This window comes from Ambystoma mexicanum, chromosome 10, assembly GCF_040938575.1.
Source record: "Ambystoma mexicanum isolate Mex_15411 chromosome 10, UKY_AmexF1_1, whole genome shotgun sequence".
NCBI lineage: Eukaryota > Metazoa > Chordata > Amphibia > Caudata > Ambystomatidae > Ambystoma > Ambystoma mexicanum.
In genome coordinates, this window is record NC_090932.1 from 1,390,683,274 (window position 1) to 1,390,755,362 (window position 72,089).

The window sequence follows — 72,089 nt, forward strand, 5'->3', positions numbered from 1 at the left end:
CCACTTCAAACTGATTTCATGCAAAGCTCTTTGCCAGAAGACTCCAGACAGATCCTGAGATCCAGAACTTAGACTCCAGAACTTAAAGCAGAGGGGCCGATCCACAAGCTGAATCCTTTTCAGCAGGCCTCAAAATATTTTGCAACCTGATATTCAACAGCTGGGTGAGCTGTTTGATTCTGGCTAGAACCCTGTGCCAGAACCCAGAAAGCAGAGCTGTATCCAGACCGCCGTGCAGTGTCGATAGAAGACCAGACCGTTGTGGAGTGCCAGAACTTTTGCCAAAACCAGAGACCCAGACCAAATCGCTGTGAGCAGAACCAGTACCAGAGTCCGTCCGTGGCGAGTGAAGCCCAAACATGACTATATCTTGACGGCCTATTTCAAATTTATATTGTGAGTACCCACAGAACTGTGCATAGTCATCTCTTAGTTTAAAATAATCTAATTCAAACCATTTTAACCTGTCCAGAACTGCATGATATGAAATTGTGTGTCCATTCTGTAATTTCAAACCTGTGAAAGTGTCATTTGTCATTTGAATCTTACTTTATTTCTGAAAATCTACCTCCACAAAATCATTCGTATCTCTTGAACCTCATGTGCTAGGAACGAGATGTAACTTTCATTTTAAAGCTACGATCCTCAGCTTTCCAAGAAGATTTTCTACTCCTTATAGTTGTTTCATAATCCCGCTTTACGCACTTGGAAAAAGTGCAGCAAATTGAAAACTAGTTAAATTTCTCCACCTGTCAAAATCGCTGTCTTTTGCTGGCAACTGCTGAAATCCATTTTCAACCTGATAATCCTTCAAGAATCACTGGTAGTATTGACCTGAACCAATCTTAAGTAGCTATCACCTACCCTGAATCTCCTTTAGGGAATTAAAATAATTTTTAGCATATTTTCACTTCTTTTCAAATACATTTAATAGTATTTTTGCCTGTGTTTTAAAATCATCCCTGTTTCTCTTAGCTTGCTAGGGGGGAACTGAATTTGTATTGCATTTTATTATATTCGTGAAAATTGTGTGCTCTCCTTCCATCTCTTTATATTGCATTGGGGGGGGAGTGAATTGCCACAAGGGGAAAACTGATTATATTATCTCTTGTTGAAACCATATCAGTGTATCCCTGTGCTGCATTCTTTTCCATCATTGCATTTCCTTGAAACCATAAAGTATTCTCAGCGACCCTATCCTTTCTAACCAACTCCTAAGTAATTTTAAAAAATGTGCTAGTGTAATATGATCCATTGTTGATCACTGTCATATTCATAAGTGTGCTATCAAATATCAATTTATTTATAAAAGTGTGATATATATATATATATATATATATATATATATATATATATATATATATATATATATTGTTTAATTTGTAAAAGAAATATTTTAATTTGCAAAACAGTGAGCTCAGTGAGGTCAGGGGGATTCAAAGAGAGTGGCGTTATACAAGGGTTTATAATCCAGATCTATGAACTTGTATTAAAAATATATAATTAAGGGCTTCCCTTGGGCATCCCAGACTCGGCATTGACTTAGTTAGAGTGCTGAATTGAAGTCGCTTAACAGAGTGGGGGCTCGTCCGGGATGCCTGGATTAGAACTACCACTTGTGCCGCTTAATACAGTGTGCTAACTGACAGGATACATACATCCTGTTGGATCACCACGCTGTGTTACACTGTAAAATCACCCCTCAAAAGAAGGAAGCTCTAAGGAGACGGTCTGTTTTGCAAAATAAAATACAAACTTCTGTGAGTCAGGAAGGAAATCAATTTCCAGAATGAAGACATTGGTAGATATGAAGATAGCTAGAGAGCACCCCTTACATAAACTGTTTGTGAGAGGTGAATGGTCTGAACAGGACCAGAATGTGTGGCTGCAGGCGATCACACAACAGGTCAATGTGACTGGGTTAGACACCTGGAAAGATCAGGGTCCCTTACACGTGGCCTTGAGCGAACTATACATGGCCCCTAAGGCCAAAGGTGAGCACAACAAGATTGTTAGGATAGCGGCATATTTGTATTTATATATGGGAGCCATAAAGGACAAATGTGCTGAAGGCCAAGATCTGGCGAATAGGCAACAGATGACATTAGAGAAGGCCCAATCTGACCTGGTCTCTTCCGAGCAGAGGCTGCAGAGGAGCCAGGAGTCAGAAAATATAGGCAGTATATCATTAAAATAAAAGAGGATATGGGTATCCTGCAACAGGAAAAGTCTGACCAGGATACCATATTTCTGGTCTTGCAGAAGGAGTACCAAGAAGGTTTGGACGCCCTACTGCAGAGCCAGAAAAAGCTGGAGCAACAACTGGACTCCAATAGGGCATGCGCAGAGCAGGTAGTCACCCTGCAAAGCCACTTAGATAGGGAGAAGGCAGAGAGCAACAAACTGATTCTGAAAGACCTGGATACCCAGACAAAATTTCAGGAGGAGCGCCAGAAAGCTGGTGCCTTTCAAAGGCAGAGGGACGACCTGGCGGCACAGATGCAGGCTCTTAGTCAGGAAAGGGACACCTTAGGCCAGGAAGTCTGCCATTTAAAAAGAAAAATGGAAGAAAATCACCTGGCCCTCCAGGGACTGGGTGACCTCCAAAAATAGCATCTGAACTTTTCAGGGCACACCAGGAGGGTGGGAGATGCTCTGGCAAGAAAGGAACAGGCCAATAGGGATGGGACTCAGGAGGTAACACTCCTGCAGCAAAGACTGGCCCAGTACTCCAGGACCAACCAGGAGGCACAGAGAGAAAATGAGGCTCTCTGTCAGCACAATGATAGGCTCCAGCAGGTAGCCATGCAGGAGAGACTGATAGAGTCTAGTAAGGCCTTAACTGAGGAACTGGAAGCACGGGCTCTTGCATGGCAACAGGGACTGATAGGGGCTGAGAGAGATGAGGTTCGCTGGGAAAGGGAAACACCTGAGCATAACCTCAGGAGCCCTAGTACAAGAGGCCTTCACCTCTCCCAGTCCCTGGACTCTGCCACCCCCATGTCCCCTGGCGCAGATGAGCACAGGGCCACAGGGATTGCAGATTACTATCCAGCCAAAAGTATGGGGCTCATAGGCCAGGACCACCCTGGAATGGATGGGCGGGCATCCGGGTATGGGCACCTAAGTACAGTGCAATTTAGTGGGGAACCCCATCAGAGTAGGCCCACTAAGGGCATCCTGAGAACCTCTGCCCAGGTAGGTCAGTGGGGGGGTATCCATCAAATCCTGGCAGCAAGGAGGGATCTGAAGACTCCTCTGAGCGTCACAGGACACAGGAGACCAGGTCCCCACATTCTGCCAGCCATTCCCGGCTCGCAGAACCCGGGAAAACCTGGAAGATCAGATGGACAACTCTGGGAGCAGTGCTTCTGAGTCAGAGGATGAATGGACCAGGGTTACCCGAACCAAAAAGGCCAATAAGGCAAAAAAGGGCCTTACTTAAGGACCCCTTAAAACAGATTAAGGCAATAAGGAGTGTCATCACCCCTTATCACAAGAACGCCAAGTATTCTGTTTGGGAACATTTGGAGCTTTATGAGCAAATGATGGAGACTTTCCATTTGAAGGACAGCAGTAGCTGCATTCAGTATGTCAAATGGACATTCTCCCCAGAATACTCCAGTTTCTTTGCGGGGCTGGAGGACCAAAACCATTCAAGATGGTCCACAGATAGGGCGGCCATCTTGAAAAAAAATTCTGTTCACAGAAATCCCCAAGAGGCTCGCCAGGCAGCCTACAATTTGCAATGTGGGGAGGATCAGGCCCCACAAGAATTTGGGCAGGAATTGAAGCGTGCCTTTGCGCAGACTACCAAAAGGGTGTGCACGAACAGTAAAGAGTTTGTAAATACGGTTTTCCATGCCTTACCCAAATACATAATTACCCAGCTAGTGAGAGATTTTCACGAGAAAAGGTCACTAGACTGGGTCATTGAACAGGCTACCCGGATCTATGAGGTGCAGAAGACCATAGAAAATAAAAATAACGGCCAGAAAAGCCCCAAATCGACCAACACCCCTGCTGCTGCCAAGGTGGCAGAGGTAAAGGTTGCCCCCATTTTAGATTTGGAGATGGGGGCCTAAAAACCTGCCTGTACTGAATAATTCTCAGCCCAGAAGGCCCTCGGGCCAGTTACAGACAGGGAATCAAGGAGGTAGTCCCACAAATGGGGTCCCTCGCTCCCCTGACTATGTAAGTCCCGGCTACAAGGCAAACCGACCCATCCTGGGGTATGTGTGGACTCCTCCAACCCAAGGGGGGATCCAACCAGGCAGCCAACCCAGGGAACTTCCCTCCTAACTTCCCACAGGAGGGCAGAAATTCACCAAACCCTGGGCAGAACTTTTTTCAAAGGTATCCACCCAATTTCCAGCTCCAAAATCATCCATCCTTCTTTCCCCAATTCCATGAGCCCAGACCTCCTAATCCGGGAGAGGGGAGACCAAGGTTGGAGGGGTACCCAAATCTTCCCAACCCAGGGTACTACCAGAGAAGGGATAGCTACCCTTCCCGGTATCAGCCCAGGGGAGAAAATAGAACCCTGTATCAGCCTGAGCAGGTTCCACAGTTAGAGCGCCAGGTCCAAAATATGGCACGGGACCTGGGTCACATGCTGAGAGCTCAACGGAACCCTCAGATGAGCATGCCGGCGCAGAATGCCACAACCTCTGGACCTGGTGCTCCAGAACAATGACGGTGGCAGCTCCCCGATAAACCACCGGTTCCCAGGGAGGAGGCACAAGGGGAAGGGGGTATGAAGCCTTGGAGGAAGCTTCCTTCCCAACTTGTAAACAGCCCCTGGAAACCCAGGAACCGGAAACAAAATCTCCTACCCCTGAAAGTCTGCCACCCAAGGAGCAGAGAGGAGGTAGGAAAAACAAAGGACCCAAACAGACTCACTTTGCGGAGGAGGTAGAAATCTTCCAATTTGAGAGAGAGGGATCCTCAGAGGATCCTGGGAAAAGGATCTTCTCCTTCAGAGATGGGGGAACTCCTCCCAAAGAAAAATGGGTCCCAAGGGATCCAAATCCAGACTGGGTAGATGTGGGGACTGAGCTAGCGCCGCCCATAATCTCATCCCAGAACCAACAGCATCAAAATCCCCTGGTTCAAACCCATTCTGGTGACTGCCTCCAAAAAGGGGGGCGGCCCAGAACCGGAACCAGGGGAACCAACAATGGCTCTGATTCCCAGTTGCCAACTTTTTCTTGCAGATTCCCATGACTCTCCACAGAATTTTGCCCAAATCTCTTCTCTCGCAATGTCCAAAACTAAAAAATAAGCCCACCAGTTGTCCAAAAATGTGCATTATCTGTCCCCCCTTGAGGAGAAGGAGGGAAGATACTATGCCCCGGTACAAGTGCAGGGGCAGGGTACAATTTTGGGACTGGTGGACACTGGATCCCAAGCTACTCTTCTGTCAGAAGGGCATTTGATGAACTAAATGCAGGAAGGGGGGAGAATTACCAAATTCCTCTCACCTCTCTTCCTGGACAACTGCATAACTTTGACGGGAATTCGCCTTACGCACTCAGATAAAGTGCAGCGCATTGAAAACTAGTTCAATTTCTCCACCTGTCAAAATCGCTGTCTTTTGCTGGCAACTGCTGAAATCCGTTTTCAACCTGATAATCCCTCATGAATCACTGATAGTGTTGACCTGAACCAATCTTAAGTAGCTATCACCTACCCTGAATCTCCTATAGAGATTAGCATATTTTCACTTCTTTTCAAATCACATTTAAAATTATTTTTGCCTGTGTTTTAAAATCATCCCTGTTGCTCTAAGCTTGCTGGGGGGAAATGAATTTGTATTGCATTTGATTATATTCCTGAAAATTGTGTGTTCCCCTTCCATCTCTTTATATTGCAAGGGGGGGCTGAATTGGCACAAGGGGAAAAGTGATTATATTATCTCTTGTTGAAACCATATCAGTTTATCCCTGTACTGCATTCTTTTCCATCATTGCATTTCCTTGAAACCATAAAGTATTCTCAGCAACCTTATCCTTTCTATACCAACTCCTAAGTAATTAAAAAAAGTGTGCTAGTGTAATATGATCCATTGTTCATCACTGTCATATTAAGTGTGCTATCAAATATTAATTTATTCATAAAAGTGTGATATATACATTGTTTAATTTGTAAAATAAATCTTTTAATTTGTAAAACAAATCTACTTCTTGGCTCAGTGAGGTCAGGGGGATTCAATGAGAGGGGCGTTATACAGGGGTTTATCATCCAGATCTATGAACTTGTCATAAAAATATATAATTAAGGGCTTCCCTTGGGCATCCCAGACTCGGCATTGACTTAGTTGGAGTGCTGAATTGAAGTCGTTTAACAATTCAGAAAGCGAGTCACGTGACATCAACGAAGCACACCCCCAGGAAGTGTGTACATATTCATTCACTCACTGCCCTTGCAGCGTTAAGCCGGCCGAGGAGTCAAGGGCGCCAAACATTTGCTGTTTTCCTGCTGTTTACAGCTGAAAAGACTGTAAAGAGCAACTGAACTGGAAAGATCACAAATACTGGTTCCCGGCGGCGTAGGACGTGTATATTAGAGGAGCTGCACTACAAGCAAGATCATGCGCACAACAAGCTAGTCCGCAGACCCAGAGTCAAGCACTCAAAGAAAGACACGGCTACAGGTAAGACAGCGTCGGACCGCATACCCAGCAGCACAGTCTACGTCACCTACTACAACTCGATTAAAACATAAAATACCCTCCTCTCTTATTCAATCTCACCTAATTTTCACCAATCTTGCCCTTGAAGAGGAGTCGGTAAAGATTTCAAATAAGGGTAACCCAGAGGAAAAGGGGAAAACTAGGAGCCAAGGGTTTAGTCGGCCCCGCAAATGGCAATGGGTGCACTGAATGGAAAGGAGGGACCAAATGAACTTGGGGAATGCAAGCAAGATGTAGAGATAATAACAATCCCAATAAAGATCATTATTGTAGAAGCCCAACCCACCCAATTAGGAAACCTAAAGAAAAACTGATGTCATCAGAATAATGCGAAGGAATGGGAGGGGCAACTGTGAAAAATGACTCCAACACGAGGAGACGAGACCTCACAAACTAAAAGCACTCCTGCAACTCCAGAACAGACGAAAGGGCCTCAAAGACAACACCTACAAGACCCTAAATCGGACGAAGATTGCCAATTAGTAGAAAATCCTCAGGACACTTTAAATCATATAAATGAGCTGGACTGGCAAGAGGAAATTTGGGAAGACTTGAATAAACAAGATCAAATGTTACCCTGAAAAACACAAACCAAGGCGTCGGTGACAGCATTGACAGAGGTCCAAACAGAATCGAAAGTGGCAGACAAGTCAAAAATGAGTCATGAATTACAGCCAATAAACGATGGGAAACAATCCTTAGGCCAAGCCAGGTGTCTCCCCGTGCTGCAAGAACATGAATTACCTAGTCTGAAGACGCCAATACAGAAAAATTCAACATTGGCCACTAAGCTGATCCAGGACATTGCTAATCTCACAGGAAAAATAATGAGTGAGAAAAAAAGGAACCTCTCCTTCATAATGGAAAAAATTGCTGCATTGGAAGATGGTCAGGTCACCTTGCTTTAACCGGAAGTACACAACCTGAGGTAAGGAAACCCACACAAAGCCCACTGATAGGAGAGCGACCTAATATACCTCTTTTAGAATTGGACCAAAGTGTCCACCCAAGGACATTCAATGAAGATTTCTTGAGAAAAATTTGTGATATGTGGGTTAAAAGCCGACAAGACGATTTCATCCACATGCAGACCGTTACCATGGCAGCCTTGAAAACAACAATGGCACCATTTTTGAAACTATATGAGACCATCAATGTCTCAGTAAATACGGCCTACGCATAACATTTGAACACACAAGAACAGGTCTGTGAATTGGCAGCTTTTGCAAAAAGACTAGACGCAAGGCTGGATAAAGAATCAGATATCTCCTACCAATTGCAAAATCGTTTATGCGACTTGGCATGCAGAGAATCAAACAATAAGTGTCTATTAATGGAAGCAATTGTAGAGGGCAACAAGTGGATAAGAAAATCATGTGAAATAAGAGCTACAGTTAGTGGAACAAATAAAGACCTACAAAGGACGAGCCCTATGCCTACTATCCCAAATGGAAAATTAGTACTGGGAGCTGGCCTCAACCCCCCATACAAAGTACTGAAGATCCTCCAAATCAGGACAAAGGCAAAATGAATACAAAGAAGATTAAAGGGGCAGGGTGAAAAACGTAGCCAACATTGAAGCCCCCAGATATATTCAATGTTTCAAGAGGGAAAACGTCAAGATAAGACTGAAATATCGGGCCAGGGAACTATTCTCCCGAAGACCTTGGAACCCCCCACCTAAGAAACCAGAACATCAAGCCATTAAACGTAAATCAAATGGCTCACAAGCCTTTTTGAGAAATTTGAGAACTCCACCATGTGAAGATTTGCAACCACCATTAAATAAAGTAAGAAGAGAATTGACCCTAAGTAAAATCCCTGACAAAAATCCTCAGAAGACCAACATAGGGGAAGAAGACCCTGACGAAATGTCAGTGGTAGACCTAGACAGTTCAGAGTGTCTGAGTGAACTCATTGAAATAATAAAAAATAACCATGAAGATGAAACATGGGAAAATATTAGTTTAACAGACTGGCAAGTCATCGATAAGTACTCAATCTTGGAGGGGAAGAAAGAGAAGTCCCACGGAGAAAAGACCTCACTACTAAAGACAATATAACAGGCCTTCACGAAGAGAAGAAATGAAGGACCAACCTGTACCGTGTAGGGAAGATTCTAAAAAGAAATTAGCAAAAACAAGGGGAAAAGAAATCTGGAAAGACAATGAAGATAGATTACAAAGGAAAAAGATTGAGCAACCAGATGGAGGAGGCAAAGAGAGAGACAGAAAATACATGAAATATAAAAATGGGAAAGAAAACATACAAAGGCCCTTACCTGGAGAAAATAGATATAATAAAAAAAAAAAGACTGGGAAACAAGACCAGGGAAAGATGATCTGAGGCTAAACATTCTAAACAAAAAACTCTCAAAATTGAGATTAGAAAGGATAAATAAAAGTCGTGAGAAAATCCTTTTGAACAGGAAAAATGTAACCATGCTTCTAAATCAGATCCTTCGAGATGAGAAACTGCGGCCAGATGACATGGCAATAATTGAATTTATAGATGACACTAGGATGGATCTGATAGTGAAACATATGAGAACAGAGAGAGCAAGAGACATGGGGCCTCATTACAGGGTAGGCGGTAAGGGTTTACCGGTACCGGTATTTTACCGGTACCGGTAAATCCTTACCGCCTTACTACGAGGTCCCTTTGCGTGTTGGGGAATTTAACGCCTGCTTTTTGCAGGCGTTAAAAACCAACCCGCAAAGGGACCAGGGAGCTATTTACGGTACCGCAATTTGCGGTGCCGTAATTAGCACCTTCCCCATTCCCATTATGCCCTATGGGGCAAAAATGGGAATGGGAAGGTCAACGGGGGAAGGAGGTGCTAAAAGCACATTGGTCGACAGCCATCCGTGTAATGAGGCCCATGGTGTTGAAAACTAAAACTAAATTATGGGATCTGGGCCTGAATCTATCCAAAGTGGAGGAGGTGGAGAGAAATGTAAGATCCGAAGACGGCGTCCGACTACAGCGCAAGCACAAGACCTCAAAGAAAATAACTGAAGCCAACATGCAGGGGCCTAAAAATTCAGACCCCTACGCGATGTCCAAAAAGGAACAAACCTATCAAGTAGAAGAAAAGAGGGAGCAAAACGACAAAAACACACAGGAAAATCGAAATTATAAATTGAAGGATAGAATGATATCAAACATAAGATACCCTATGGATAACTCAAGACCACAACTAAATGATCAAGGGCAAAGACTAGTCCAACAAGCCCTAGTTGCAAAGGCAAAGGAAAAGAGATCCAACAAAATTGGAATGCAGAAAAAGACACAATAGAATAAGAAGGCGGTGCAAGCTCAAAAATCCCCACTAGCCTCATGGAACACGAGGGGATTTGGACACTTAAATTTAGGAGAAACATACTTCTTGTTAGATTTTGAGATCATATGTATACACGAATCTTGGATAAGAAACACACCCCTCTGTGAGGGTTTTCAAATATACATCAACCCAGCACTGAAAGGTGAACTGGGAAGACCAAAAGCCGGATTGCTGACTCTGATTAAAGAAGACTGTGATATCCAGGTTTGGAAAAATGGAATGGAATGAAAATGGAAACTAGACTGCTCCTTATCAATACATATCAGAGCATTGAAGAAACAGACTTTGATAACTATATTTTGGCAATTGTGTCCTCCTTGGATCAATCAATGGAAGAAGACCCGGATCAAATGATTCTAATATGCGGGGACCTGAGCCTAACATTTTTGGACGGAAAGGGTAAACTGAAATTAAGATCGGAATTAGGAATATTAGAAAAAAAAATGGATGATGGAAATGAATATCCGGGATATGAACATGCTGAACGGGCAGACGCAGGGCGACATCCCAGGAGCAGAAACGTGGGTCTGTACCTGAAAGAGCACCTGCTTGGATTATTACTTCATGGCCAGAAATACCCTAGGCTGCATTGAATCACTCACGGTAAAGCGACAAACCGTGAGTGACCATGCAATGCTGGAAGTCGAACTACTCTGGAAGGGGGAAAAACAATTTAAAACAACAACCTGCCCAGTGGAAACAACATGGGGAAGAAACAGGATCAGAATTAAACCCACTAACATTCCAAAACTAGCGGATAAACTGACAAGTAACATTAGAAATAACAAAAATGCAACAGAATATAGATGGTTGCTAAAAGAATTCGAAGTAAAAGGAGACACAAAACAAAATTCTACTTTCCAAAGGAAACATGCATATAACACAGAAGTAGTAATAAAGCAAAGAGAATTTAGAGCTGAGCATCGAAGACTCCTGCAAAGTCATCAATCGAATAAATCTGACCTTTTAAGACAGAACAAGCAGTGCTACAAAAACTGGCTTGGAGAGCACAAGGAGACGCTGAAAAAATGCTAGCAGCCATTACAACGGGGAATGCGCGATCATTGTGGGAAATCATAAACACGTGTGATGATTTCCAAGCAGCTGTTAGTATAAACCAGATATCAAAGGCAGTATGGGAGAACCACTTTACGGCCCTTTTTGGTGATGACACGGTGAGAAAATTGCCCCGAGCGACGAAAAATCAGACACTGTGGCTTATAGATATTGACAAAGAAGATATAACATCGAGAATCAAACAATTAAGCTCCTCGAGAGCAACCAGACCAGACGGCATCTCAAATGGGATGGTAAAGGAAAATGATGAAGCCTGGGCAGACTTCATCCTGATGCTATTTCAACAGATTCTAAAAAACAGAAAAATCCCATCGTCCTGGAAAGAGGCCTTAATAGTCCCAATTTCTTAAAAAGGGGATTGATTGAACCCTAGGAATTATAGGCCTGTAGCCCTTTTGGACTCAATTGGAAAGCTCTTTTCATCAATTCTGCTGAGAGATCTAAAAAATTGGGCCATCAAGGTAGGCATACTCGACAACCGCCAAACAGCCTTTATGAAGGGAGTAGGAACCTGCTTGAACCTCTTCTTGTTAAATTTGCTAAAACTAAGAGCTATGGACACATCAGGGACCCTGTATCTAGGTTTCATAGACCTAGAACAGGCATTTGATACTGTCTGCAGAGAGCTCCTATGGGAAAAAACAAAAAACTGGAATTGTCTCGAGGACCTACTAGAAGCAATACAAGAACTGTATACAGATACTCCAATTCAAATTATTGTGTCCAAATGAGGAGAAACAACAGAAAAAGTTGGTACATCAAAAGGCATTAAGCAGGGATGTGCTTTGGCCCCATTCCTGTTTATTTTATATATGGCGGATATGCAAGCGTTGCAAGAAACTGTAAGGGCCTTTCCACCAAAACTGGAAAAAGTTGATCTGTCATGGGTCCTCTATGCGGACGACGTCGTCTTTATGGATTACACACCAATAGGTTTACAAAGAAGACTGGTAGAATTTAAGAATTACTTGGAGAAAAATGAAAATTAACATAGATAAATCAAGAATCTTAATAATGAACACGGCCCGTAGTACGAAGAAAAAGATCCCATATACGTGGTCACTTGAAAACCAAGTCCTAAAAGTCGTTAACACCATAATCTATCTAGGTGTTGTGATAAATAAAAACATCAATGAGCAAGCTCAATACAACTTCATAAAGGAAAAACGTTTTAAGTTAACCAAGCAAGGAAAAGTCCTGCACCGAAGATACGGAGCATATTCCATGAAACCGATTATTACCTTGTATAAACAAAATGTGATACCTATACTGACATTTGGTGTGGAGAGCTTGTTAAATTTAACATGGGAAGTCTGGGGGAAACTAGAAGCGTACTTTTGGCAGAAGATCCTCAGACTCCCCAACTATCTACAAATAACAACAATTAGAGTCAAACTGAGACTCCAATCTATGACCTCAATAGTTCTATGGAAATCACTTTCTCTATATCGCAAATGTATAGTAGAAAGTCCACCAGCCCCTTTTGAAATTTTGGAATCCAGAACGCGCCTAAAAGGAGACAAAATTATGAATGCATGGAAACAAAAATGTATGTATTCATTATGCCATAACAACGTAGACTTGAAAACTCTCAAAGACAATCCTGATAAAGCAAAAAGATGCCTGAAAGAAAGAGACTGGCTTGAAACAGATTTGTCCACAGCATGTAATCGATACTGTCTGAATATCATCTGGGAAAAGAAAGCATTGAACTGCCTCCCGTTATACATGGAGAGATTTCCATCACCCCTGTATTGTGACCTCTTGATGCGGTGTAGGCTGAATCTACTACCATCAAGGGAAGTACAATTTCTGAGAAAGCAGATAAATGAGCAGGATGCCGTATGCCGCTACTGCAAGAACCCAGAAATAATAGAGTCTACGAGGCAATTAGCTCTCACATGCCCGGAACTACAAAGAATAAGAAATAGGTTCCTGAGGAAAACACTGACTCATTTAACAATACCGTAGAGGAGGAATGGTGGGAACGATTAATGACGGTACACAAAATCGGCCAGACATTGGATGTGTTGAAACTAGTGGAATGGATTTTTAAGGAAATACGGTCAGCTGATGACCACTGTTAAACTGATATGATGAACTGAATGTCTATTTTATCACTTGTTAAAGGTTAACAATGGGCTCTAGGTTAATCAATAAAACAAAAACAAAATTGACCTTTTAAATTAGGTAAATTCTCCCGAGGTCAATTGTGAAAAGGTCAATTAGTATACATCCATCCCATTCTCCTTCATAAAAGCCCTCTAGTAACTGGTGAGTTCCAAGAATGCCCTCACCCCTGTCTGGGTAGTGGGGATATCCCAATCCTCCACAGCCTGTAATTTGGCATGAAGAGGCTGTTTCCTACCTCCGTCCACTTGGTATCACAGGTAAATTACAGTACCCTGCACTATCTGGCATATGGATGACTTGATAGTCAAGCCAGTCTTCTGCATGGCTTGAAGCACCCGTTTCAGGTGGGATAGATTTTGCATGTAAGATCCCTTCACCTTTATGTTCATTACTGCAGACTCCCTGCTATACTCATGGTTTTATTTTTGGACTGCATCAGAAGTGTCATCCCCTCATGCACCTGGCCATTCCTTTTGGGCTTGATCAGTTTGGAATCCCGTGGGGTGTACCCCCAGCCCACATTAGCACCCACCACCCAAAGTGATGCACTTCTAGATGGTGAGAATATCAAGTGCAGCATCAATGTTGGCGGGCTTCGAATCCCACCTGTGACATAAGGCCAGCAGCAACAGTGGTGGGGTTTGGGGTTCTGGACTAAGCAGAATGGCATGGGACTCTGTGGAATGGGACATTGCAAATATGTTGCAGCAACAGTCAGTGAGAACTATACAGATGCTGTGACAAGTGTAAGTGGAGTGTGAGTGGAGGCGAGCTGCACTGGTAACTCAGAGAGCAGAAATAGGGCCATGAACACAGGCAAGCAGTTTTCACCTACTCAATCAGAAGTCATGTGTAGACCTGAATGTGTAGACCTGAATGGCACCCACAAATTGGTGGCACTTAAGAAGGTGTTTATTGTTTTTAATTTACTAGCATCCTAATAAATATATTGAACAAAAGTGCCAAAAGCGTTGAATCTCAGGAAAACCACACAGGGCAAGGGGACCATCTGAAAAACGGGAGTCCATAATTACCTGATTGATACTGTCCAACATGAAAGCTCTTATCCCCAATACCACACTGTACCCAAAACTCTGTAAATGTTCTTTAAGCTATGTGGGATAAAATCATGGTCAACAGTGTTGAAGGATGCTAGCGAATTAAGCAAGCAATGGATGGATGGTTTATTCTCAATGGATATAAGAAGAGCATACATAAAGCAACCAACAGCAACTAACAGCAGCTCTTCACACATTCCGACAATTACTTACTTTAGACAAAGTTCCAAAATCAATAGAGGACCTGCTTCAACAGAATTCTACACATTGGAAGGTGAGCTGTATAGATGTCTAGAAGACCAGTGTTCCACGTTTGACATGAATACGTCAAGTAGGAACACGTATCATACATAGTTCCTGTGTAAGGCTGTGGATGGGCTCGGGGTCCATATTTCATCTGTAGATGTTGAGGTGGTGCCTATACACCTAGTCCACAACAATGGCTAGGGGTCTGCGGCAGGCACATCTATCAGAGCACAATTCTAAGCAACAGGGAGGAGAATATTCTGGCAAATAAAACTTTGTGACTGTCAAGATTAGGTATTGATCTATCATCTAAATTGGCTAGAGTGGCATACACTAAGACACAAGGGACGAGAATGGCGCAATGAATTCAGACTATTTTTAGATTTCCATCACTATATCCTGCTCAACCAAATAAGTTTACGTCACAAGTATATAAAGCAAAAGCAAGGTCAATGGCCTTGGATGAGTCACAGGTATGGGGTTTCTGCTGGGCTGAGATATTACATATTGTCCAGAACAAGTGTTGCAACTGACTGTTACGCCCACCTTCGTTTGCTGCTCAAAAGGAACTCGCTTGAAATATTTAACTGGCATGTAGAGTGCCACCACGATTCTTTTTTTTCTTGAAAATGAGGTCTAACGTGAAAACAAGCCTGACGCACATGATATTAAGGGGGAAATTCATAGAATTTAGCGCACAAGTGGTGCACGGGGCTGGCGCACAGTGTGCGCGTGTGAATCCCTGCGCCAGCCGCGTGCGCTAAAATCCATTTCCACGCACAGCGTATTCATGGATTCCAGCTACCAAAACCAGCCGTGGCGCACAGTGGCGCAGCGACCCTGCAGCAGCACCAGTTATGCCCCCAAGAACGCCTCTCGCGCAGGGAAAAGCCATCAAAATCCCCAATCCACCGTAAAGGGCTGCGCTAACCCTGTACCAGCACGGCAAGCGGGCTACGTGTATCACTGGGGTGCGCGGGAAGTACCTCACGTCATTTCAGCTGGGTATGTGTATTTCAGGGGTGCGCTGGAAGTTCCACACGCGATTCCACCATGGTACGTGTACATCAGGGGTGCGCGGGAAGTTTCACACGCGATATCAGCAGGGTACGTGTATTCCAGGGGTGCGCTGGAAGTTCCACACGCGAATGTCCTGGCTGCGTGTATATTGGGGTGCGTGGGAAGTTTCACACGTGATATCAGCAGGGTACGTGTATATCAGGGGTGCACGGGAAGTTCCACACGCGAATGTCCTGGCTATGTGTATTTCGGGGTGCGCGGGAAGTTTCACACGCGATATCAGCAGGGTACGTGTATTCCAGGGGTGCGCTGGAAGTTCCACACGTGAATGTCCTGGCTACGTGTATCTTGGGTTGCGTGGGAAGTTTCACACGCGATATCAGCAGGGTACGTGTATATCAGGGGTGCGCGGGAAGTTCCACACGCAAATGTCCTGGCTACGTGTATTTCGGGGTGCGCGGGAAGTTTCACACGCGATATCAGCAGGGTACGTGTATTTCAGGGGTGCGCTGGAAGTTCCACACGCGAATGTCCTGGGTATGTGTATCTTGGGGTGCGCGGGAAGTTTCACATGCGACATCAGCAGGGTATGTGTATTTCAGGGGTTCCGTGGAGTACTACACGTGAATTGGCCGTGTGGGTCCTCCCAGGTGTTCGCTCCACAACCTCCACGGCCTCTGCAGGCAGCCCACACCACGGGGGACTAGCCTGCAACCCCACTCGCCCCCCTGCACCCCCACCCCCAGCACTGTGGGGCACCCTCCACCAGGCCCCAACTCATGTTCCCCTGCACCCCCACCCCCCAGCACTGTGGGGCACCTGCCAGCAGGTCCCCACTCATGTCCAACTCATGTTCCCCTGCACCCCCACCCCCCAGCACTGTGGGGCACCTGCCAGCAAGCCCCCACTCATGTCCAACTCATGTTCCCCTGCACCCCCACCCCCCAGCACTGTGGTGCACCCTCCACCAGGCCCCAACTCATGTTCCCCTGCACCCCCACCCCCCAGCACTGTGGTGCACCCTCCACCAGGCTCCCACTCATGTCTCCCATCACCCCCACCCCCCAGCACTGTGGTGCACCCTCCACCAGGCCCCAACTCATGTTCCCCTGCACCCCCACCCCCCAGCACTGTGGTGCACCCTCCACCAGACCCCAACTCATGTTCCCCTGCACCCCCACCCTCCAGCACTGTGGTGCACCCTGCACCAGGCCCCAACCCATGTTCCCCTGCACCCCCACCCCCCAGCACTGTGGGGCACCTGCCAGCAGGCCCTCACTCATGTCCAACTCATGTTCCCCTGCACCCTCACACCCCAGCACTGTGGTGCACCCTCCACCAGGCCCCAAATCATGTTCCCCTGCACCCCCACCCCCCAGCACTGTGGGGCACCTGCCAGCAGGCCCCCACTCATGTCCAACTCATGTCTCCCATCACCCCCACCCCCAACCCTGTGGTGCACCCTCCACCAGGCCCCAACTCATGTTCCCCTGCACCCCCACCCCCAGCACTGTGGTGCACCCTCCACCAGGCCCCAACTCATGTTCCCCAGCCAACATGTCATCACAATCTAGATCCCTGGTCCCTATGGTCAGCCTCCAAATGCAAAACACCCACCCGAGTATTGCATCCACCCACTTAGAAATGGCAATAACATGATAGAACACCAATTGCAAGTTTGGGTGTCAGTGAATCTCAAAACCCATATCATGATATGCATGAAACCAATGAGATGATACTACACATTGAAGTTTGATCAAAAAATATGTATTAAAGGAAACATAAATTGAATCAAAAATAAACAAACAGAAATGGGAATGTAAAAATTTTTTAAAAAGCATGTTCGTGAAAAAATGCAAAACCAAAAATCATAATCCAAAGGAATGGTGTCCAAAGTCACAGTCCACAAAAGAAAATCCAATGGAAAATTATAATTGAAAGCCATTGCTCCATGGGTAAATTGTAAAATAAAAAGAAAATCCAACAGTGAACTATGTACAGATGAACAAGCCAGGGTCATGATCCCAACAAAAGAAATGAAAACTATCTAACAACACTACCTAATAAAAAAAACGATATACAAAAATGTGGCCCATTGTCCAAAAGGTCCAAAAAAAATGCAAAAACAAAGGAAACCTAACACTAACTACAGAACTATGTACAAGGGCAGCGGGCTAGTCCGACGGCTCACTTTTGGATGTCCCGGGCCAGGGCATCATCGAACTCCTGATCAATGTCCCGGAGGCGGTCCTCCTCCATGGCCACGAGGGTCCGCAGGGCCGTCGACGTGTCCACCTCCAACCCCCTGCGGATTGCCTCGGGGCACTCGGCCCGCCTCAGGGCCCTCCACATGGAGTTCTCCGCCCTGACCATCGTGAGCCGTGCCTCTTCCGCCCGCTGCCGCTCCGCATCTATGGCGTGGCCCAACCGCTGCCACATGGAAGACACTTTCTGTCCTGGGTCCTCCTGCCCTCCGGCCGATGCCTGCCCCTCCGATGTCGAAGGCCCCGAGCCTTCATGGCTCCCACCACGTTGCTGCTGCTGCTGTGCCTCTGCCCGTGCACTGCCCCCTGCTGCCTGCAAATCCTCCGCTGGCTGGGGTGCAGTCGTTGATGTGGCCACCCCTGCTCGACGTCCGACTCCCGACTGTGGCAGGGATGCCTCCTCCACCAGCCTGGCCGCACCGTCAGAGGCAGCTCCACAGGGCACCTAGGTGACTGAAGGGTGGGAAGATGGCACGGAGGACGACTGGCGCATAGGGGGTTCAGTTGAGAAGGGGGTCGCAGCAAGCCCCATCAAACGGAGGAATCCGGCCTGGGTGACCTGTCCCAGTAGGCCGACGCGGTCAACGAGCCATTCGAGATGACGTGCAGTCTCCTCATGAAAAGACTGCAGGTCACCTCGCATGGCCCGTTGACGCAACGCCACACCAGTCAGGACAGGCTCAACCCGGACCCAGATAGCCACACCCACAGGCAGAGGAAGGCCAGTTGTTGTGAGCTCATCCCGTGCCTGAAAACGGGTCTGGACGTAGGCATCCCTGCTGGTGCAAGATGATGCAGGGACAGGATCAGGGACAGGATTGCACACAGGCACCTCCGCAGCGGCCTGTGCTGCCTCCTGTCCCTGGTCCTGCACTGCACCACTAGCACCAGTGGAATCCCCACCTCCAGACCCCGTCTCTGTTGCTTGCACGGCCTCCTACTCCACCAAAACCCCCACCAACCTGGATGACTCTGTGCCATCTTCCCCCGTTGGGCCCTGTGGGGTCCCAGCTGCCCCTTCTGCTGCAGAGGAGTCCAACTTCAACCTTCGCCTCTTGGACCTCCCCCCGGCAGCTGCGGCCTAGGACGCGGCACCAGACCCCTCACTCCCCGACGAGATCATAACCTGGGAGGGGAGCCGGGCCTTGCGTCTCTGGCTGGTGGTTGGATCCCCGCCACTGTGCTCCACAGCACCTTCTCCGCCCTCTTCATCAGTTGACGCTGCAGACAGGGAGAAATAAAACACAGGCATCAGGGCACTGTACAATGGACACATACACACATGACAGTTGTACATGAGTGGCATTGGCAAACCTTAGACATGCCATCACAATCCCCAACACACATGTCATTTCAACATGCACACATGAGCCATACCACAGCCATATCGCAACTGCCAGCACCATCCATACACATACAACAGCATGAGCAGGCAAAGCTGAGACAGACATCGCATGCAACACAGGAAGTGCACTACACATGTACACACACCACCACACTTGCATGCATGTGTACACCTCTGCCAAGTGTCGCAGTGTTCAGATGGGCATCCATGTCACATCTGCCAATCAGGCTTTCACATCCCGCTGTCACATGCATCCATGTTGCATCACTGTTGCACCCTTGTCAAATACACACAAATGCACATGTACACAGTGCTGATACATGCAGCTGAAAACAACATACATGCTTGACATCACGAACATGTCTACTTACATACACATTCATCCAAACATGTGTGCCCACACAACTGCATTTGGCATGCAAGCCTACACACACAAGCACCATCCATGTTTCACACATTACAGCCCTTGCATGTGTTAGCCTCACGGCCCTGTACACCCCCACCCATACTCGACCCCATACAAACAGATGTGCAACCTGCACACTACTGAAACATCACCACACGCACAGCTCACAATCAGGATGCATGTACACTTACCGCTCGACTCCAGACGGGTCTGCCTCTCAAGGACCTGGACGTGGAGCGCTGGGGATATGCGTTCCAGGACCCTCATCTGATCTTCCGACAAGTGGCCCCGGCGCCCCTTAGCATCCGCTGCCTTCAAGAGGCGCCGGGCCTTGTTCAGGGTCCTGGACCTGAAGTCCTCCCAGCGCTTCTTGACATGTTGGAAGTCACGGACTGCCACCCCCTCCGCGTTGATGGCAGTCACGATGTCAGTCAAGATCCGAGTCCGTCCTTCCTTGTCGGCGCGCACACTTCCGAAGAGGACATCATACTGCCCCAGGACTTGCTCCACCAGGACACCAACTTCCCTGGCACTGAAGCTGGTGCCTCTCTGCCTCTCTGGCTGGGGGTTGTCAGTGGAGCCAGATGTTGCAGTGCCTGAAATGACAACCCCAGAGGCAGGAGTGGGTGGGCAACTGGGTCCTGGGACTGGGCTGTGGAGCGATGGAATCCAAGTCAGGAGTCTTCGGTTCCAGCAGGGGTGGTCACAGCAACAGCACCCCTGGCTGATGTGCAGGCAGCAAATGGCAGGGCACGTGGGCAGCAGGCAGTCAGGCAGCAGCAGATGGCAGGTGGGAGCGTGCTCGGGGCTCTGGGGGGCAGTAATTTGGCCTTCTGGGCAGGAGCGTGGTCTTCCGTGTGCTTACGCGTGGCCAGCTTGATACGGAGTGATTTGGCACGTGAAAATTCTGCACGTCAACGTGTAATTCGAGGAAAATCCCTTAGCGCGTAAGCGCGTCTGCACGCATACGCAATTTCATTGGACAGAAGGCCCCTCAAGCGCAAGCGCCCCTGTGACGTGACGCACGCAGGCATGCATGGGCATATCAGCGCGCGTGAAAAACGGCACGTCCGCGTGTAATCCGAGGAGAGGGCCGATGCTCGTAAGTCACCTGACGCACGCGGGGGTTTTCCTCAGCACGGGTTAAAGGTGAGCGGGCACAGCAGTTCGCTGTACGTGCCTTTCGTGGAGACCGACGTTTGTTGCTGCTTCCTGTTGTTTCGCGCGCCATTACAACTTCACAGCTATCAAGGACGTATCTCTTCTTTTGGCGGGGGTATTGGCTATGCGTGTTTTTCTGCATCGCGCTAGTCAGACGGTGAGTCGCACACACTCTTTTTCCCACTGCGGGTGTCCCTGTGTATCGCACCCATTTTCAATGTCATAGTAGCCTGCGTGTCCCACGCGTACGCGTTATTCGTGTTACTGGGTGCCACCGCGTACTGCAGGAGGTTGAATCCACGCACGTAGGCTGCAGGGTTGCGTGCACAGTTTTACTGCAGTTTTGGGGTGCCTGAGCGTTGCGTGACCCATCACTACATCACCGGGGTCACATACAGCCTTGCAGGTGCAGGGGGTCTGTTAACATTTTGCTTCCCACCCCCTTCACCCCAATTGCCCAGGTCAATTGTGGTGTACACCTCCCATTGGCACCACTCCATCTGTGCCGGCACTACTACATCTGTCCCATGGTTGGGAGGCCACCAAAGGTGAGGGGCGCCTCAGCTGGGTGTCCTCCTTGTGGCTGGCGTGGTCGGGGACGTGGCCGTGGTGACCAGGGAGTAGGGGGACCACAGAGGGGGAAGAGGCAGGGGTGCGCCACTTGAGCACAATGTTGTGCCATGTGTCGGTGCAGTCATGCCACCACCCCCTGTGGTTCCGGGGGATGCAGCTTCTGCATCTGGCACTGGCGCCCGTGTGACCCGGCAGTCGGTTCCATCGACTGCCACGGGCCCAAGGGTAGTGGTAGCTGCAAGTGCAGCTGTGGACACCGCCACCCAGGCTCAGGGTCTGCCAGCGCAGGCTGCGTTGGCACTTGAGGAGCCCTTGGTAGATCTCCAACATGCCAGGAGGGAAACCATAGGGGCAGGCCGGGCTGCTCAGACCAAGACATGTGTCCCTGGGGCAGTCATGTCATCTGCTGCCCCGAACAGCCGGGTGTTGGCAAGTGCTGGGGCAGATGCACCCAACAACACCCCGGTTGTGAGTCTGCCAACCAGGACTGTTGCAGTCAATGACCCTGCCACAGCTGATGTTGCTGCACAGGGTCCATTAGAGGGCACCCAGCTGCCACTGACACAAGTCAGGCCTTTGGTCGCCCCTCCACCTGCCACTCCCTTGGCTCAATCAACCGAACCCACTGGCCATACTGGTCAGGGCGGCATTAGCCAGCCAGGGTCTGCGCCACAGTCCAAGAGGAGAAAGGTTGCACCTGCAGCACAGGCTGGGACCCCACACACAGCCACGATCTCCTGCACATCGAGGAAGAAGCCTTTCTGCAAGCAGGAACTGGACTTCCTCGTGGACTACGTGCGTGGCCACAGCCGTGACATGCTAGTGGGTGCCAATAGTCAGACTACGGCTGCCCAACGTGACACCCACTGGAAGCATGTTGCGAAACATGTCAGTTCATTCGGCCATGAGGTGCGCACGGCGCAAGAGTGCAAAAAGCGTTGGAATGACATCAAACGCAGCACTAAGGCTAAGCGTGCCTCCAATTACAACTTGACTCTGGTGACTGGCGGTGGGCCTGCACCAGAGGAGGAAGTGCTCACTCTTCATGAGGCACTCGTTGCGGAGTTCATACCACCTGAATTGGTCGAAGGAGTGGGAGAGATGCTGGACTTTGATGCCCAGTCCAGTGAGTGTTGATGCGTGTTTGTTGAGGATGTGTGTGTTTCACTTGTGGGATGTGTTGTGCATGATTGCCACTACATGTGACGTGCACATGGTTCTGATGTGTAAGTAATGCAATGCTTCCGTCATGCATGTCTCCTCTGCCTGCATGCGGGGACTCCATGTAGGCATGCTCCCTTGCCCCTCCTCCGCCACTCTGCACCCCAGTTCCACCTTTGCACTGGTGTTCTTCAATCTTGCCAATGTGTACTTTCTTGTTCATGCGTCCTGTGTAGATGCTAACTTCCAGCGTAGAATCTGCCAGACATATGCCTTGTGGTACAGCCTTAGTACTTGATGCAGGGTATCTCACTTGTACTGTGCATAGGTCAGATGTTCCGCAGGGACATGAGTGCCCATTCATGCTCCATGTGCATTGCACGCATGCCCCTATGTGTCCTTGACTGGATGATCACTGTAATATGAGTCCTTGGTTACATACATTGCCTGCCATCTCATCAGCCTTCCCATGTCAACTGTGGCTCAGTCCTGCGTTGCACACATGTTTAGGGTCTGACAATCTGTGTGGCTCACAGGCCTCAGCCTGTTCAATGGCCAATGACTCTGTCCAACTGTTGTTGTGTCTTCTTCACAGATGGGCGGCATCCAGAGTTTTCATCATGTGTCCTGCTTACTGTCCCAGCATCATTTGCAGTGTTGTCACTTGAATCACATTAAGCTGTTGATGCCAGTCAACACTGCCTGTCAATACACAGGTGTATGGTCAGCCTTTCGATACCATGCTAGGCATCCCTGCTTTGGTACTGGGGTGGAGGGGTGCTTGGCTTCTAGATATGGTACACATTGAATGCACAATGCACGTGATGTCTGAATTTGACATTGCACTGCCTTCACATTTCCTGGCACACACCCATGTACATGTAGGTAGTGAGTGGCGTACACATTTTCTGCACTGCATAGACCCACTTCCATGGAAACTGCCACCTTTCAACAGGTCTGATCACAGAAGCAATTCAAAGTTGACCCAGCATGCATGCCAGGTTATATGTTGTGTCTCACATGTCTGCCTGATGCGTTTGCTGTCGGTGTGTGTGTGTGTTGTGTGCTTCTGACATGTGTAGTGACCTTTTTTCTCTCTATTTTTCAGGTGATGACGCAATGGAGGCGGAGGATGGAGTTGTCATGCCAGACACAGGGTTGTTACCACTACATCAACCCGGCACTAGTGGGGGTCATGGGGTGGTAGGCCATGAAAACCCCCAAGTGCTACAGTCCATCTTGTCTCTGGCTGCCTATGAGTCCAGCCTTGATGACAACTCTGACGTCCATGTTGAGTTGGATTAGCATCAAGTCCATGTGTCAGGGGTGAGTGATTCTGATGTGGACACTCCTCTGTCTGCGACACCTGCACTGAGGGATCAGACAGTCTTGGTTCCTCCGCCCATGGTGGATCGGGACGCAGGGTCACCCTCCACACCAGTCACTGATGTGCCTGGGACATCACGTCGACGGGGGCATGTAGTTGTGCAGCCGCGGGTTGTGCCAACACAGCAAGGACCCCGGTCCTTGGGTCCCGCAGGGGTCAAGCCCGGCAACGCAGTTGCCGCGCGCAACCGCAGTATACTGAGTGAGAGCAAGACATGACTGCCAATTCAGAACGGCAGGGGGCAGCAATGGAGAACATCGCTGAGAGCATGGAGCGTGTGGCCCGATCAGTGCTCCCTCCTGCTAGGCAGGTACTTCTCCAGCAGCAGGCGGCACGGTCCACGGCCCGCTCGCTCAGGCTGGGCATGGCGGCCTCAGACAGGGCACGCCAGGCTGAAATGTCGTCTCTGCGTCAAGCAACTGCTGCTCACGCAGATGCGCACACAGATGCCCTGAGGGAGGAGTATGCTTCCCTCAAATCCAATCTGGGTGTCCTTATGATGTCCCATAGGCAGCGGGCAGAGGAGAGGTTTGCACAGCTTGAGCGTACCATCTCAGCTGAGCTACAGGCTTGCCGGGAGGTGCAGCGGTTGTCCAGCCAGGCTTTGCAGGATGAACTCCGTGTTACACGTGCTACCTTGCAAGAGGAAGCACGTGTATCACGTGAGGTTCTGCATGCAGACCTACGTCACATCGCCACACAGAACCAGGCTCACCCGTCCGGCAGACTTGCTACCGGTGAGGGGCAAGCTGTGGCTAGGCGTGGCCAGGCTACTGTGCCACGTCCTCCTTTACAGGATGAGCCAGACTCGGACGACCATTTATCTCCCACATAGGTCTGGCTGTGCAGGCGTTAAGCCCATGGAGGTTTTTTTTTTGGCTCAGTATCATCGCATGTGGATGTTGAGCAGCACCCTGTACCTCCCCCCTCCTGGGTGTCTCCCCTCCCCCTGGGTCGTATGTGGCAATTTTTTCTTTTTCTTTTAGTTTAGTTAGTTAAGTTTCTGTTTGATAGTTAGTTTAATTAGGTAATGTAGGTTTTCCATAGTTAGTGTAATTAGTTATTATAGTTTAAAATTGCTTGTCTATTGTGCTTTCATGTGACGGTGCGGTGCTTTGTGGCTTTTGAAGGCATCCACTGTCTGTTCCAGCTGGGCCCTTCAGGCTTGTCTTGTGTATGTGTTTGCTGCTTGGGGTCCTTGACTCACATATGCCACTCCTGTCTCCCTTATCCATGGGCTCGCAAGGATGGTTTGGTGTCACAACCTTTTACACAAGGTCTTTGGACTGTCATATCTGTGGCATGTCTGGTGCTGTGTGACTTGTGTTTACACCCCTAGTGGGGATGATTTTGGTGTTATTGTCCACTGTTCAGCTTTTGCTAGATGGGGTGTTTCATGATTAATGTGTACATTCATTGCTATGCATTGTGTAGTATGTTTCTTATCTTTACTGTACACGTGCTTGTTGCAATTCATGCTGTAGATAGTGTTCCACACTTTGGATGTGAAAGACGGACTGATGGTGTGATTTATGATGTGACTCTCTGACATGGTCAAGTAATGAGATGCCTGAAGAGACACACACAGATGACTTTAAAGCATTAATCATGTGTTTCATGCCCTTTCTGCAGGGGGATGAGCCTCCAGAGCACCTTTTCCAGCAGACATGGCCTATTGGATGACGGGATTTTGGACACGTTTGTTGGTGCCCACATGCACATGTGTGCACAAGCAGAGGCACAGGGATTGCAGACCTACATCCTAGAACTGCTGACGTGTTCCAAGGAACTCCAGGAAAGGTGAGCAGCACAGGGGGGCCACAATACAGCAAAGATTGCACCATGCGAGTTGCACATGCAGGCTTAGTCACAGCACTGAGGGTGAGCTTGGACGAATATTGGTGTTGAAGCACAAAATGCAGCTCAGATGTGTTGGTGGACTGATGGCTGTTGATTGTAAGGTTGTCTGGGACACCTGCAGGGGCAGTGGCACATACCCTGCGGTACACCAAGGTCCATCGAAGCACTTGTATCAACCATGTAGCCTTCCGAGACATGGAAAGGGGCAGCTCACAGGGACATACAGCAAGGGACATACTCGGGTGAAGTGCATTTCATTTCCATGTACATTATGATAAATGCACTGCCAACTTTGTTTCGGTGATGGTGGTACACAACTTGCTCTGAAGTCATGGCTTGCTATATGGGTATGTCTGCTTACCCAGGGAACATTGCATGTTGTGTGAATTGTGACACATTGGTGTTCCATTTGCCACGCACCCACCGGCGGCTGATTTACTGCATTGACTGTGTATGACCCATCACAGGGGTAATGTTATATATGGGTACAAAGCATCTACACCAGATTGTCTGTTTGTAGAGTAGTTTGTTGCTATGGGGCATGTTTTGTGGTGTGTTTTTGTGTAATTGGCACGTATAGGTTGTTGACTCTGGCTCTCTTTGCAGCATTGCAGTGCTCCTGTAACCGGACCTGAGAGTGCGCAGGCAGGAGGCCAGCACTCAAAACCAGAGCTAAGTGTCTTGTTGTTTTTCTTTCCAACTGCTCTGCATAGGCTTGCTGGGGGGTGCACTAATGCATGGATGAATGTGTAATTCATTTTGGTATGTTTTTTCCCCCAAATCACCCGGAATCCTATGCAATTTTGAACCCTGTACCCTCTACCCGGTGTTCCTGCTTCCCGTACCTATCCAAGCAACGTTCCCTAACCCTCTTTCCCCGCTGGGGTTGTGGATGCCTGTGTAAGCCCCAAACTTGCAGGCGCCAAAACCCTAGAGTGGGTGGTTGGTTCGTGCCACTCCTAAGCCTGGACTACAGAAGGCCATGACAATGATGTCCAAGTTTTTTGGATTGTGCATGTGTTCATGCAGGTAGTACATTTTCGTGCATTCCCTACTTTCATGTGTCATTCCTCCTCCCCTCTCCTGCCACGCATTCCAGTTATCCAGTGTGCCAACACCTGTCCCGACTGCATATCCCTGACCCTCCTTCCCCACCAGGGTGTCAGGGGCCTGTGTGAGTTTGACCTTGCAGGCACCCGGGACACGGTGGGGGTGGTTGTTTCGTGACACTCCCGTGCCTGTACACGGGACCTGTGACAGTACACATCCGTTCATGGTGCATCATTCTATGTTATGTACCACACATGGTTCACATCCTGTTGTGACATTGTTTTACTGTGCTACCTTGGTTGTTGCATTATTGTGGTAGTACTTGGCCTTTGTGAGGTACTGCTACGTCAAGTCATCTACTGGAGGGTGTTCTGGTTCGTTTTTATGCCTTGGATTTTGTGATTTTGGAAATGAGTGTGGATTGTGAGGGTGCAGGCACCTTTTTACACACAAGGTGGGAGATGGTGACGAAGGGGAAAGGTGATCCTGTGGCCAGGTGGAATTGAGGGTTGAAGGCTCCATGACCCAGGTGCAGTTGTTCAGTGGGTCATGGTCATTTGTGAGGGAGGGGGGGTGTTGTTGTTGATAGTTGCCTTGCCCTGCAATGTGATGGGAACCCTGACATTGTAATGGTGGTATCCTATGTACATGTTGTGTTCTGCTGATCAATGCCTGTTCATGTGTTGTGTTTACCTTTCAGGTGCGAGGGGATAGTTGTGGTTTGACATGCTGGGGTGTACAAATGGTGAATGTTCACATGTGATGTGTAGAGAACACTGATGGTCACTTGATTGCACATGCATATGTTGAGTGCCTGTCCTTGCTGACCCACACACTTGCACTCTGATGCACTACATGTACTACCAAGTGGTAGCCGGTCAAGTGGCACAGCGAGTAGAGCACTCGCTTTGACATCAGTGCAGAGCCTGCGAATGCAGGTTCGAATCCCGGCAGCGCCAAACTCAGCGTTTCATCCCTCCGAGGTCGATAAATGAGCACCACACACTGTGGGTAATAATAAGCAGCGCTCAGATACCTGAGGGTTCGTAGCGCTATATAAATGCCAAATTATTATTATTATTACCACCCTTGCATATCCACGTGTACACTGTTTGCCTTCTGGTGCCCACCGTGTCCCTGCAGCACATGTTCTGTGACCAATTATGGATCCTGTGCATGCCTAATTTGCTTTTTGATGTGGTCTGTCGCTTAGATGTGATGCTCAGGGTGTGCATCACACACAATGGCTGTTCACTGTGCTGTGCGCTGAGCAGTGTGTTGCAGGAGTAGGACACAGCACACAGAAGCTGCAGTGTTGATTTTGCAAAGCACAATGTGCATGTAGACAGGCATTCATTGTTATGTTACGTCTACAACTCTTGTAATGCATTTGGAAATGACTTTTTTTGGGTGGGAGGTTGTTGGTCAGTCATTTCATCTGATTCCAGGTCAGGCATCATTGTCTGATGCCACTCTACATTTGGGACATGGCAATGTGTACCTTATTGTTACTGTGTTGGTGTATGGGTATTGCTTGCCATGTTATGTTGTGGTTTGGGAGGGTTTGAGTGACATAACAGTGATGGCCATGGCCTGTTTTGCAGGTGTGTGTGATTCACACCTTGCATGTCAGGGACATCCGCTTCTCAAAGCAACTAGCTGGGGGTAGATCTCTCTCTGCGGCAGGGCCCTCCCTCTGGAACAGCCTTCCTGCCTCACTGGAACTTGAGGAGAACCATCTCCGGTTCCGAATGCACCTCAAGACCTTCCTCTTTGCTTCTGCTTTCTCTCTGCCTCTCCCTTGCTAAATTCTTCACTGGAACTGCACTGGGTCTGCAACTGGGCCACTCTCACCGACCTCGGTCCCTGGCCCAGCCACTCTCCACTTGCACTGCCTCCCTGGCAACCCCTGCACTGCGGTACTGCCTCTCTATCCCTACAGCCCCCTCTTCCCAGCACTTGTCTGCACCTACCTTTGCAGTTGCCAACAGCTGGCCTATGTATTTGTTTTTTGGTCTACTTACCCTGTACTGCACTCCCCTCCTCCCCTTCCCCTTGCACTTTTCCCTTCCCCCTACCCCTGCACTTGCACAATCTAAATGACACCTGGCCTAGTAGTGCCGTTGTCTGTCTTCCCTTGTTCCCCCCTCCCTGCCTCATCGCACCTTGAAATACTTGTGTATAGGCCATATCATGTCATCTCATATGTGTGCCTTTTGGTCACACAGGATAGCTTGTGTTTAAGTAGCTAGGGATTCAGACAATGTGGCACTTCCATGGCAACTATCTCCGGGTGGTAGGGTTGTGACAGTTGACTGTCTCTTTGTCATCATCGATTGTCACCTGGTATGTGCCAGGCCTGTGTGCACTCCGCAGGGGTGGGAGTTTAGGTGAAAAATGTGGCCACAAGCTGGGTCCGGGCTTCCTTGCCACGTGCCCTGTCCCCTCCCATGGGCAGCGCCTGTGCCTGTGATTGGGGATGTGGGGACACCACCATGTCCACCGGGACGCCCTGCCATGTTGCAACATTGTGCAGGGCACATGCTGCCACAATGATCCTGCACACTACTGGTGGTGCATAGAGTAGCTGCCCGCCAGAGCGGTCAAGGGAGCGGAAACGTGACTTGAGCACTCCGAATGTGCACTCCACTATGGCCCTGGTTGCAATATAGGCAGCGTTGTATCTTACCTGGGGTGGTGTGGTGGGGTTCCGGATTGGCGTCATCATGTGGTTGCTCAGAGGGTAGGCACTGCCCACTGGGGAGGTGTAAATGGTTGTGATTATTGGGGTTTGTTTATTTGTGTGTGTGACATGCATGCATGTGCAAGGGCATTTGTAATCACCTAGGAGCCATGTGTCGCCATGCTGCCCAGCTTCCAGGGCCCGGCTCAGGGCGAACATTCTGTATATGAAACTGTCATGGGTGGAGCCAGGGTAGTTTGTATAGACAGAGTTGATGATTCCCTTTGCATCGCATACCACCTGTACATTGATGGAATGCCAGTGCTTGCGGTTTCGGTAGATGTGCTCAGTGGCCCTAGGTGGACATAGGGCCACATGGGTGCAATCTATGGCACCGAGCACTTGTGTGCCACCCTGAAAAAATCCAGGACAACGGCCTGCCTTTCTGCGGGTGTTCTGGGCATGTATATGTGCCTGCGGACTGAGGGGCGCGCTGTCATGATTGCCAGTACCTGGTGTAGGCAGCGTGACTGCGTGGCCTGTGAGACCCCCCCCCCCCACTATGGCAGTAGTCCGCTGAAATGACCCAGTGGCCAAAAAATGCAGGACATTGAGCAGCTTCTCCAAGGGGCTCAATGCTTGGGAGCAAAGAGTGGGGGATGTAAGTTCATCTTCCCACTCCCTGACCAGGTCTAGGATGATGTGGGGTGGAAACCTATACCTGCCATAGACCTGGTCATCAGGCATCCCAAAAAGGCTTGTCCGTGGTGCGAAAATGCGTGCCCTGGCTATTCTCCTCCTCCTGCGGTGTCCCACGATCAGTGCTGCGACAAATGGGGCATTCATCGTAGCTGTATATACGTGTTTGTTGTTTGCGTGCACTTTTATACTGTGCGCAGGGACGCTTCCGCCTGCCTTCGTGTGGCGGACGCGTTGACGCCTGTGTGCGTCTTTTGCCGTGCGCGGGTTTCCCGTATTCGAATCCATGAATACGGGTTGTTCGCGTGCGTGTGGGCGTTCCGTGTAGTTCCCTGCAGTACTTTACTTCCCCAGTTACGCCTTCTTTTTCACGCGTTATTCCCCATTCCGCGTGTTACGCCCACTGTTACGCCCACTTTGGTTGTGTGCGCCGTGCTATGTGCGCTTTTGCTGTGCGCGTAGCGCACTCCGTGTATGCCTGCATGCGCCATGGCTGGATTGGGCGCACGGACAGCGGGAAACACGCGCAGCGTCTTCCTTGAATCGCGCACATGCGCATGCACTGCGTTTCTCGCGCTTGCGCTACCTTGCGCCTGCTTGCGCTGGGATTTTCGGCGCATGTTTGCTCCATGAATCGACACCGAAGAGACTTGAGGGCTAGTGAGCAAGCCCACCAGGTCCCCCAGGTTAAACAGGTCATTGTTGAATTAAGCAATAGCATCGCCTATTTCTAATTGACAAGACCTTCAATGCCCAAATTAACTCTGCTTTACTGGCCCTATATGAAGAACAGTTGGAATCAGTAGAATTGGGGAACGCTACACTCAGAGCATTGGACACTATGGGGAACATCAGCACTAACACGGTGTTACAATTTTTTTACATTTTACAGTTTAGAAGTGAAATCAACTTTACACTTTAAGCTCTGTTTTGTGATAATTATCCTTTGCAGACAGCATTTATTACAGTTTCCTCTGGAATCTGCCTGCTTTCGGCATGTGCTTATTGGAGGTGGATTTCATAGGATTCCATTTGTTTTATACCTGTAGGAAATATCAAGCAGATGTTGACACTACCAGGGTCATTTTATATAAAATGTAATTTCAATGCAGAAACCACCAACGTGCTATTTGTTCCCCTGCATGCAATTTTAAACATTCACGAGGCAGAGGGGAAAAGGAGGGGAACAGGAGTAAAAAGAGGCAGGCTAGTTTTCACTCTTTCATTTTCATAGTCATCACAAAAAAGGGAAATGCCTTCTGAAAATGATGCAGCATTTACTAATGGATTCCTATGGAATCGGCATAGTTTTGTGCAGGTGCTCAAAACTATGAGGCGGATTCCATAGGAATACATTTTTTTTATACCTACATGAAAATGTCATGCTGGTGTAAAACAAAGTGCTCACACAAGACGGAGGAGGTCAGCAGGGAGGAGGTCTTATCTGTGCTCTGTGCCCCTCCACCACTGCACATAGGCTCGAAAATATGGTGGAGCGTTAAACACAAGCATAAAAGTATTACACCATTTGAAAATGAGTGCCTTTAAGCACTCTGAAGACATTGGAGGAAAGCACATGTTAATATAACTTTCACGCCCTGCCGCCGGACCAGACATGCCATTTATCGGACCGCCAGCGTGATCATTGGTAGGCCCAAGCGAAGCCTGCCTCGGTGGCGGGGCGTGAAAGTTATCTGCACCCTGGGAATTCCCCAGGTGCGAATATTTTTTATTTATTTTTTATTCCAACAGGAGATGTCCTTCGGAAAGAAAAAAAAAGACAAAAAAAATGACCACCACCATGAAAATAGAAAAGGGACCAGGTCCCTTTTCGGATGACAGCTGCCATTGAAAACATGTTAAAAAATGCCTGCTGTCATCTGAAAAAAGGGACCAAGTGCATTTTCTATTTCGATGGGAGCCAGACAAGACGAGCATTGGGGACCGGAGCACAAGACTCCGGTCCCCGATTCTCCTCCTGCAGGTAACTTGGGGTGGGGGAATAGGTTTTTTCAAAGTTAGAATTAAAAAAAAGTAAAAAAAAAAAAAGGCTACCCGGGGAAGGGCCTCAGGCGGCTGGAACAGAGGGTGGTTATTGTGTAATCTCGCCCACTGTTCCAGCCATCTGATTGACTGAGCCCCCTCCCCTGCGTGCAAATTCCATTTCATGCCCCTGTTCTGCTTTCAAAGTGACTGAAAATGTCCCGGAGCAGTAAAATAAGACATACAATCATTACGCCTTGTTTTTATGCCTTAGTTTACTGCTATGCTAACTATACAATGAACCCCTTCGACGGCCTCGCCTGGTTTACAGCCGTATATGAAGTTCTCTCCTTGTTGGAACCAGCGAGGAATAGTTAATGTCATCAGCTCAGAGATTATTATTGCCTACAGGTATTCCTTAGAGGTGGTTGTGGATAGAAGCATTTCAGTGATCTCAGTAGACGTCAATAAAAAGATAAAAGGGGATAGACATATAGTATAATGCAGCCATCTTTATGTAAATACATTTCCATGGCTCACATTGAGTAACGTTGTTGTTAGATCGTCATAGAAATGTGTGAGGTTAGGTAGAGGTAATAGCAATTTACATGGGCCTGGCACTACCTGGTCTCTGGTTTAAAAAGGTTGTGAATGTCTGTGTCCATGATGAATGTATATAAATCTTTTGCCTGTGCCACTGCTGATCTGGCATTGAAGAGTGAGCAATTAATTGCTTGTTATATAGTTTGATTCCGGTCCTGTGTAGGCATTTTTTGGTTGGTTGTCATTTAGATCTGGACCAGCCAGTAAGGGCTTGGGCCAGCCCAGGTAAAAACTGATGATCTGTCCTGAATCTCCCTTTGGGCCAGTGCCTGCCCGAATCAGGGGCCAACCATGAGCCCCACCTGCTTCGTCCCTATTTCGGAATGATCTTGTCTTTTAAAAAATATAATATTGGAAAAATGTGCCCCTGGACATAACAGTACGTACAATAGTGGTTCCACCTGATTTCCTGTCCCGCATTGGTAACACTTTAATTGGTCGGGGCAAGACAGAAGCACTTCCTGGTATGGTGGTGCATAAGGTGAGAGGACTTGTGAATTTGAAGGTTAAGTGACATCTTTTTCTACTCCTGCGGCGCTCATTCCCATTGAACCACCACCTCTGGTAGCTCCCCTATCCCACACCATCCAGAAAACACTTTTGCTATCCCTACCCCTTTCAAGAGCCAAAATGCCATGTTCCCTGCTCTAGCCCCCCAGCCATCCAACAAACACCAGTGCTTTCTTTTTTTCTTTTTAATTATTGTTATAGCTGTCTTAATCAACTTAACATTTTTTTTTTATAATAGAGCAACATAAAAGCATCAAAACAGAATAAAACCAAGATTAAAAGAAGGAAAAGAAGAACAAAAACAAAAACTCAAAATCTCAATTTAAACAACAATATTAAAATGACAATTCTCATGTCAATTAGAGATCACCAGACTTTCATTTTACATTTAAAATAACCAATATAGTTATATAACACAAATTCAGCTTCTGTTAATCTTCAAGTGAATGTTCAAGTTTTGGCATACAGTACTATTTCCCAATTTGTTACATAACTAATTGATTCAGGACACACTATGATATAATGCAATACAAGAAAGTAAAAGTCAAATCAACTGATTACATTATTTTTTTTCCGATTTCAATACATGTAAAAATGTGATTGTACCAATTCGACATGAAGCTAACCATCCACAAAAATATAAGTTGCCAAAATAGCTCAGGTGAAAGTTCTCTATACTCTTTAACAGCTGACTTTAAATATTGAATTTGCATTGCCATTAGTGCTTCACACTTTACCAAAAGATGTTGTAATGTTTCTTCGTCACCTATGATGTTACAGAAACTGCAAACATTTTCTTGACGATTTATCAATTTTTCGTTTGCCCTGGACTTCTTTGGTAAACCATAAAGTGACTAGGAATATCAAAGGAATCCCAGTTGACACTAAACAAAAATCCATTTAGAGTGTACATCCTATCTAAATCCGGGAGGGAATAGATAATAATTATAAATGAGATAGAGCTAAGATAAACAGGTTATACTTTCAGAGATGACAATAAGCAACCAACTTTCATAAAAACCAACAACAATTCTCTAAAGTTTAAACAATTGGTAAAAAAAGTATTAAATCACTGTACATTCAATTGTACCTGTGTGCTAATAACAAAGTAAAAGAAAACAATCTATAGGAATACATTAGAACTAATGAATTAGTCTTATTACAGAAAGAAAAATGGGTATTGTAGATCATATTCTCAGTTCATACATTCATCAATTCATTGACATATATAGTAGTAGTTTTGAGTCTCTGTTAAGATCAAGAGCTTTTAAAGTCTCGACATGTTTCTGTTCTTGGGAATTAAATAATCTAACCAATTGTATTGGGTTCTAAGTTCTATTATTGAACTGCTATGGAGTACTCAAGCTCTTCACAGCTTTTCCTCTGTTTCTTTTAACCCAACAGGTTGTACTTATTTTAACTCCCTCTCCAGTCATATTTGCTGGGTTAGGAATCTGATATACAACTACCCTCCTGATGAATGTTCATTATTTAAAAGCTCTGAGGGACCCAGAGGAAGCATCAATAAATGCCAGGAAAGGCACTATTCCTTCATCTTCAATTATGGGGGCGGGGCATGAGCAGCTGACAGTTTCAAACGTTTCAGCAGTTTGTCAGTTTCCAGGATTGGAAAAATCAGCGGGGTCTTGTATATCATGCCCTACTCCCCACACGCTCAAAGTAGAGGGAGAGCCAAACGAGCCCAGGAAGTTGTTAATTAAAAAAAAGTAGAAGGTGCACATCGCCAAAGGGTCTCATGGGCTCTCTATTGCATGCGATGACCAGTGGAGCAGACACTCTGAGATTTCTTTTTCTTTTTGTCAATAAGATTTTCCACTGGGAAATGGGCATGGGTACATCTTCAAAATGAATTTGCTCATCCGAAATGGCATGTGGAAATAGCCCTTCCATTTAAGTTCACCAGCCCTTCTGAATCCCACTTGTGTCCCACTTGGGTCAATCATTCCAGAATCAGGGACATACAATTTGGCGGGGTGACTCTCACCTTTTGCCTGGTTCTAGCTCTAACCTCATGAATCCCAGCTCCTGCTCTTTCGCGTTGTGGGCTCCACTGCACTCGTGCCAGCAAGGAGCGTTGTAGGAGAACTAGCCACACCAAGGTCCTCACTGGCAGTCTAATGGGCAACTCTTCTCCGAAGTCCCCCAAAGAGCCTCAGGTGATCAAGAGCACGAACACCCATAGGGTGCAAATACTGGGACCCTTTCCCCCCCGCTGGCTTCACCCTGGTGGGGGGACGCAGCAGCCTTTGTCCAGGAGGGGCAGGGCTTCATCAGCAGGCTGGTAGCAGCAGAGAAGAAAGACCAGCCAATGGGTGCAAACACCCGTACTCTTTCCCCCCGAACAGCATTCCATAGTTTTGGGCCTGCCATGGAAAGGCGCATCCCCCACAGTGCTCCAGGCAGTAATTGGGAACCTGGAATAGAAAGCGAGAAGCAGAGTGAAGGGAACTATTGGGGCAGTAAGGAATCAACTTTTCCTGTAGAGCTTTACATCTTTTATCCTGCCGAGAGTAGTGCATAATCCAAGATTCTTGAATTTACCTTTGCGACTCTATTGCCACCCTCCAACTAAACCATCCCAACCTCACCCTTCTTGGAGACTTCAACATATGGCTCGACATCCCCACCAACCCTATGACATACTCCCTGGTTGACGGATTAGATGCAATTAACCTCCAACCCCACATAAACGGACCAACCCACTATAAAGGACACACTCTCGATGCCATCTTTAGCTCCAACAACCTGATTCAGCTAATGCCGCCCACCCCTATCATCTGGTCTGATCATTTCATTCTCTCTTTCACCATCCACTCACCCGAACCCCTCCCCTTACTCATATCCGAACCTCCGAATATAGGCAAATGCTGCAAGAAACTAATAATCACCCCATACTTAGCCAAGGTTCTCCTCCAGTCTCCACCACCATCCTGCCCTCTCAACAACCATCTCACCCCTGAGGCCCTTGATTCATGGCTTAGTGCACCTCTGATGCGCCTCACCCCCTCCTGCAAACCATCAACCCGCCGTGGCCCTTTCCCCAGATGGTTCACTCCTGAGCTGAAGACCACTAAACGACTATACAAACACCTAGAACGCAAATGGCATAAAGAGAAAACCCATGAGAGCAGGACCACCCTGGCCCGACACCTGTATCGGTACAAAGCCGAAATCCGGAAAACAAAAAAGGCCCACTACAACTCCCGAATCCTAAACTGCAAAAACCCAAGTAAAGAACTCCACAAAATTATCTCCGAATTCACCAATCCAGCTTGTAACACAACCATCCCGACCGCATCGCAATCACTCTGTGACTCACTCTCCCTCCACTTCTACTCCACGGCTATAGAAAGGACAAATACTCTAACCTCCAAACTAGCACTCTTACAGCCACTAGACAATCCTCAGCCCGTACCACCCAACCCATCAGCTGCAACCTCCATGCAACCAACGTTCAACTCCTTCAGTCCATTAACAACAGAACAGTTTCTCAAACTCCTATCTGCCCGCAAACCATCCGGATCACCATTGGATCCATGCCCAGCCACTACTCTTAAAGAAATCTTTGCCTCCACCTGCGCAGGAGAACACGCAAGATCTATCATAAATGCTTCCCTCTCTTCCGGTACTTTTCCAGACACATTCAAATTGGTGCACGTCAAACCCCTGATTAAAAAACCCTCGCTCGATCCGCTTGAGCCCAGAAACTACCGCCCCATATCAAACACCAGATTCCTCGCCAAACTCATTGATCGAACCGCCTACTCTCAACTTAACGCCTTTGTTGAAGCCAACAAACTCCTAGATCCCGCCCAATCAGGCTTCAGAACTTGTCACGGAACTGAAACCACCCTAACCTCTATCTGGGACGACCTTAAAATGACTGCTGACTCCGCGGGATGTGCCGCACTAATCCTTCTCGACCTATCAGCCGCCTTTGACACGATCAATCACTCAATACTCCTTGATCGCCTCCACTCCCTAGGAATACGTGGAACCGCCCTCAAATGAATAGCCTCATTCCTCAAAGACAGGCACCAAATAACGACACTCTCCAACTTTACCTCCCAAGCCCGACCAGTCGACACAGGAGTCCCACAAGGAGCGTGTCTATCTGTCCTCCTCTTCAATCTCTACCTGACCACCCTCCCACCAGTAATCCGTGCACACAACATCCTATGTTACAATTACGCCGATGACACACAACTAATTCTAAAATTCCTGAACACGAATCCTAACTCACGACCAGACCTGGCATCCTGCCTCCTTGACATTGAACGCTGGATGACCCAAAACCACCTCCTGTTAAACCCCTCCAAAACAGAAATCATGGTGTGCGGCAACCCAGATCTTCTCCCGCACCCTCTACCCTGGCCAACCGCCATGGGCAACTCACCGATACCCTCCAACACAGTGAAAAATCTTGGATGCACCCTAGACTCTGACCTAACACTCTCGCGCCAAGTCAACAATGTCTCAAAGTCCTGCCACTACCACCTCAAAAACCTTAGGCACGTCTTTCCATATCTATCATTTCCTAACAGAGTCTCTGCGGTACAATCAATCGTCATCTCACGGCTGGACTACGGCAACCCCCTATACCTCGGAATCCATGCCTACCAAATGAACAAACTTCAAAGAGCACAAAACGCAGCGGCCAAAGTGTTACTTGCGCTTGGTCCAAGAGACCACGTATCCCCAGCCCTCAAGACACTGCACTGGCTTCCAGTAGCCCGTAGGGTAGCTTTCAAAACCTTATGCCTCACCCATCGAGCAGTACATAAAACTGGACCGCAATATCTTCAAGAAAAACTAATAGCTTATCACCCCACTCGCACCCTCAGATCAAGCACAGCCGGCCTCCTAGTAATTCCTAAGACTAACTCAGTCAGGTTAGGCGGAGCATCATTCTCAGCCCTAGCCCCAACCCTGTGGAACTCTCTCCCACCCCACATCAGGCTAACCGAGGAGCTAACAGCTTTCCGCAAACTACTGAAAACCTGGCTCTTTCCGTAAACCAACCGGTTCCGTGCTAGCATCATCAAAATAACACTGACCCAGCGAAGCACCTAAAGCAATACCAAAAAAAAAAAAACGGATTGTATCAAATGTTCACAAAAGAAATTAAAACGAGTAATGTAGATCTAAACAATGAAGTCAATAACACGAATTGATCACTGGACAAAAGAAAAATAGAGCGTGGACGTGCTTGCAAAGCCGATGAGTGTGGTGAACGGATAAGTGAGAAGGGCGAATGAATAAAGATGATTCTAGACAAGTATAAATGAATGTGGAGGATGAAAGCGGTTGACAAGTGCGTCTGGAAGACGGTTGGGTCTGGAGACCCGATGAATATTACGAGCAAAATCAATGGGGGTGACGGTTGAGTGTGTAAACCAATTGACTGTAGAAAGCGGTCCGAGTATGGAGAGCGGCTATGTGTAGAAAGTGACTATGGAGGGCGGATGACTGTGGAGGATGAATGACTGTAGAGGGCGGATGACTGGGCAGGGCGGATGACTGGGCAGGGCGGATGACTGGGCAGGGCGGTTGACTGTGGAGAGCGTATGCCTGTGGAGGGTGTATGCCTGTGGAACATGACTGTGGAGCGCGGATGACGGCGGAGGGCAGATGACGGTGGAGGGCAGATGACCGTGGAAGGCAGATGACGGTGGAGGGCAGATGACCGTGGAAGGCAGATGACGGTGGAGGGCAGATGACTGTGGAGGGCAGATGACGGTGGAGGGCAGATGACGGTGGAGGGCAGATGACCGTGGAAGGCAGATGACGGTGGAGGGCAGATGACGGTGGAGGGCAAATGACCGTGGAAGGCAGATGACGGTGGAGGGCAGATGACCGTGGAAGGCAGATAACTGTGGAGGGCGGACGACTGTGGAGGGCGAATGCCTGTGGAAGATGGGTGTGGATGGCGGAAGACTGTAGAGGGCGGATGCCTGTGGAAGATGAGTCTGGAGGGTGGATGCCTGTGGAAGATGACCGTGGAGGGCGGATGACCGTGGAGGGCGGATGACCGTGGAGGACGGATGACCGTGGAGGGCGGATGACTGTGGAGGGCGGATAACTGTTGAGGGCGGATGACTGTAGAGGGCAGATAACTGTGGAGGGCGGATGACTGTGGAGGGGCGGATGCCTTTGGAAGATGAGTGTGGATGGCGGATGACCGTGGAAGACGGATGACTATGGAGGGCGGATGACTGTGGAGGGCGGATGACTGTAGAGGGCGGATGACTGTGGAAGGCGGATGACTGTGGAGGGCGGATGACTGCGGAGGGCGGATGACTGTGGAGGGCGGATGACTGCGGAGGGCGGATGACTGCGGAGGGCGGATGACTGCGGAGGGCGGATGACTGTGGAGGGCGGATGACTGCGGAAGGCGGATGACCGTGAAGGTCGGTGAGCGTACAGAGCGAACGAATACGAAGAGCCAATAAATGTGGTGGACAGATGAATGTGGAGAACACACGAGTGTAGAATGCGGCTGAATGAATATGGAGAGCACATGAATGTAGAAAACGGTTGAGTGTAATGAGGGGAAGAACATGGACCGCGGAGGAGCTTAGGGAACGGCTGAGTACAGCTATCGGCTGAATCTGACGAGCGACGGAATGTAGCGAGCGGCTGAGTATCGCAAGCAGCTGAGTATGTCGGGCGACCGAGTGTAGTAAGCGGCTGAGTATGGCGAGAGAACGGGTATGCATCGAACGAACGAGAAATAAGAGCGATAAAACGAGTGTACACAAAACAGTTAAGTACATTGTACGGAAGAGTGAATGGAGCTGATGAATGCAGAACTGACAAGTGGCGGATGAGCATCTGATGCGATTGAGTGCGTAACAAATGAGCCTGGGAGCGGGTGAACGCACGAAACAAATGAATGAATGGACCAGAGCGCATGATTAGCCTACTCCTCCATGCTTGATGGAGGAGTACGCTATACGGAAGAATTCGCCGACCCGATGAATAGTGCATAAGAGCAGATGAGAAACAAAACACATCGCACGGACCGGACCGGACCCCCCTGAACTGCGTAATGTGCAGACTTTGATGTGGAACGCAAGGAACCGTTCTAAGAGCATACTTCATTTCACACCCCACGCTTACTCTCTCCTTACACCACCACTCAAGTAGAACACAGAGATACTATGACACCATTTGGTATATCTGTTCTCATACCAACATCCGCCGCTCACTCCCCATCACTCTAAGTAAACATTGCTGGTTTCTCAACCCCAGCCAAGCGTTCTCGTCAGGCCTAACGCTGCCTCACTCGGACTGGATAATCTCCTGCCAGATCGAACACATACTCCTGATTCCTCAACCACCACACCTATCGCTAGGAAGCAGCTACCACAGAAATTCCGCACCAGCTGCACACATACCTGGTGCGCACACGCACCTTTGATCCTCTCTAATCTCTCCACTGACCCGAACCTCGGTTCCCAAGGGCGTTCAACCTACCAGGGCCTTCAGACCATACCAATGGTATATAAGGCGCTATATAAATGCAAAATAACAATAACAATAACAATTTGACTCTGGCAGCAACCGGTAGCAAATAAAGTTGGTGATCTGCTAGTAAGACCGGCTTACCATAGGAAATGCCCTTCTGAAGTGGAACAGCTAGATTCTGGAGCACCTGGAGGCAGTTTAATAAATAAGCTGTTAGAGCCAGGAGAACTGCATTACAATAGTCGAGGCAACCATTTATCGTAGCAGTGATGACAGGCCAGTGAAAATGATTGGGAATGAAAGGAGGAATCTTTCTCAGTTGTTTCAATTCGAAAAACCCAGAGCTGTAGATAGAACTGACCTGGGTATCTAATGAGAGGGAAACGGAAAGCTTCACCCTTACATTTCTTACCACTTCTGCAGGTGTGAGTAGAGGGGTCAAGATCAGTAGGCCAGTAATCTGGTGTCCAAAACAAAGATGGGGTTGAGGTACCCACCAATAACACCTCAGTTTAACTGCCATTTAGCTTTAGCCAATCGTTAGCTATGCAGCTGCCAAAAGTTTGGAGACAGGTTTTTAATCTGCTAGCCTTGCCACCTTGCTCCAGATCTAGTCGAAAAAAAGGATCTGCGTGTCATGGGCACAGCTGAAGAAATTAAAATCAAGGTGTGAATAAGGCAAGCCAGTGGCTGAACACAAATATTAAAAAGAAGAAGGGACAATGCAGAACCCTGTGAGACTCCTCAAGTGACAGCCCCAGAAAGGAGATCTATAGAGTGGAAAAGAAACAGACTGTTTTCGTGAGTCCAAGAATGAAACAAACAAGTCATAGAGACTACCCGAAAATGCATATATAATGAAGTCTGGACAAAATAATTTGATGATCATTAGTGTCAAAGGCGGCAGACCGTTCAAGTAAAATTAAACCTGCCAAGCCACCTTTATCCTTAATCCTAGCCAAATCTCTTAGAACTGAAACCGGATTCAGTTCCCATTAGGGGACAAAAACCGAGTTGTGAACAATCGAGGATCTGAGAAACCTCCAAAACAGACCTAAACTGGGGGGTGACAATAAACTCTAACAGTTTCATGAAGAAAGGGAGTAAAGAAAAGGGTTCATATTTTGATAGTATTGTTGTGTCTAGGTCGTTTCTTTTTTTGCAAAGGGACCACCGATGCATGCTTCAAGATGGCTGGAATAAAACCATGCTTTAGGGACGAAATTATTTCTTCAGCAAAAATGTCCCCAGTCTCATTGGCAATCAACTTGAAAATTGCCAGATGGATCTCATCCAGAGGTGAAGCAGACTTTAGATACATATCTGCGTTGGTTACATCCAGTTAACTAATGAACTGGAAAGACTCATATGTTGTTAGGAAACGGGCGGTCTCAGAAGGAAAGGTGTTTGTAAGAGGTATGGTACCATTAGAAGATAAAACAGTACAGCTGATATTGTCCCTGATGGTCTCTGTTTTGCTCACAAAATACTCATGGCTTCTGAGAGACTGCCGCTGCAATAATAGATTATGGTGTAGTAAGATTCTTTACTGTCTGGAACAGTTTCTTAGGTACATTATTTGCAGAGTGAATAATATCGCCAAAATAAGATAATTTGGCTGCTTTAATAGCTGTATGATAAGAAGCGAGTTCTGTTCTATCGTAAAGATTCAATAAAGTATCAAAATTAGCTCCCCATTTATGTTCGGCTCTATGGACTCTTGCCCGCAAAATGTGGAACTCAAAGGAGAATCAGGGAGCGGAAGGATGAGAATTACCATGGTCAGGTTTTAAGGGTGCCAAATGATCCGCCGCCAGCATACAGGCAATAAGAAGCTGAGATAACAGTACTAGTGATAGTAAAGATGCATTTTTTAATGTTTGATAATTATATGAATTTTGAAAAGCGAGTTCCGATGATTTGATACAATGCCAACTGCTCCGCAGTACTTTAGACGGGGGATTCTGCATGAAACATGAGGGAAGAAGTATGTTGAAAGGTACTAAATAGTGATTGGACCAAAGTAATGTGTGCATGGTGCAAGCTTGTACTAGCTCTGGTGGCACAAATATTAAATCAAGGGTATGATCTTTGACCACATTTGACCTTTTAGATAATGATGGTTTGCTTCATACTCTACTCTCAGCAACACTGGTAAATGCAGTAATAATGCTGTCAAGTGGGTTCAATCCTTCATTTCGTATAGGACATCTAAACTTTGTTGGAACTGCGCAATCTCACCTTCAATGCCCATAGTATGTGGCGTCTCCCAGGGCCATTGCATTTCCTGATACTTTTCAATTTGTATATCAAACCACTATGTGGTCACTTGGCTGATCTCAACATGCTGTTTACAAACTATGCTGACAACACACAGTTCATATTGAAACGGTCAGGAGACTATGACCTCGACTCCTGCTCTCTCCAAACCCTCCATAATCACATTGAAACATGGATGACCTGGCATTGGATGTGCCTTAACAGCAATAAAACCGAGCTGCTTACCTTCGGTACTGCTAATGCCTACTCCAAACTTGATTCCAGATATGTGCCTCTCCCCATCAATGACTGTCATATACAGGTCTCCAAGAAAGTTAAAACTTTGGGCTTCCATATTGATTCTGCATTAGACTCTGACTCCCACGTCAACCAGACTGTTAAAAACTATACTTATTACCTGCAACTACTTAGGAACCTACGTCCGTTTCTCTCTGGACCAAACTGTGTCCTAGTTGCCTGTGCTACCATTATCTCCAGGTTGGATTATGATAATGCCTTTTTAATAGGGGTCCGCAGAAGAAACACGCAGGCTTTGCAGGTGATACAGAATGAGGCAGGGAGGATCATTAAGGGGAAGACTAGAAGAGAGTATATCTCACACAGCTGACAAGAACTTCACTAGTTGTCCATTGCTGCATGATTAAAATTCAAAGCAGCAACGCTACTGCACAAGTCTCTGTATGGCAACACCCCCATTACTGTAAAAACCATGTGAAAATGTCTGAACCTATAAGAACTTTGCACTCTTCTACTTTAGCCATGTTTAGGATACCAGTTTACAAACCCACCAATAGCCTGCAAACATCTTTTCCTGTCCAAGCTGCTAAGATTTGGAATTCTCTTCCTGTGGACCTAATACTACAAAAAGATCCAAACTGCTTTTGATGACAACTGAAAACTGTATTATTTCACTGAGCATCCTCCCCACATTGTCTAGCCAACTGCACGCCTAATGTCCTGTCTCCTAAATACGTAAATCTAAAAAGAAATTAAAATATGCGCAGGATAGCTCAGCAGCAGCGTGCCTTGGAAACAAGACGACACAAGGCAACACAGGTTCGATCCCCGGGTCCGCGCTTAGAAACCTCTGAGTATCAAGCGTGTTATAAACACATAGCTAAGACATATTCCGGTAACAGCTCCTCGATGCCCCCAGGATGTATGAGCGCTTTAAAAATGCAAATAAATAAATAAATAAATAAAATAAATAAGTTGAGGCAGAAATAAACTGTTCGTGCCATCCAGGATTTGGACCACTACCGCACATTCTGCAGAATCTGCCCAGAAATTTAAATCACCCAGAACACACAAATGATTGTATGTTAAGGCGATATCTGAAATATTGGAGAAAAAATATTCAGGTTTGAAGAAGGAGGACGTTAACCTGTGAAGAGATGCAATGTGAGCGAAGGGGAGATTGATACTCTAATCAACATGAAGTCCAACTCTAAATCAAGAGTTAGTGGAAGGAGAGAACAAGAACATTTGTTTTTAAAAATGAAAGCAACACCACTTCCAAGTGAGCTGCGTCATGATCCACATGTAAGATCGAGTAATCATCCAGCAGACTGTGCACCAAATCTGGACTGGAGATGGCCGTAAGTCATGTCTCAGTATCACAGACAGGAGGATCCTGTGAAAAATCCTGTGATAATGAGAACATGCGGAACTTATGCGCGACGAGGCAACGGGCGTTAATCAAACGGACAACAACAACAGAATCTGTATTGCAATCTGTGAAAGGGGCACCTGCATTCACTAAACCATTAGGGAAATTCGAATTTTCATGGGGCTAAATCCAACAATTCAGCACAGGACAGGACAAGAAAACCTGCCTGGGAGTTCCACAGCTTGGAAGATGGCTGCGCTTCGGAATGCGCTCGGTCACTGCGCTCCCTTTAACAAGGCCTATCCCAGCTGTGGGCTGATTAATGGAATTATGTGTGCCGAAAAACAGGGATTTGTGCGCCATTCTGCCCGCAAATCCCCATTTGTTAAACAGGGATTTACGGGCAGAATGGCGCTCAAATCTCTGTTTTTCGGCGCAAATAATTCCATGTATCAGCCCCATGCCATGCGTGGGCCTCTGAAAACAAAGAAAGAAAGGGAGCACAACCGCTCGTTGGCTGCTTGCAGGAAAGCTTGATGCCAGACAGACACGGCTACAAGGAGGCAAGATAAATAAAATACTAAAAAACAAAATATATATTTGATGGAATAAATAAATACAAAATAAATAAAAAAAATAAGTCCAACATGTGCAAACTGCTTAAATGGTCAGAGAATGTTGGCAAGTATGCTAGTAAATTGCCCCCATGAATAGCAATCAGGGTAAGTCACCTGAGCAAGCACATGCAAATAGCCAGGAACAGCACCATTCCCAGAGCGCACTGGACAGCGTCCCCAGGTGAAAGAGCGGAAACAATAACAAGACAGATCCATGGTTATGGAGATCTTTGGCACCTACCAGGCACACCATGACATTTGATCCATGTCAGAATGACTGTGAAAGCCGGGATATGTTTATATCCAAACAAAACCGCGCGACTGGCAAGATAATCCGTCATGTGCAATCAAATGGGTACAGTCAAGTACCGTCAAGTACAGTCAAGTACATAATTAAAATTAATGGATGTTACAGGTCTCTGCACCTTTAAGGGAGAGACCAGGGAACTGGCGGGCAGCGGGAGCAGGAGGGTGGGAAGGGTGAAAAAATACCCAAAAAGCGATGTTGGTCTGGAAGCCTCCACATCCATGTAGCCGTTAAATAAAGTAGAGGTGCCATCCTTTCCTCTGGTGTTGCGTCCTTTCTTGGTGGGTAACACCCAGAACAATGGCCAGAGGACCAGTGCGGATGTCTCAACTTAGGCATCATTAAGAACATACAAACAACTACAACACAGTGGGTGGTATGACAACAACTTTGCACAGGTGCAAATGTCATTAGCACTGGTGTACTAATTGCACGTGTATAAAAAGAAAAAAAAAACATGTTATTTTAACACATTATTGCACCAGAATAAAGGACTAGGACAAGGGCAAACATTAGCCTTGTGCCAAAATGCATTGAATGTTTTGTTTGCACTAGAGCCCGGTGATAATTGCAACTTGCACTGGTGCAAGGTTTCTGTCAAAACGCATTTGGATAAAATGATTGAAGATACCTTTGTCATCAATATTCGAGCTAGACGTGTGTTGGATCAACTAGGACTGGAAGGTGGAGGATTATATTTAAGCTGTGCGGTTTATGCACACTTTGCATAGTAAAGGGAACCTTACATACTGGCAAGCTACATAAGGAAGGAGAGCACCACGCTGGGTTACTTCTAATTATTTTGCATGCTGTTAATTGGCATTTCGCGTAACACTGTGAATGCACGGTTAAATTCACGCTCCATTTCTACTGTTTTCAACATATTGCAGTTTATCCTGTGTGAGGTGACAGATGTGATATGAACTGGAATAGGCGAATGATCTTAAGGCAATGTGACACATTCCGTGTAATTCAGTGAAGGTGATGCTAAAAAGAATCCCATTCCCTGATCTTCCTAAGCAAGCCTAGGGTGAGAGTATGCGGCTCAGGCTTTGACACAGGCAATTGCTGTCGTCGAATAAGCAAGACGATGTGCAAAAGGGATTACTTACCAAGTCAAGTAGAGATGTGCTCAATCATCAGACCACAGCTACTTTGACAGCACAAGATGAACCATTACATCACTTAGAAATGCACTATCATATATTAAAACTATACAACACTCCATACACATTAAACATATTACAAAAGTGTAAAAGCTATTTAAATCCCTAGATACACAAAACACAGCAGATAAAAAGTCCCCAATACATTCAATCGACATAATGCTCACTCATGACATCAGTATCATTTGTCAGCTCTAACACCCACTTCACATCCTCCAGACAGCGCACAGGTACGACCAGATGGCAAACACCACCTCGGGGCGTGGGGTACTTCTAGCCTAAATTATAGATGCACACGTGTTATTTTAGCCTCTGATAGACGGGGCTACAAATATCTAGACAATGCGCCCACATAGCAGAGGCACAACATGAAAAGTGAGGGTGTGTTTCAAGCACCAATCCACAGCGGCAACCCCTCAGTCAAAGTCCTTCAACCTCCTTATGTCAGCCCCCAGGTGAAGAATCCAAATGTGGAAGCTTGCTTACAAGGAATCTCCTTTTTGTAGGGCAGGCACCCCGTTCTGCTCTCAGATTAAAACATAGGGCCTTCCTGGGGTTACATCAAGCCTCCTGTAGTATTTGCATGTGTCTGCTGCTCTGAGTACCTTTCTTTCCTTAACTGGATTAAAGAGAATACTACAAGGTTAGGTCAGCACTGAGGCAATCTGCGCCCCAACAGAGAACGACTCTATTGTATATGCCTACTGTAGGCCAGGCAGCCACCCCAGCTAGGCTCAACATCTCTCTGAGGTTAGCTTTAAACACAGTGTCAATGTCAGCAGCCCAGAGCCCACTGAAGAGATTAGCGGCTCTTCAAAGCAAGTACATCTCCCAGGTACTTGACTATCAGCTCCGCATGATCCAGCGCGCAACATGGAGTTGCTGAGACCCTCAATATTGCTCTAGAGAAGGAATTCTCTTCATTACAGATTATATTCCCTACAAGCCACCATGCATGAAGGCCCCCCACCACATACAGAGCACTGGCTAATGCTGTAGCACAGTAGGCATTGAGCAGGATTATCATTGCATGGCCACTAAATCTGCGATAAAACCTAAGGATAGCAACAGCTGACTGATTCATCGGCTGTAAACTCTTGGGTTTTTGGGGCTTCCATGATCCCATCTTTGAAAGGCTGATACCCTGGAAATCACAGTGAGAAATCTCCTCCAGTTCTGTCCATTCTACACTAATTCTGGATTTCAACTGTCAACGTGGTCCATCTCCTTTATTTTGTGTTTTGGAGATGTTTTTTTAGCAGGTCTCTGTATCTGCACTACCATTTGAATCCATGCATACATTTATTTAAGACACTCTTGCTCTCAAACAAAATAAATGCATCTTCTGAAATAAGCAGAATAGGACACCCCAGCTATTCCTCATCCACCTGTCCACATCCTTGATGGGTTGGCCATAAATACCAAGGACAAGGAAGTATCTCTATCCTACTGCCTGTGCTACTTACCTCTTGCAACCATAATTACTTTATCAGGTGTCCTTATACCTGCCCCTCAGTAGCTCCACCAGCAGCGGCTGCATTTCCTCACACAAGGTCCTCATGAACAGAACGAAATGCAGCTCTCAGGTCCCCAAACCCCAAGAGGAGTCTGTACTTGTGCTTGAGTATTAAGACCCAGAAGGATTAGATACAATCCTGCTCTATGGCTTCCATCCCCTGGTGGAAGCTACTCTGAATAGGAGTTAACACAGTGTCCTGTTCCCAAGTTAGAATCCTACTCAGGATGAGTTAACTAAATATATTAATGGCTCAATCCAGAAGATCAATTGGCTTGTAGTTAGCAAGGCTGTTTTTGGCTCCTTTCTTACATATAGGAACTCTCTAGCATCCCCTAAGAATCGGGAATAACAGCAGACACCAAGATGAACCACATGTAAATAGCTGGGGGCCAGACTTCTATGTTAACTGGATATCAACATATTGGGATGATGTCTGTACCATGTGGTTTGCCAGACTACAAGGAATGGAAGAGTCATGTAAAAGAAGCTCTCTGCCATGCCGGGTTTAGCCTCTCAAACATATCCCCTTTTGTTGAGGATGCTTTTATGGCCTTCCACAGTTCATGCAATATCGTTAGCAAAGTTATGTCTCCACCTATCCAAACATTTGTTGTTAGAAATGTGCTAAGTACTTGCTCCCCATGTGTGAAGGGTCCAAAACATCTTGAAGTCCTTCTCATGATTTCCCCTCTAGGTTGTTGCATGCATTCTGCCTGCTGCTAGATTTCTTTTTGCAATCAGCCTGAGTGAAGCAACCTAGCTGCAGGTGTGTGTCCCCAGCCAAACACCGCTTCCAAACATCACAAGGCAATGCCCTTTTTTAATGACATTCTGTATGAAACAGGCAGTTAATTGACCCCAATATCCCCTTCAACCGCTTTGTATTTCGACGATGTTGCCCTTTTCATTAGCGACCCAGAAATTAACCTGAATCCAGTGACGCAGGAGGTGCTTAGATCTGGGGTCTTCTGAGGCCTTAAAATCAACCACAGCAAATCTGTGGTGTCCCCGTTCACTGCAAAAACCAGCGGGTTTCGGGGAGAATTTGACCTTAGATGGGACTCCACTAGCATAAGGTACCTGGGGGTGATGCTATCCCGGAACCGTGAAGAACTGTTTTGTGATAATTACAGGAGGACCATTGACTCACTGCGAGAAATAATAGCCAGGTGTCGACAACTTCCACTTACGCTACTTGGGTGCATATCCATTACCAAAATGAACATACTACATTCCTTTTTTGCTCTCAGGAAGCTTCTTCCGGTGCCTGCGAGGCCTGATCCTCGACCTACTGTGGGCAGGAAAACCAGCAAGAGTAGTTTACACAATGATCAAACAACCAACAACAAGGGGTGGCTTAGCTCTACCAGACCTAGAACGCTATTTTTTGGGCAGCACAGGCACAATTCCTGGGACACTGGTACACTACGCACTTCATACGCCCACATGTCCAATTCCAACAGGCCTTGATGACCTATAGTCTGCTGAGGGCAGTAATTATAAGAGATCTCCGAGTCCCACCATATACACTAAATGTAGTCCTGTTTACATATGCGATATGGCAGAAGATGGCAGCGAAGAGTGGCATCACCAGCAGATTTTCATCCCTGCTGCCAGCTAAATACATCCCCAGGTTGCCCATAATGAGCGAGCAGGTATATCTGCAATGGGCGGATAAGCTACGAATAGAGGCCCTGGGTGACCTGTTTGTGAATGGGGAGTTCCTTACGATCCCGAGGAGCCGACCCCACCCTTGACATCTTTCTGTAATTCCAACTTCGATACACGTTTAAGTCTTTCTTGCCCTCATTTCCAGCACAACTGCCAGTGTGGCAGCTACCACACGGGGTGATCCAGATGCAAGGAGAGGGCTGGTTGATCTCACAAATCTGTAACTACCTGATCGTAGAGGGGTCAGGAGGGATGGAAAACCCAAGGAAAACGTGAGAAATAACTCTGGGAGGCTCCATTGAAGATGAGGACTGGGCCTACATTCTGAGCCCGACTCAGAAGGTTTCCCTCAATTCCAGGTACAAGCTTATTCATTTTAACTTTGTACGCCATGCAATAGAGGTGGCCATTCCCGGCCGGTTTCCTCCACCTGGCATGGGAATGCCCGAGAGTAAATCAGTTCTGGTCAGAGGTACTGGGCAAGATATCTCTGATAGTTGGGGAACCTCTAGAGATGAGCCCTCTTATTGCACTACTGGGATGTACAAAACCCCTACAGCCCGGCGTGACTGCTTTTAGTTCTGGCGCACAGAAGGATAGCCATAACATGGGGCAGGGGCCACCCACCCAAGTCACAATTGTGGCTTCAGGATGTTGCCTACTGCCACGACATGGAAACATCATTTATCAGGACTCTACCACTGCATGCACAGTCCCCTGAAATCTGGGGTCCCTATATCCATTACCTGATTAATGTCGCTGACTGATAAAAACGTCACAAAGTGGAGAATGTCAACTAATGCCTCACATGCTTAAGACTGTGATTCTTATGGGCTGCCTAGATCTGTGTATTTCTTGGGGAAACAAGGGGTTGGGGGACGAACCGGACTCCATTTTTTTGTTGATTGTTGATGTTATTAAAGGCAAAAATAAAGTATTAAAAAAAAAACCTTCAACCGCTGAGATTATTAATCTAACGTCAGTGCCTGGGATGGTTGGCACATCATTCAGGTTGCTTGGATCTCTGGTTTTACCTAATGGTATACGCCTGGGTCCCGAACATGATGCTGGGTTCTAGTGCCGTTCCCCCCAGGCTTCCCTCTTGCCTCCAGCCACTGGTCACATGCTCCTATTTCCCTAATTTTTTTTTTAAAACCACGTCTTCCAGGTGCCACTGCCACACTCTTTACTCTACCAAAATCCCATCTTCTCCCCTCGTCCGCAGCTCCTAGCCATCTAACTAGGCCACCATCGAAGTGGAAGCAGATCTCCTTCTAAATCCAGAATGCCATTTCTATGATGATTATCTCATTCGTATTTGTGTTTTTATTTAGAGGGAAATAACGAGATCTAGGGTCTGTGCAGTCCTTAATTTTACCCCTGGAAAAATGGTTGTTGGTACCCCAGACTTTACTCATGGGTGCTAATGGCATTAATGCTTCCCTACCAGTTCTGCCCACAAGTGAAGGCCTTAGTGCTCAATTACAAGAAGAGAGGCCACAGTTAGAAGCCATGCTTTTATATTTGTTTAACTTCTGCTTTATTAGCTAAACATTTTCTCTGATAATGTTAAATAGGTTTGTCTGTCCGATGTCCTATGATTCTGACCCATATCTATCAATTCAACATACAAGTCGATTGCGTGATTTTGAAATGTGAGTAGGTAAATGAGTGAGTAGGCAAGTAAGAGAATTAGGGAAAACATTTCTATAGTACTTTACATTGACTTACCCATGGCCTACCCGTCCGTGTGTGCTGACTAAAAGGGCTTGGTTTATTGGTAACCTTTGGACATACATTGAATGCCACCTTGTTCTGTTCAAGGGTTGTAGCCTACAAGGTTGAAGCTCACCATTAACACAGCTTCTGAGACTTTGCCACTGATTATACACCAAAAATGAACATTATTAATGTGTCCTGCTTTCCTCAGTAGTCAAGTCAAATCACTTTAAGCGGTTGTGGTTGTATCGGAGCAATGCCAATGCTGAAAGTCAGTGGCGTAACACAAGATGTGGGGGCCCCCTGCGAGCCATACTGAGGGCGCCCCGCAACTAAGCAACAAATCAAGGGTCGCGCCACAATCTGGGCCGGCCTGGATTATCACACTTGCACAATACGTACAAACGTGCTGCTGAACGGATATGCCGCACACTGCACTAGGCGATAGATATAAATATATATTTTAATATAACATACAGCACACTGTCTGAGAAAAATTGGCTAAAAGGCCAGAGTGTTTGCAATTGTCTTGTAGGGTAACACCAAACCAATAGATGCAAGTTACCAACAGTGCACAGGAACATTAATTCTTTGCTATTAAAAATTCCATGCCACAATGAAAACATGTCCAACTGGCTGCACAAACATGTAATAACAATATAGTAAAGCTTGCCAGGCCACATTTAGACATATCTAGACTGGTTGCCCCAAAATGGCACTCGAAGCAATAACATCAAGAATAGAACACACATTCAAGCCAGTGTCTCTGTGGCCTCTAACAACACGGCCAACCTCTTTAAAATCTGAAAAGAACTGGTCAATCCTGTTGCAGTCTTTATGTCTCCTGTTCCCTCCCAGCCCCTCTGTATGGCTCTGTCATCTCACTTCTACGCTAAAACTCAGGACATCCTGTCCTCGATATCCTCTTCCTCTCCCTCTTCCTCTCTCGGCCCCCCCTTTGGCCATCTCTACCTCTCTTCCTCCTTTCTCCACTTTCTCTCTGACAACACCTGACGAGGTTTCTAGACAAGTCCGATCTATGAAAGTGTCATCCAAACAGGTGCTCTTCTGCTCCCCCAGAACCATCAAGAACCATATTGACACCCTCGCTCCAGCCTTGACCGATTTCTGTAATCACTCTTTCCCCTCTCCCGTTAAGCACTCCCTTATGCACCCACTCCTCAAAAAGCTTTCTGCCGATCCTGCCTGCCCAGCAAACTATCGCCCAATCCCCTTTCCTGGGCAAACTGTTGGAAAAGCTGGCAATCTCCCAGCTTACTCTCCACACGGAATCTGTTGGTTGTCTCCATGACCATCAGTCTGGCTTCAGAGCTGCCAGAGACACGGAAACTGCTGTCATGAACACCTGTGATTCCAGCATTGATTCCAGCATCTCTAACCTTGATTCCAGCATTCCTTCTGTCCTCATCCTCCTTGATCTTTCCTGTGCTTTCGACACAGTCAACCATGCCATCCTGATCAATCCTGATCAATCGACTACATGAGAACCTGGGCATCACGGATCAGGCCCTTGAGTGGCTGACCTCCTTCCTCTTGGACTGCCCCTCCCAGGTCCAACTTGGTCCCTTTCTCCCCGCTCCATCCTCTCACTCTGGTTTTTCAATCTCTATGTGGCCCCTTTGACCTAACTTTGACCTCTAACTTTCAGTGTTATGCGGATGACACTCCTCTTTCCTTCAGGCTCCCCTCATACTCCTCTCATCTCTCGCTCATTCGCGACTGTCTATCCGCGATTCAGGATTGGTGTGCCTCCAACGATCTCTGCCTTAATGTCAGTAAGATGGAGATCCTTCTCATTTGGACTCCTGCCCCTGCTTTCCCTCTCTAACTCTGGCCACCCGCATTGGCCCCTCCTCCTTCGCCTTCCTGTGAGGCAAACAACACTGGTGTCATCTTTGACTCCACTCTCTCTTTCTCTCCTCACATCTCGGACGTCGCCAAGAAGTCCCACTACCAGCTGCTCCTCCTCAAAGGGACTCTTCCCTTTCTCACTTTCCCCCAGAAGCTCACTGTCTGCAGAGCCCTGGTTCTCTCTAGGCTGGACTACTGCAACAGCCTCTTTCTCAATCTGCCTTGCTCTACTATGCAGCCCCTGCAACTAATCCAGAACAGGACTGCAAGACTTATCCTTGGCCTCAAGCACAGGGATCGTATCTCTCCAGCCCTGAAATCTTTCCACTGGCTCCCAGTTGCTGCAAGTATCAAGTTCAAGACCCTTTGCATTGTCCACAAGGCTTTCTAGGCCCGGGGCCTGCACTACATCCAACGCTCTCTTCCAAAATATCTTCCTTCTCGAGCCCTTCGCTCAGCTACCTACAACTCTCTAATGGTTAGACGCTTCTCCAGGAAGAGAGTGGGGGTAGATCTTTCTCCTCTGCTTGTGCCTCCCTCTGTAATAGCCTCCCTTCCCCTCTCATGCTTTAGCGGACCACCTGAAGTTCTGGAAGCAGCTCAAAACTTTCCTCTTCTCCTCTGCTTTCTCTCTCTCCCTCCCTGCTGGCCTACCTGACCTACCTGTTTGCTTTACCAACTGGTTGCTTGGCTACCCTCAATGTCTCACTGAGTCGAGACTTTTTCTTGATCAGTCACCCTTGCACTGCCTCTGGTCCTACCATGCACTTAGGGGCTGTAACTGTAACCCTACAGTCCCTTGTTCTCCTTGCACTACCGAGAGCTGTGCTGCCCTGACAGCACTTACTCAGCCTTGCTGCCCCGTTTTCCCCCTCCCTTCTCCCTTGCACTTCCCGTCCCTTTCCCCTTGTGCTTCTCGTTATCGCACTTCCACGATCTGAATGACACAAGGCCTAGTAAGATTGTTTGTCTTGTCCTCCCTCTATCTTCCATCCCTTGTCTTGTCACGCCTAGAAACACTTGTGTGCAGGTGCATTATAAATGACTTATATCATATCATTTGATCACAGATGCCCAGAAAAATATACAATGCTGCAGTACAAAACGGCTAGACTGGCAGCACCCAAATGGCAGTCTAGCCAGGTAATTCACTTAGCAGGACTGCTTTATCATAAATGCCCCATTAAAAAAAAGTCATACCAAACTGAGGAATGACTAGCCTGGCTGCACCAAAATGCCTCTCTAGCCACTAATACCACATATCATGCCCGCTTAGCCTGGACATGGACAGCCATTATAATTTGTCGTACAATCCTACCCCCCACACATCCCCTCTCCCTCCCTCCCCAACCTCCAAAATCAGCTTCTTGGCCCAGAATTACTTCCATGTCCCTCTTCCTTGCCCCAGAGCTTACGGTTGAGGCTCCTTACCTCATAGGTAAGTACTGGGATGAGGAAGAGTGGGACTAGGAGTAATGAAGATTTCAGGTAGCTAAATCAATTATTACCTCCAGGTACCTCTACCTCATCCCAATACTTGTGTATGAGGCAAAGTGCCTTATATACAAGTACTGTCTCATACACACTGGGACGAGGAAGAATAGGGCTAGGAGTAATGAAGATTACCAATAAGTAATCCAGGCGTTAAACACAAGTATTGGTGCAACACCATTGTGTTGACTGGGATTCAGCACTCTCCCCACTCCCCCTGAAATATTGGGCTATGTTGACTAGAACTGGCTGACCTTCAGAGCAGTTGCCAGACAGAAAAGGACACATATGTTAAACAGCACATGGGTTTCTCTGTTAACAAGAACCCACAAATTACTGACATGAAGCAATTCACTGTTAGTACCTGCATTCAAATGCCATTTTCTTTTAGGCAATTGAAATCGTAATGTGGGTTTAATACCTGCATGCCAGGGGAATGATTGGAAGGGTAGAGAGGGAACAGGAGACCACTCATTCTCACGGCAGTCCATAAGTAGGTGCTTTAAACCTTAAAGGAGAGAGTTAACTGCTTGTAACATTGAAGCTGCACTAGAATAGTCTCATAAGAAATGCATAAAGAAATTAGATGACCCAAACAAATAAGTTTGCCCCTCATCCACCGCCCATGAAGTTGGCACCCCTCCCAACATTTGAAGGGTTAGCCCCCGAAATGTAGGTTTTGTTGCGCCCCTGAACGCAAGCACACACACCATTCACCTTATACAGACACGCACACCCAGCCATCCATAGATTTAAGTGTGAATTCTTTCACCATACTGGCACACCCAGGTAGCCATCCATACATTTAAGTGTGCACCCTTTCACCATACAGGCACACCCAGGCAGCCACCCATACATTTACGTGTGCACCCTTTCACCATACAGGCACACCAGGCAGCCACCCATATATTAAAGTGTGCACCCTTTCACCATACACTTGCAGAGTCAGCCACTCATACATTTACGTGTGCACCCTTTCACCATACAGGCACACCCAGGCAGCCACCCATATATTAAAGTGTGCACCCTTTCAACATACACTCACACACGCACACATCATGGGGTTGAGGGGAGCCCTAACACTTAAAAAAGAAATTGGGCCTCATTACAACTATGTCAGACTGTAAACAACAGTGCTGGTAAGCTTACCGGCACCGTTGTTTCCGGGCCGGCATATTACAGCTCTGCGGGCTGTTGCCGTCCTGCCCGGCAGGTCAGACCTGCTGGGCAGAATGGTACCCACCTGCATAGTTTTCACGGAAGCACCGGCACCGTTATTAACGGTGCCGGTGCTTCTGTGGTCCCTGACTTCCCAGACCGCCGGGGTTGTAATTCCCCGGTGTTACCGGGAAGGCAGGCGTCGGTAAATCATTACGGGTCCGGCTGCAACCTGCAGGTAGCAATGGCACGGTTGCCGCCAAACCCGCAATGATGCCTATCGTTTATTTTTTAAGTCACTCTGACTTCATAAAGAAATAATTTCTGTTACAGAAATAATTTCTTTATAAATGCAGAGTGAATTCAAAAAGAAAAAACAAAGATTTCTTTTGCAAATTTTTTTTTCTTTCTACAAGTCCTGGGAGAGGCCCCCCGCACCGCGGGGCCTGCGTGGGCCCCTGTTACGCCAGTGCTTAAATACAACCATTTTACACTGCTAAAATTTAACATTTTCAAGGAAGCTAAATGGAGACAATTGGCCAATCCAGAAACTTGCTTTTCCAAACTGATGATAAATTTGCCTCGTGTTCCTGACTTACATTCCTAAAATAGGATTGCCATATGATTAACATATAGGAGATATATATATATATACATATATATATATATATATATATATAGTATGTACTTGATTCCAATACATGTCTCCAGCACTTGATACCATTGATACTGTCTACATGCCCCTGAGTGGCTATGTCCTCTTAATCAGAGAATGGTCGGACTGTATGCTCAACTAGTAAACTATCTCCAATAAAAATCCTTGCCAAAGGAGAGATTGGCATATTTATTTCATTGTATTTATTCATGGAGGAACAATGCTCTTTGATCTCAAAAGAACGTACAATAGATAGGAAATCAGATTTGATGGGAAGCAGTGAGCTTCTTATAATGGTGTGAGTTTGAGTGACATTTTGACCAGGTTGTCGGGGGAGTAAATGGAACAGTCACCAGGGAAAATACATGGGTGGACATACATAGATTATGGACAACATTGGACGATTTTAAGTGCATTTAGGTGGTACTGCCAGCTGTGTTAGGGATGTTACCATGATGGATGAAGTGTTAGAGTGGAGCCAGTAGAAAGTAAGAGACAGGGTAGAGGCGAGGGAAACATGTTAGCTAGAATGCAGATGAGAGCTAAGTTAAGAGGGTAACTTGGAGGCGAGGAGGTTGGCTTTTAGTTTGGTTTTCAACAAAATCATTGTGGACTGTTTCTCCGATGTACGGGGGAACAGAATGCCATGCAAGTGGAGCAAGAAGTAAGAAAGTGCGGAATCAAGAGGAAGCACAGGGAGGGCGAGGTGCCACAAGGGTAGTCAAGGAGGCAGAGTGGATATTATGTGAAGGCTTGTAGACTTGGATAGATGAGGGAGATATGGTGGTGCCTTTGCGTGGATAGATTTATAAACCGGAGCAGAAATGTACATCTGGCCCTCTTTAGCATTGTCAGCCATACAACTTGGTGACGGTATGAGGAAGTAAGTGTGAAGTGAGGGAGTTCAAAGAGAGTACTGGTAGCAAAGTTATTGGTCTTGTGGAGAGGACAGAAAACAAAGTTGGGGAGATCAAAGAGGATGCTGGCAAAGTAGTCCAGTTTAGAGGATACAAGAATGGTTAAGAGATGAGTGATAGTGTTGAAAGGAAGAAGGTGCCAGATTTTCCTAATATTTAGGAGGTTGGGGCGCACCACCATTGCAGTTTAGGAGATTGAAGTAGAGAAGGTGTGAGAAGGGTCAGAGATTATAGAGAGCATTTGGCTGGGAAGAAGAGCACATCTGTTTTGGTAGAGTTTAACATGAAAGAGTACAAAGACATCCAATATTTAATGGAAGCAAGACAGTTTGAAGTTTTGATCAGAGCAGAGTTAAGAAAAGGAGAAGCACATTTGGGTGTCGCCCTGTCCACTAAGAGTTGGTATGAGAATCCAAACAAGGAGATTAGTGACCCAAGAGCAAAGGTGTAGAGTCTAAAGAGAGGAGGACCCAAGACAGAGCCCTGTAGAACACCAACATTTAGAGGAATGAGTTGAGAGGTGTTGTGGCTCCAGGAGAAAGAGAATTGGTGAGGTGCCAGGTGGGATTCAATCCAGGCAAGGTCTTGATTGTGAATCACAAGAAGAAATAGAGTATTAAGGAGATCAGAGTGATCGACAGTGTCAAAAGCAGCAGAGGAGATGCAGTTGGAGACAGTCATGAGAGCAGATTCAATGGAGTGACAATAGCAGAAACCTGCTTATAGGGGGTCTTAAAGTTTGTGGATGTGTAAGAAATTGGTAAGATGGTTGAACACAACCCTTTCAAGCACTTAAGAGTAATGCAGAAGTAGAGGCACAGGGCAGAAATTAGCTGGTAGATTTGGGTCAGCCCTCTGCTTTTTTAGCAGAGGGCTGACAGTTGGTGTTTGGAAAATAGAGGGAAAGCAAACAGAGACTAAGGACAGGTTGAAGAGTTAAGCGACGTGAGAGGTCATTAAAGTGGCAATAGGTCTGACTAGCTTAGGACCAATAGGGTCTGATGAGGCACAAGAGAGGTAAGCCTTAATCAGTAGAGATCATATTTCTTCAGCATTAGTGTGAAAAAGTGGGAGATAGCAAAGAAGGTAACTTGTCCTCACACAGAAACTCCTGCGCCACACAACTGTACTTCACTGGAGTTTCAATTTATTTGAAAAATGTCCACATTATTTGAACTATTGGTCTGAAAACAATATATTTGCCCTCTTCCATAACAGTGTATTTGCCCTCTCCGATAACACATGTTTCGACACTGCAAGTGTCTTTTTCAAATCAGGGCCAATTTAGCACTACTGTGGAAGAACATTTGTTGTTGGTTCAATGGAGATAGTCATCATATGGGATAAATCCCTTTGCAAAATGTTGGGCTCCGTCTCTTCGCGTTGGCTCTCAAGGATTAGAGTGGCAGATGGAGGCAGAAGATGATGGTAGAGTAGGCAGAGTGTAGAATGTAGGAGCAGGGAGTGTGAGGAAGGTCATGAGAGAAGCTCTTATTTTGGAAATGTTTTCAGCGAAGTATTCAGCTAGGTCATTAGCTGTGATAGTGGAGTTGATAGTCATAGATTTAGATGGAGTGAGGAGTGACTTTAAGCTGCCCTGTATCCAGCAATGAAGGTTGTAGTGAGAGTCAATGAGGGTGCATTAGAAGAGGACTTGAGAGAGTTCAGGGCAGAGAGCTAAAGTTTCAGGCCCTCATGCAAATGGGTATGCCTGTAATTTGTGCACAGAGAGCGTATGAATTAGGTGAACCAAGGTTGTGGATACTGAGGCTTACGGGTGAAAGTTAGCAGTGGGAAATGAAAGGTGAATGAGTAATGTAGTAGTGATCCAGAGCTGGAGAAAGAGTTGTAAGTGGAAGAGGCATCAGGTGTGAAGGAGGAGAGTGAGAATTGTAGGTCCAAGAGAAAGGGAGGAATGGAAGAAGGTTCACATTTTCTTTTAGTTATCGGTGAGGCACGTGGTGAGGAGAGGTCAGAGGGTGGAAAGCACATAGGGCCTCATTACACGGACAGCAGTGGACGAAGGTGCTATTAGCACCTTGGTCCATGCCGGTAAAATACCGGCACCGCCTTGGTGGAAAGGGGAATTACCACCCTATTCCAAGGTTGGTGGGGCGGTAATTCCCCCTTCCCCCATTGCCCTTCTCCATTCACATTTTTGCCCCATAGGGTATAATGGGAATGTGGAAGGTGCTAATTACGGCACCGCAAATTGCGGTACCATAATTAGCTCCCTGGTCCCTTTGCGGGTTGGTTTTTAACGCCTGCAAAAAGCAGGCGTTAAATTCTCCAACCCGCAAAAGGGACCTCGTAGTAAGGCGGTAAGGATTTACCAGTACCGGTAAAATACTGGTACCGGTAAACCCTTACCGCTGTCCGTGTAATGAGGCCCATAGTGTTGGAAACAATGGAGTGATCAGATAGGGATGGTGTGAGAGTAATATTAATGCCTGAGAGAGAGGTGGAGATGAATAAGAAAACAAAAGAGTTGCCTCTGGTGTGGGTAGGTAGGTTATGGATAGAGTAGTGAGTGTGGTCATTAGGAAAAGACTGAAGTAAGAGAATGAGGTGATGTTTAGTGGGGAAAATAAATCTTGCATGTTCCAAGTTCATGAAAGAATGGTCCAGTGGGTACTAAAAGGGCCATAGATGGAGATGATGTGAACCAAGTGAGGTAGAAGCAATAATACAGATGCTGAATTTAAAAGAGGTAGGCGAGGATGTGGCATTTGAGATTTGTGAGGCATTGAGGCGTTAAGAGTGTAGGTGTCCTACGCCTCCATCTCTGCCAATGAGACGACAACGGTGAATGAAGGGAGGTTTGAAGTCACTTAGGACTGTCAAGTTGGCAGTTTCAGATGTAGAAATCTGGATTTCAGCGATAGGAAGGAGGTCTAGGAGAGGAGAGCGGGTCAAAGTAGTCAGTGATAATGGGAGTTTTGTTGCATACAGACTGAGGATTCCAGAGTGCAATGTTCAGTTGATGTGGTAATGGAGAGTAGATAAGTCGAGTCTCAGAGGGAGAGAGGTGATGTGGATAGGTGTTAGGGGAGGCATGGTTAGCTTGTCGGCTTTGTTTGTTGGAAATATGAGCTGCTAAAGAGATGGAGCAGTGGGAATTTCGAGATGTGAGTTTTATGATAGAGATAGAAAAGGAGGAAGTTGTAGCAAGATTGGAAAACACATAAGGAGAGGTGAGTATGAAGAGCAGCATGAGCAACAGGAGTGAATGCATTGTAGGTGAGTACTGCAGTGTGGAGAGACAGCAGAGTAATTAGCAAGCTGTAAGAGGATTCAATTCAACACTACAGCTAAGTCAATGCCTAGTCTGGGATACTGAATGGAAACCCTTATTAATATATCTTTATGTCCAGTTCATGCGTTCTGGATGACTACCCCTATATAACACCCCTCTCTTGGAATCCCCCTGACCCCACTGAGCCAAGAAGTAGTTCTGTTTTGCAAGTTAAAAGGTTTATTTGAGAATTTAAACAATATATATATATATCACACTTTATAATAAATTAATAATTGAATATCACACTTAATCTGAGCAGTAATCAATAATGGATAGTCTGGCACTAGCACACTTGTGAATAGGAACAGAAGAATAAGGTGGTAGAGAATGCTTTATATAAGTTCAGATGGATGCAATGTTGAATGAAAATGCAATACAGAAAATACTCAATATAATTTCAACAAAACAATGTAATCACTTTTCTCTGGCAATCCACTCCCCCCCTTTATGCAATGCAAGGAAATGGAAGGAAAGCACACAGGTAAATAGGGACAGAAGAATAAAGTAATACAGAGTTCCAGTTTCCCAGCAAGCTTAGAGGAGAATAGATATGAGTTTTACACAGGCTCAAAATGCTTTAAAATGTGATAGCAATATATTGGAAAATGTGCTAAAATGATTTTAATTCCCTCTGGAGGTTCAGGTTGAGGATTAGTTGGTTTAAATAAGTTCAGGCTTACTTTAGCAATGTTCTAGGAATGATTGGCCGGTTAAACGAATGTTTGGCAAATGAAAGCAAGGAAGCTGCTGTTTTCACAAGTGGAGAAATTTGCAAATCGCGGCAAATTCGGGAGTGCGTTTTTCACGATTGCGGCAAAAGTATAGGGAATAGGAAAGCGTGACAGCTTTGCAAATGACAGGTGACAGTTAGGAGACAGTTCTGGTTAGATTAAAATAGATTGAATTATATTATTTTAACTAAGAGATTGGTTCTGCACAGTTCTGCTAGGTACTCACAATATATTTAGAAATAGAATGGGCCTCGCCACGGATCTGGTCAGGTTTTCTTCACTCGCCACGGACGGTCTCTGCGCACAGCGGTCTGGGTCAGCTCTGCTCTGCCTCTGGTTCTGGATACTGCTCTGCTTTCTCTGGGTACAGCACTGCTTCTGGATCTTTCTGCACAGCTTTCTCTGGACCCAGCGCTGATCTGCACGGCTCCTGGATGCTGCTATCGCTGTTAGGTTTGCTGGATGCTGAGGCCCACTGAGAAGAGTTCTCAGTTTGTGGGTTTAGGCCCTTGCTTTGAGTTCTGAATCAAGTTCTTTGGAGTTTTAAAGTCTAAGTGTTGAATTTAGTATCTTCTGGATGTTGTGTGGTCCGGCAGAGCACGTTGCAGCAAATGGAATTGAATGTCCCTATCTGTCCTGACTGTCTGCTTTTATGTGTTTTGAAAGTGGGTGGAGAGGCTAGCTTCCTAGGCCCTACCCCTCTCCACTTGTCATTGGCCACTTCTTCCTCTTCCCCTTGATTGGGGGAATGAAATGAAGTGTCATCATGATGAGGTCTGTTTATGATACAGAGAACCCACCCCTGTCAACTTGACACCCAAATCTATATCTAATCCAAATACATATTTACACAGGTACACATCTGTTTAAAATTACACTCACCCATCACATATCACATGAGGTATACTCTGTCCAAATCTGCTCTTCCTGAGAGCTTGCATTCAAAAATGGCAACATATTTCACTTTTTGGTCAGGTTACCAATATTGGATTTGTCCCCGCATTTACACAGATGTGCCCATGGTGTGTGGGCATTAGGTGGTGGAGTGTCAGATTTTTAACATACATACATTTAGAGTAATATCCTCTTTTCCGCTAAAACCCCCCTGAACATACCACCGGGTCCTACCACGTCTTCAAATGTGCACAGAAAAATCACAAGAATTATGGTATCATTTAAATAATTATGACAAGTCCGTACTATGAGTTATTCATCTTTTTCTAAAACCATATTCAGGCTACAGGGGTGTGTCTTTTCAGGTCACATGGTACAGAAACCAGTCTTTCCACTTTCTTCAAGCTCAGCCTCTGTCTCCAGTTTCTCCCCCTCCCCGTTTCTGCCAAGAGGAAGCCATTTTTACGACACCCCCAATAAAACATTTGCCTGAGTCAGGACAGGGCTTTGTTCAATTTCCTGCAGAGCCCAGGTAATTCAATCAGAGAAGTGTCATATCCCTTTTGGTGGGAACAGCAAAAGGCAGCTAGGCCTGGGAACACAGCTGTTGTGCAAGTCTCAACTCCTGTCGGGGGTAGCTGGTGGGCAGAATTCAGTTTCATTAAGCCAGGTTTCAGATAAAATGTCACTTTTAGTTACCTAGTTTTTTGCATTCAAATAAAACTAACAATTTTTACATATGCAGCTAGAATGCTGATTCTAAGTTTAAAACTATGACATGTAAACAATTGCAACCTATGTGACACTCAAAGTAGGTCACTCATTTCTTTTAAACATTTAGATTTTTAGTGTCTTTCAGTCCAAATTTACTTAAACTGCTGAAATCCACAGCTCAGCCAGTCTTGTTATAAACCTTCAAGTCACTTCAGAATATAACTTTACATTGTATCCACCTCTCAGTAAGTCTTTCTTTGGCCTGCTTTGGGTTCATTTATTCAGTTTACACAAATGTCTGGTGGTTTTAAAATGCCGGCTTTCTGATTGTGGTGAGTACTGGTAATGCAACCATTTTGGGGATTTTTCTTGGATTAATGCATTCCAAACAGGAATGGTTCTTACATGGTAGTAAATCCTTGCTTAACATTGTTTTGATGGGGCTCCTTACAGTAAAATGGTTATGTGGAACCCCACAAAAGGGTTGAATCTTTAAAGTGGTCCGGTGAGCGACGATTTCAGCAACTTTTTGACATCAATAACAGTGGATTTTGTTAACAAAGATCTTTCTTTACACTGGTGGGTGGCAAGTGAGGTAACCATTTTGGTGTGCACACAAACTGCGTGGTTCTCCTGGATTCTGGCGCACTTGTGGGCTTTTTGGCCATCTTGGATTTTCTAAGTCCACAGCACCAAATGTTACAGCATGATAGCTCAAACGTGGGTCAGGACACCCAACAAATCCCCCCACGTGACTGCCCTTTGAATTTGAGTCGATGGGGAGTCGGGTGCACAAGGGTTTTGACCCACGCACTGGTCTGTCCACATAATCTTCTTCCAATTCTGCAAATGGCACAGTTCAGCATCTTTTCCTCCATCCGGTACTGATCGATCGGTTCTCCTCGCCGGTCCTGATGGGAAGATTGGGCGGTACCCCGGGCCCCTTGCGTCTCTGCTCCCGGTCTCCGGATCGTCCTCCTTGGCCAGTCTCGAGGTTTTCTTTCTCCTAGGACGACAAAGGAAGAGCGGCAATACCTATTCATAGACATTTTTCCCCCACCTTTGATATAGTGGGGTGGCATATGAATTTTAGAACTCAACAGATATGCACATGCACATTTTTTTAAATTAAGAGACAGGAACACATAAACTTGAGAAACACAGAATTTGATAGGCTATATGTAGGATCTTTTAAGTTAGAACTGAATTAATCTGAGACAGCACCCTCTAGGATTCCAGAGGATTCCTCCAGTTGTTGCAGAGTGTGCCTGGGATGGCAACACTTCAACTGGTTAATGTGGACCCACTTGTCTTCCCCCTCTGCCAAACCGCCTTTGGGGATTCGGATCTTGTAGGCCACAGGGGAGATCTTGTCTATAATTTCAAAGGGTCCCTTCCATGTAGGCAAGAATTTTCGCTGTTTTGCCTGGTTTCTTTGGAAGTTGTATAGATAGACCCGGTCCCCCACCTGATATTCCTTCCTGGAAGTCTTCAGGTCATAGTGGGTCTTCATGCTATCAGCTGATCTTTCTAGATTCCGCTGAGCATAAGCAAAAGCATGCTGAAGGTGTTTCCTTAAATTCTCCACATACTCATGAGTTGTGGAGGCATTTATCAGTGTCTGCTCTTGGGTCCTGTAGAGCAAATGCTGAGGAAGCACCATCTTGCGCCCAGTCATCAACTCAAATGGTGACATTTTGGTTGCAGATGAAGGGGTAGATCTGATGGACATTAGGACCAGAGGTAATCGGATATCCCAACTTGGCCCAGAATCTGCCACAAACTTCTTTAATATTCTCACAATGGTTCGGTTATATCTCTCCACTGCCCCAGAAGAAGCTGGCCTGTAAGCAATATGCAACTTCCTTTTGACCCCCAGTATCTCCCACATCTTTGTCATTACTTCACTGGTGAAGTGGCTACCCCTGTCTGACTCAATCCTTTGAGGTAGACCGAAACGGGAAAAGATGTGGTTAATCATCAGGGCAGCTGCAGTTTCTGCCTTGCAATTTGGGGCTGGCAGACATTCCACCCACTTGGTAAACAAGCATGTCACAGTCAACATGTACTTATTCCCCCTAGCAGAGCGAATCACGGGGCCTACGAAGTCGATTTGTAAATCTGACCATGGCAGTGTCATCCCCCTCTTTTGGAGGGGTGCACGGTGTGTGAGGGATGTTGGCTGAAATTGTGCACACACAAGATAACCCTTCAAGTATTGGTTGAGGTCCTGACCCATGTGTGGCCAGTATGCAACCTCTCTTAAGATTTCCAGTGTTGTGTGAAACCCCCTATGACCGGCGGTGGCCGCATCATGGGCGTGACTTAACATCAGGCTTCGGAATGAGGTAGGAACCACCCACTGATCGTGGCCAGCTTTGGATTTCCTTACCAACAAACCGTCTTGGATCCGGAACATTTTTGGACATTTCATCAACACTCTTAGGTCCTCTTTCCCAATGTAATCGGTATCCGTCAGGGGAAAGTTCTCAGGGTCCTCAAGGTGCTGGTAAAATTTACCAATTATGGGATCCCCCTTCTGAGCGGTAATCAAATCAGCATCAGGGGTCTCCTTACTCCATTGTGCAATTGAAAGGTCATTGTGAGCATTTGTCTGGGACCTAGTGATAGCAGTGACCTGGATTTCCCCCAACAGGGACTCTATTTTGATTAGATCCCCTTGGATGGCCCCGGTTTTGGCCAGCTGATCAGCTAAGTCATTTCCAGTTTTTTCTGGTCCCTCTACTTTGGAATGACCCTTGATCTTTTTCCAATAGATGGTCATCTCATTCGAGGTGACCAGATCATCAATGTTTTGGATCAACTTCCCATGTTTCAAGGGTTTGTTATTAGCACATAACATTCCTCTGGTTTTCCAATTAACCAGGTGGTCCACGAACCTGTTCCGTACATAATCCGAATCTTTGATTATGACCAGTTCGTGGAGTTGATGTTGGACAGCAGTGAGGATGGCTTGATGCACAGCCATCAATTCTGCCACCTGACTACTTCGGGGACCAATTTTGTATCCAGCGGAGGGTTCTGGAAACTCCTTCAGCCATGCATTCCCTACGCCGGCCACCAGTTCTTTCTCCCCGTCGTTGTCAACATGGTAAGAGCATCCATCCACATACACAGTGGGCATTCCCTCACACTTGTCCTCTTCAAAGACTTTGTGTGGGGAATTAAGGTATGCCTCCATGTTGTCCTTGATTTTTAGACTTTCGTCCTCGAGACAGTTTTCTCTGGCACAATCATGCAAGTCAGCCAGACCTTGCGCGAGGGAACTCTTCTTGTTTTGGCTATATCGGACCTCCACAGGAAAGCCTTGCATTGACAGAATCCAGGAAGTAATTCGGGAATTACTCACATTTCCGGGCCGGATTCTGTCACTTTGGAGATATTGCAGAGGCTGGTGTGGAGTCTCCACTATGATGTGTTCCCCCTGGATAAACGGGCGGAAATTCTTCAATGCCCACACCGTTGCCAGGAGTGCCTTCTCACAATCGTTGAATTTTTCCTCCACAGAGGATAAAGTTTTGCTCGCATAGGAGATTACTTTATTGACCTTGTCATGCTTTTGGTATAATACTGCTGTAAAGCACGTATTAGAGAACCCCGTCTCCAGGAAGAACTCCTTGTTTCTGACAGGGTAAGCTAGGCAAGGCGCTTGTGAGAGGCTTCTTTTGAGTTGTCTTACTGCCTCGGCTTGTTCTGGACCCCATTCCCACTTGACCCCCCCCTTCAGGAGATGAATCAGGGGTCTGGTGATTTCTGCGTAGCCCTCAATGAACTTTCTGCTGTAATTAGTCAGTCCAAGGAGGCTCCTTAGTTCCCGCAGAGTTGTGGGGTCTTTCAGTTTTTGGAGTGCTTCCACCTTCTTTTCCTGGGGACAGAGACCCTGAGGAGTAATCTCATGCCCCAAGAAATTAACACGGGTTCTACACCACTGTGCTTTCTGAAAGGAAAGTTTTGATCCGGCGGCCCTCAACTGGGTCAGAACATAACGGATCTCCGCTATGTGTTCCTCCACAGATGAACTTTTGATGAGGACATCATCTACATAAGCCAGGTTACCCCTTGCACCCAGGTCGGGCATGGCCTTGTGTAGGAAAATGTTGAATTCATTGCCGGAGTTGAGGTATGCGGAGGGAGTCCGGGTCCATGTGTATTGCTGGCCCCCAAAGGTAAAAGCCAGCTTATATTGGTCCTCCCTACTGACCGGCACGGTTCAGTATCCATTGGTCAGGTCTATTGCACTGAATACCTGTGACCCCTGAATCTGGGCCAGCCCTTGGTCAATGTAGGGAAGAGGCCATCGGGAAGTATGGACCCGTTTGTTGAGCTCCCTGAGGTCGGCGCAGAGTCTCCACTGGCCGTTTGGCTTCAATATTACCAGCACCGGATTATTGAAGGTGCTGTGAACTGGACGGATTATTCCCCGGGACTCAAGGTTCTTAATTATTTCAGTAAGGGACTCCATGGATGCGAGAGGCAAACGATATTGCTTCACAAACACTGGAGTCATGCCAGGGTCCGTGGGGATTTTTGTTGTGTGGATGTCAGTGCGTCCACAGTCATATGAGTCTACTGCAAAGAGATCTTGGAAATCCAAGAAAACTTGTTTCAACTTTTGCTTTTGTTCCAGAGTCACACAGGCATCAGCTAGGTTGACTCTCTCTTCCACCATCTGCCTGAAGCCTGGAAAGACTTCTGGTTTGGCTATCTCTGCGGCCTCCTCCAGCTGGGTGGAGAAGTCCCTGGTCAGAGTGCTGATTTGGACCGGAGGCTTTAGGTGGGAAAGGCAGCCCTCATGGACCTGAAAATCACCTCATCCCTCCTGAAGTCACAAGTCACATCTTCCTTACCATAAGGGCAGGAAGTGTACACCAGGAAGTTCCCCCATGCCGGGTAAAAATCCTGTCTGGTGTTGTATTGTCATCACTGTGACTGTCAAAGCAGTCCTTGGGGATTGGCCCTAAAAGTTCATTACCTAAATCGATGGAAAAATGTCGGTCATCAACCGTCATTCCAATAATGGTGCCTGCGGCTAGAGTAATACTCTTTAAGTCGCTGTTATCCACCTCTATTAGAATGGTGTCATGTTCTATGTTGACTAATGGAGTTGGGTTTACCCCCAACCCTTGCTGTTGGAGAGAAGTGTTTAGATGTATGTAAGCATCAGGGTTTTTCAAATGTTGTCCTCTTTTAGCTTTCACTTCCAGGGAGAATTGTCGGGTCCTTTCTGGGATGGTGACTTCCTCTTTGATCTGAATTTCAACTGCATAAGGTAGCAATTGAGCTGACCTAAATGCTTTTTCTGGATCATCAAAGCCCATGGGGTTATCCGCTAATCGGGACCAAGCTTTGAAGTTTATTAGGTCCAAACTAATGGCAAAGCGATTGAGAATGTCACTGCCTAAGTAAAAAGCGGCAGTGACGTCTCGCACGACCCAACAATTGTGGACTATGCTCTTGTTGCCAATGGAGATTTTGAGCATACACCTGCTTGGCAGGAGATGTTTGGAATTGGGTGCTTCCAGGTCCATTTCCCATTTGTCTATCAGTTTGAATGTGGGAATGGCTGGATCGTTTGGGAGTTGGCGAAACATGGCTTCGCTGATGAAGCTCTTACCGTTGTTCACACACACTCGAGCGAGAACAGAGTCCTTCCCATCATTTAACTGAACAGGGATGAGCAACTGCTCTCCAATTTGCTGAATATCAGCCAGGCCCTGAGCTGATTTCACATCTTTCTGGACTATAGGAGTGGGAGTTTCTGGTTGTGGATTAGTAAAGAATTTCAGGGTGTTTCCTTCCAGTGTGGAATACCACCTTAAACTGGAAGGAAGGTTGATTTTCAGAAATAGAGAGGACCCCCCATCACCAGTCTGTTGTCCTACTGCTATTACTGTCACGTCTGGAATTTTGTTGTTCTGGAAGTGAAATTCTACTTGGTCAGATTTTTGTTCAACCATGTGGCATGTGCCGTTTAAACTAACATGGTTGACACTCTGTTATAATTTTATGGGTCGGCTTGTCTGGGTCCAGAGGACCTTGTTTACGCAATCTATTAGGGGTGACAACCTTCTCAGGAGGTCATTCCCTAGTAAACAAGGGGTGCCCTCTGGAGTCACAACTATGACCGGGTGTTTCAACTTGTGTCGCCCAATTTTAATGTCCAAATCTGCCGTCCCCTCGACGGGAATTTCCTTCCCATCAAAGTTCTGGAGTTGTCCAGGAAGTGAGGTGAGAGGAATTTGGTAATTCCCTCCCCTTCCTGCATTCAGTTCATCAAAGGCCCTTCTGGACAGAAGGGTAGCTTGAGATCCCGTGTCCACCAGCGCTGAAATCGTACCCTGCCCCTGTACTTGCACCGGGGCATAATATCTTCCCTCCTTCTCCTCAAGGGGGCACAGATAATGCACATTTTTGGACAACTGGTGGGCTAACTTTCTGGTTTTGGACATTTCTAGCGAAGAGATTTGGGCAGAATTCTGTGGAGAGCCTTGGGAATCTGAAAGAAAAAGTTGGCAACTGGAGATCAGAGCCATTGTGGGTTCCCCTGGCTCCGGTTCTGGGCCACCCCCCCCTTTTTGGAGGCAGTCATCAGGATGGGTTTGAACCAGGGGATATTTTTGCTGTTGGTTCTGGGATGAGATGATGGGCGGCGGTAGCTCAGTCTCCATATCTCCCCAGTCTGGATTGGAATCCTTTGGGACCCATTTTTCTTTGGGAGGAGTTCCCCCATCTCTGAAGGAGAAGATCCTTTTCCCAGGATCCTCTGAGGATCCTTCTCCCTCAAATTGGAAGACCTGTATTTCTTCCACAAAACGGGTCTGTTTGGGTACTTTGTTTCTCCTACCCCCCCTCTGCTCCTTGCTAGGCATACTTTCAGGGGCAGGAGATTTTGTTTCCGGTTCCTGGTTTTCCAGGGGCTGTTTACAAGTTGGGAAGGAAGCTTCCTCCAAGGCTTTACACCCCCCTTCCCCTTGTGCCTCCTCCCTGGGAACCGGTGTGTTATCGGGGTGCTCCCCCCGTCATTGTTCTGGAGCACCAGGTCCAGAGTTTGGGGCATTCTGCGGTGGCACGCTCATCTGAGGGTTCTGTTGAGCCCTCAGTATGTGACCCAGATCCCGTGCCATATTTTGGACCTGGCGCTCTAACTGGGAAACCCGCTCAGGCTGATACGGGGCTCTATTTTCTCCCCTGGGCTGATCCCGGGAAGGGTAGCTATCCCTTCTCTGGTAGTACCCCTGGTTGGGAAGATTTTGGTACCCCTCCACCCTTGGCCTCCCCTCTCCCGGATTAGGTTGTCTGGGCTCAGGGAATTGGGGAAAGAAGGATGGATGATTTTGGGGCTGGAAGTTGGGTGGATACATGGGGAAAAAGTTCTGCCCAGGATTTGGAGAATTTCTGCCCTCCGGTGGGAAGTTAGGAGGGAAGTTCCCTGAGTTAGGTGCTTGGCTGGATCCCCCCCTTGGGCTGGAGGAGTTCACACATAACCCAGGATGGGTCGATTTCCCTTGTAACGGGGACTTACATAATCAGGAGAGCAAGGGACCCCATTTGTGGGGCTGCCTCCTTGGCTCCCTGTCTGTGACTGGCCCGAGGACCTTCTGGGCCTAGCATTATTAGGTGCAGGTAGGTTTTTAGGCCCCCCCATCTCCAAATCCAAAACGGGGGCAACCTTTACCTCTGCCACCTTGGCAGCAGCAGGGGTGCTGTTGGTTTTGGGGTTTTTAGGCTGGTTTTTGTTTTCCACCGGTTTCTGCACCTCGTAGATGCGGGTGGCTTGTTCAATGACCCATTCTAAAGATCTTTTCTCATGAAAATCTTTCACGAGCTGGGTCATTATGTATTTGGGCAAGGCATGGAAAAAAGTATTAACAAATTCTCTGCTGTCTGTGCGCACCCTTCTGGTGGTCTGCGCAAAGGCACGTTTCAGTTCTTGCACGAATTCTTGTGGGGCCTGATCCTCCCCACATTGCAAATTGTAGGCTGCCTTGCGGGCCTCTTGAGGATTTCTGTGAACAGAAAAATGTTTCAAGATGGCCGCCTTATAGGTGGACCATCTTAAATGATTTTGGTCCTCCAGCCCCGTAAAGAAACTGGAGTATTCTGGTGAGAATGTCCATTTGACGTACTGGATGCAGCTACTGCTGTCCTTCAAATGGAAAGTCTCCATCATTTGCTCATAGAGCTCCAAGTGTTCCCATACGGAATACTTGGCGTTCTTATGATAAGGCGTGATGACACTCCTTATTGCCTTTATTTGCTTAAATGGGTCCTTAAGCAAGGCCCTTTTTGCCTTATTGGCCTTTTTGGTTCGAGTAACCCTGGTCCATTCATCCTCCGACTCAGAAGCGCTGCTCCCAGAGGTTCCTGTCTGATCTTCCAGGTTTTCCCGGATTCTGCGAGCCTGGGAATGGCTGGCAGAATGTGGGGACCTGGTGTCCTGCGTCCTGCGCCGTTCAGAGGAGTCTTCAGATTCCTCCTTGCTGCCAGGATTTGATGGGTACCCCCCCCCACTGACCTAACTGGGCAGAGGTTTTCAGGATGCCCTTAATGGGCCTACTCTCCTGGGGTTCCCCACTAAATTGCACTGTGCTTGGGTGCCCAAACCCGGATGCCCGCCCATCCATTCCTGGGAGGTACTGGCCTATGAGCCCCATGCTTCTGGCTGGATAGTAATCTGCCATCCCTGTGGCCCGGTGCTCATGT